The sequence below is a fragment of the Hibiscus syriacus genome, unplaced genomic scaffold (genome assembly GCF_006381635.1).
Source record: "Hibiscus syriacus cultivar Baekdansim isolate YM2019G1 unplaced genomic scaffold, ASM638163v2 tig00109971_pilon, whole genome shotgun sequence".
Classification (NCBI taxonomy): Eukaryota; Viridiplantae; Streptophyta; class Magnoliopsida; order Malvales; family Malvaceae; genus Hibiscus; species Hibiscus syriacus.
The window spans coordinates 816,638-888,726 of NW_024062542.1; the positions used below are offsets into that span (position 1 = coordinate 816,638).

Sequence of the window (72,089 nt, forward strand, 5' to 3'; positions counted from 1 at the left end):
TTATAATATTTTCCTAATGCTATATCAACCGATTGTATTTTATAAGTATAATGGAATTAATCACAGTGGAGAAAACAAGAGTAGCACCCACGACTTTCTCAGGGATTTAATCTTTCGATTAAATTGCCAAAAATAATTCAGTACCATTATGCAATTCAATGGTTTCGACCCGACCCGACTGGATGTAATTAGGGATGGGCAGGGGACTCAAACCGACGGGTTTCAACCCGACCCGACTGGATTGGGTTTTTAAAAAGAAATTCAGATTCTGGTCGGGTTTTTTTAAATGTAATGTTCGGGTCGGATCAATTCAAATTTAGGGTAAAAAATACTCGATCTGGCCCGACTGAAAAATATAATTTTAACTTATATATTTAGGAATAATTACAATAATGCCCCCTATATATTATTTTTTTAATTAAATCATTGTTTTTATTTAATAAAAATAATATTTTTATTATTTCAGTAGGGTATGATCGAATTCAATTTTTCTCAAAAAGTCAAGTCGGGTTTAGGTCAGTAAAGGATATATATTTTCGGATCGAGTAAAATATGTAAAAATTTAAATCAGATCGGCCGAAACCCAATCCATGGCCATCCCGAGATGTAATGTGAGGCCTTCCAAAGGAAAAAAAAATGGTTAAACCAATGTTGGATAGTTGGTGCCCACTTATGAAGGATGATGTGAAAATTGAGTCCACGTAAGGTTGACTTGAGCATAGCTATTTCTGTCTTTTTAGGAGGGAGTGGGAAAACAATAATCTTTCCACTTTTATTGGCTTTGAGGATAATGGGAATGATAGTGAAATGTTCAGATTTATAATCCATCTATTTATTATCCAAGCTTTAGATTATACAATGAAAATCATACATCATGCTTCACGAAAGTCCTTCCCTAGAGGATTTTCTTCTTCTATTTAAATATGAGAGCAAGGTTGTATTGAAAATAAAAAGACAAGTTGTTCTAAATATATATCACGTCCTTCGTACAAAACTCTTATAACAGATACTCTTATGGTGGCATCGATACTTTTGGACAACATCAATATCGAATTGACAACGAAAATTGTATTTTCTATTTTAGTATTGAGACTCTACTTATAGTGTTGATACATTAATCAAACAAGCATGCAATGTGATTATATAACAATCCAAAGATAAATAAAAGGTAAAACTATGAATTTATAACTCCAAGTATAAAATAAACTCATTAATAGAGTCTCAAAAAGTATAAACATTCTCTAAATCCAACTATCTTCCAATCACCTGATTAACAAAACAAAACAAAACTATTTTTAAAGCTTTAAAGACGGAGATGATGATCAACGGGGTCGGTCCAAGTAATAAACAGTTTGATATAATTTAAGTAAGGTTTTAGATTCGAATCTTTGTGTATGCAAAAAAATCCTCACTAGGAGACTCACTCATACGTGGGTTAGTCCAGATTAATTAGGGCAAAACCTTAGAATTGGAAGGGCAACAAAAATGAAAAATCAACCAATTTTTTAATGAGTTATAAACTATTATTAATAATAGGGTAAACTGCAAGTATAATCACTTACCTTTTGTATTTGTATAATTTTGCTTACCAAATTCAAAAAATGTAAGTTTTGGTCACTTATGTTATCATTTTATTAAGTTTTAGTCATTGTGATGTTAAATCTCGTTAGTTTACTCACGTAGCACGTTAGTAAAAGGGTTTAATTTTTATTTTAGCCCCTAAACTTTAGATAAATACTAACTGTTGAGTTAATCGATCGATGAAATCGGCCAAGAGGGGTGAATTGGCAATAAAAATTTTGGTGGAAGCTTTTGCAGAAAATTGAAAGTAATTGCACAACGATTTACAGTGGTTCGACTTTATCAACCAAAGTCTACGTCCACTACCTTAGCTATCCACACTAAGGATTTTCCAACAAATTTACTAATTTGTTCTTTCTTTTGAGGCCAAAGAGATAACCTTACAACTCCCTCAAGAATATACCCCAATTCTTGAGAACACTCTTTTCTCAAAGAGAAGATTACAAATTTGCAAACTTACAAGAAAAACCTCACAAGGTAAATATGTTTGCACAATTCTAGAACAAAGAAAGAACACTCAAGAATAAATACAATTGAGCACAATAAGTGTTATTGAAAGCAAAATGAATATTGAATGAAAAATAGGCTTGAAATGCTCAAACTTGATGTTTGATGCTTTCTCTTTGATTCTCTCTTGATTCTAGTTGCTTGATGTTTCTTGTTCTTGATCAATTGCTTCTAAGCTTGTTTAAATACACCTTGAATCACTTCTGAACGTTGGGGATGATTAGTGAAGTCAATAAAGTCGTTTAAGTGTGAAAACAATTAATTAAAGCAGTTGGGAGCGTCAGTGCATCGATGCATACCCATGGTGCATCAGTGTAAAATTCAAATATTTTGACCGTTGGACCCTTAGTGCATCGGTGCACTAAGAGTGCATCGATGCATCAAGTGCATTCGATGTTTCAAAATAGACAGAGTGCATCGATGCATGACTGGTGCATCATGCATGACTGGTGCATCGATGCATCAAATACATTCGATGTTTTCATAACATCCTTAGTGCATCGGTGCATGGTATGTGCATCGATGCATGAAATGCATTCGATGTTCAATTTAATTCGTGGTGCATCGATGCATGGATTGGTGCATCGGTGCATCACTCTGAAAAATTGATTTTAGGCTTGATTTTGGTTCAAAATACTTTGTGAAAATTGTTTCAAAAATATATTAAGTATAAAACACAATTTTACACATTTAGTAAGGTTTGACATTGATCTTAAAAGACTTGGAGTAATAATTTGATATTCGATTAATTAAATCGAATATACTTTTAGAAAATCATTTGTAAAATCTTAAAATTCATTTAACTTAATTTGTTATATCGAAACATCAAAAATGTTTTCAACAATCTCCCCCTTTTTGATATAACAAAACTCTTGAGTAATTTTAAGATTTTCTTTGAAAATAAGTTTTGAAATCAATTTTGAAAATAAGTTTTGAAATCAATTTTGAAAATTACTCCAAATTACCCCCCCTTACTATAACACTTCTCCCTTTTAAAACTTTTAACACTTAACACTTCTCCCCCTTTTTGTTAAATCAAAAATACTTAAAATCGACTTTAAACAAGGTTTTGAAAAACATAGCCAATTGATTAAATATCTATATATATATAGCTTAAGCTGCTAAGATCACAATCAAAAGTGAGATTAGCCATTAGTTTCATAATCAATATTCATAATAAAATGTGAAATGGTAAATTGGTTATATTTCAACTAAAAAGTAAATGATGCATATATTGTAACAAACCAATATATATGAAATAAAATTTCAAATATCCATCAAACAGTCATCCAACAATCAAAGAAAGACAATCCAAAATGTTTTACAATTTAAATTCAAGTTCAACCCAAAAACAATCAAAGCAAGATAAGTCTATTCATCCATTGAAGGATCGGGAGGAGGAGGAGGGAACGGATTAGGAGGTTGGTTTGAACGAGAACGACTCGATGAAGTTCTAGGGCGTTTAGGATTTGATATTGTTTAAAGGAAATTGGAATAATGAATATCACCTACAATTTGAAACACATGTATGCACAATCAATCCCAAAACTCAAATGAGTCTTCAATAATTCAAGGTTCTCTAAACCATATCCTAATGGTCATGTTTTGAAAACTATTTAATAATATTTGATAATCATAATATAATTTTCATGAAAACAACACAATTAAATCAAAAATATTACTAATTTTTTAAATCAATTTTTTTTTTTCGAAATTCAAAGAAAAATCTTGAAAAATTGTTTATTTTTGACGAAATTGGTAGTAATATCTAGTTTAGAACCACCAAACAATCAATGCCCGATATAATGTTCATCCTAGAACTAATCAAAACTAGTTCTAAAATAAAAAATCAATAAAATAGAGGTTTTTGAAATATTACCTTGAAAATTCGGATTGAGAGGGATGAGGAGTTGTTTTGCACGATTTAATGATATAAGCAGGTTTTGAAGATGAAAAGCACGAATAAACCGATGATTTTCCGATGATTTTAAGTAAGAGGAGGATTTAGAGAGAGAGAGGGGCGAACGGTGGGAGAGTTTTTAGTTTTAGGGTATGAAAAATAAAGAAAATGAGGCATTTTAACCCAAAACCCGACGGATGCATCGATGCATGGCTCTTGTGCATCGATGCATATTCAAGGGCGTGCATCGATGCATCAGATGATGTATCGATGCACATTCAAAGGGATGCATCGGTGCACTGTTAAGTGTATCGATGCATTAAGCACAAAATTGTCATAAATCCGTTTTAAACACTCAAAATGCTAAATTAATTAGATATAGTGGTATTGGCAACTCATATATTGAAAATTAATCATGTTCAATCAATCAAATTAATCTTTAAACAATATTTGAACATAAAATTAATTTTCACCAAATAACATAAACTCCCCCTAACTAATAGCATAGAATGCAATCAAAAATTATTATTATAAGCATTTTTCATTTATTCTTAAAAGTGCTAAAAATTATTTTTAAACATTAAGTGAAGATAGGTCAGTTAAACCTAATTCTCTCCTAAGTGTCCAAAATCTTTCCTTATCTAAAGGTTTTGTAAAGATATCTGCTAATTGATGCAAAGTATTAACAAATTCTAGAACTACATCTTCCTTAGTGGCATGGTCTCTAATAAAGTGATGTCTTATTTCAATGTGCTTAGTTCTAGAGTGTTGGATGGGATTTTTAGTGAGACAAATAGCACTAGTATTGTCACACTTGATAGGAATGGTACCTACTTCAATTCCATAATCAAAAAGTTGTTGTTTCATCCATAAAACTTGTGCACAACAACTACCAGCTGAATGTATTCAGCTTCAGTGGTAGATAATGCAACACAATTTTGTTTCTTTGAAAACCAAGAAATCATCATATTTCCAAGGAATTGGCAAGTACCGGAGGTGTTTTTCCTATCTAATTTGCATCTTCCATAATCCGCATCAGAAAAAGCATGCAAGCTAAAGCTAGAGTCTCTAGGATACCAAAGTCTAAACTAGGAGTGTCCTTAAGGTATCTAAACATTCTCTTGATAGCTAGTAAATATGATTCCTTAGGGCATAATTGAAATCTAGCACATAAGCAAACACTAAACATAATGTCCGGTCTACTTGCAGTTAGATAAAGCAAAGAACCAATCATTGACCTATATAATTTAACATCCACACATTTACCTCCTTCATCCAAGTCAAGCTTTGTAGAAGAGCTCATTGGAGTGTCATGATGTTTCTCATTTTCCAGTCCAAACTTCTTGAGCATATCTTTGACGTACTTAGCTTGATTGATGAAGATGCCATCTTTTCTTTTCTTGATTTGGAGTCCTAAGAAAAATGAGAGCTCCCCCATCATGTTCATTTCGAATTCGCTTTGCATTAGCTTAGAAAATTCTTGGCAAAGAACATCATTAGTAGAACCAAATATTATATCATCAACATAAATTTGAACTACTAATAAATCTTTACTTTTATGCTTTAAAAACAATGTAGTGTCAACCTTCCCTTTTGAAAAACCTTTTTCAATTAAAAGTTTGACAATCTTTCATACCAAGCTCTAGGAGCTTGTTTTAAACCATAAAGTGCTTTTGTCAATTTAAGAACATGATCCGGAAATTTTGAATCTTCAAAACCTGGAGGTTGTTCCACATACACTTCTTCTTTTATAAAACCATTTAAAAATGCACTTTTAACATCGATTTGATATAATTTAAATTCATGAAAACATGCAAATGCTAATAACATTCTAATTGCTTCCATCCTAGCTACGGGAGCGTATGTTTCATCATAGTCTATGCCCTCTTCTTGAGTATACCCTTGAGCAACAAGTCTAGCCTTGTTTCTCACTATATTACCACTCTCATCAAGCTTATTCCTAAATACCCATCTAGTACCTACATAGATTTATTACTAGGCCTTTCAACTAATGTCCATACTTTACTTCTCTCAAATTGATTTAATTCTTCTTGCATAGCCATAATCCAATGTTCATCATTTAATGCTTCTTTAATATTCTTAGGCTCTATGCATGAAATAAATGTAATATAATTACAAATATTTCTAAGAGAAGATCGAGTTGTTACCCCTTTGGATGGATCACCTATAATCTCACCATCCTTGACATAGTTGTACTCTCTTGGATAAGAACTTCCCTTTCTTCAATGGTTGGATTCTCAAGAGGATCATGAGTTTCCTCATCTTTCGTTTCTTCCTTTGATGATGATTCTCCAACGTCATGTCTAACGTCATTTGTATTAATAATACCTACATCATCATTCAAACAAGAATCATTCCTCGGAAGGAGATTATTATCGAAAAAAACATGTATAGACTCTTCTACAACCAAAGTTCTTTTATTAAATACTCGATAAGCCTTAGAATTTAAGGAATAACCCAGAAAAATTCCTTCATCACTTTTAGCATCAAATTTGCCAAGGTTTTCTTTACCGTTGTTTAAAACAAAACATTTACATCCAAAAGGATGAAAATAGCTAATGTTAGGCTTTTTATTTTTGAAAATTTCATATGGAGTTTTCTTTAAAATTGTCCTAATCATTACTCAATTTACAACATAACAAGCGGTATTTATAGCTTCCGCCCAAAAATATTTTGGCAAATTATTTTCACAAAGCATAGTTCTAGCCATTTCTTCTAAAGTTCAATTTTTCCTCTCAACAACTCCATTTTTTGAGGGGTTCTAGGTGCTGAAAAATTATGGCTAATACTATTAGAATTACAAAACTCATTAAATCCAAGATTTTCAAATTCAGTGCCATGATCACTTCTAACACTAGTAATAGAGTAACCCTTTTCGTTTTGGATTACTTTTGAAAACGTGATGAAATTTTCTAATGCTTCATATTTAGTACTTAAGAATAGAATCCAAGTATATCTAGAGTAGTCATCTACCAAGACAAATGCATATTGTTTTCCACCCAAGCTAGTAGTCCTAGTTGGCCCAAAAAGATATATATGGATCAATTGTAATACTTTACTAGTTGACACATCATTAATGGATTTAAAAGAAATTCGCTTTTGTTTTCCTTTAGCACAAGCATCACATATTTTATCATTATCAAATTTAAGCTTAGGCAACCCTCGAACTAAATCACCTTGAATTAGCCATTGCAAAACACTCATACTTGCATGTCCTAGTCTCCTATGCCATAACCAACTATTATGTTCATCCTTAGCAACTAGGCACAAATTAGTCATATCAATAGAATCTAAATGCACCATGTATATGTTTCCTATTCTATGACCAACAAGCATAACCCGATTAGATGCAATGTCAATGACTTTACAACCATTTATTTCAAATATGACATTGAATCCCTTATCGCATAATTGACTAATACTCAATAGATTATACTTTAATCCATTCACATATAACACATTTTTAATTTGTATGGAAGAGGTATTACCTATAGTACCAATACCTTCAATGTGACCTTTTGAATTATCACCAAAAGTCACTTCTCCTCCATTTTTTACGTTAAGCTCTATGAACCGGCTTTTGTCTCCGGTCATGTGTCTCGAGCATCTACTATCAAGGTACCATGAATTTGGATTTGTTTCCCGTGCCTTGTAGCAATGCTCCTTTTCCTACAAACATAGATTAATTTCTAATTTTTGGTACCCAAATTCTTTTAGGTCCATATTCATTAGTTTCTAAAATCCTTGTCTCTTTAGGTATCCATTTATGAAGGTCATTTTTATCTTTAGTAGTAATGAGTTCTTTAGGAACCCATATACTTTTAAGGATTTTACCATTTGAAGTTCTTTAAGGACTTCTATGATTGTAGTTTCTAAAACTTTTCTTAACAAAGTTGGATTTTGAATTCTAAGATCATCAATCTTCTTTTGATGATCATCATGAACTTTTGAAAGTAAATTATGCAAATCAGTATTTTTCTTTTCAAAATCAATAATTTTGATTTGCAATTCTTTTATCTTACTTTTAAGCTCATTGTTGGTCTTGGATAAAAGACTATTTTCGTTTTTCAATTTTGAAATATCATTTTTGTATTTTAAAAATAGAGTCTTATAATCCGAAGCCAAATCATTATAATCCTCTAATAACTCATCATAAGATAATTCATCTGAATCAAATGAGTTAGAGGTTACCATAGAATCTTCCCCAATAGCCATTAAGCACAAGTTTGTAACTTCTTGTTCCTCTTCATCGGAACATTCTTCATCGCTCCATGTAGCTACATGAGCCTTGTGCTTCTTTTTGGATTGACCCTTTTTCTTCAATTGTGGGCAATCATATTTGACATGCCCCGGCTTTTTGCATTAATAGCAAATGATCAGGTCTTTCTCTTCGATTCAGTTTTGAAGCCTTCATTGCGTTTGAATTTTCTACCTCGGTTGGGCATCATCAACTTTCTGAATCGTTTGGCAAATAATGCCATTTCCTCGTCATCATCATCGTCATTCGAATCACTCTCATCTTTTGTGGATTTGATAGTAACTCCAATGTTTTTCTTATTCTCCTTCTCCTTTGATGTCTCGTCAATTTTATCGAGGTCCACTTCATCTTCAAGCATCATTTCGTGAGTGAGAAGGGAACCAATTAGCTCTTCAAGAGTTAAGGACGTTAGGTCCTTAGACTCGATGATTTCCGTCTTCTTTGATTGCCACGATTTTGGAAGAGAGTAGACTAACTTCCTCACAAGCTTTTCACTTGAAATTATCTCTCCATATGATTTGAGACCATTGACAATCGTTGAAAATCTATCCGTCATAGCTTTAATATATTCATTTGGTTTCATCCTGAAATTTTCATAGCTATGCGTTAGAATACTAATTTTGGATTTCTTTACCTCATCGGTACCTTCATGAGTGACTTGAAGTTTGTCCCATATTTCTTTGGCGGTTGTACAAGATGAAACTCTTCTGTATTCATCTGGTCCAAGAGCATAAAATATGATATGGATGGCTTTGGAGTTGAGCTGGAACATTCTTGTCTCTCCTTCACTCCACAATCTCAGATGAGTGAGAGGCTTGATGTATCATTCTTCTACGGCATTCCATGCTCCCATGTCACTTGCTTGAATGAATTACATCATCCTATTTTTCCAATAGGCATAGTTTGCTCCATTGAAGAAAAGGCTTGTTGACGGGCATCGAATCGAGACCAGAGTCGAAATTTGACGCGGAGGCCATGATGACTTGATAATCGATGTAACTATTCCCGAATCGACTAAAGAGGCGATTAAACCTTCAAATGAGTGAGGCTATGATACAAATTCACTATTTATTCTTTCTTTTGAGGCCAAAGAGATAACCTTACAACTCCCTCAATAATATACCCCAATTCTTGAGAACACTCTTTTCTCAAAGAGAAGATTACAAATTTGCAAACTTACAAGAAAAACCTCACAAGGTAAATATATTTGCACAATTATAGAACAAAGAAAGAACACTCAAGAATAAATACAATTGAGCACAATAAGTGTTCTTGAAAGCAAAATGAATATTGAATGAAAAATAGGCTTGAAATGCTCAAACTTGAGGTTTGATGCTTTCTCTTTGATTCTCTCTTGATTCTAGTTGCTTGATGTTTCTTGTTCTTGATCAATGGCTTCTAAGCTTGTTTAAATACACCTTGAATCACTTATGAATGTTGGGGATGATTAGTGGAGTCAATAGAGTCGTTTAAGTGTGAAAACAATTAATTAAAGCAGTTGGGAGCGTCAGTGCATCGATGCATACTCATGGTGCATCGGTGCATCAGTGTAAAATTCAAATATTTTGACCGTTGAACCCTTAGTGCATCAGTGCACTAAGAGTGCATCGATGCATCAAGTGCATTCGATGTTTCAAAATAGCCAGAGTGCATCGATGCATGACTAGTACATCGATGCATCAAATGCATTCGATGTTTTCATAACATCCTTAGTGCATCGGTGCATGGTATGTGCATCGATGCATGAAATACATTCGATGTTCAATTTAATTCGTCTGAAAAATTGATTTTAGGCTTGATTTTGGTTCAAAATACTTTGTGAAAATTGTTTCAAAAATATATTAAGTATAAAACACAATTTTACACATTTAGTAAGGTTTGAAATTGATCTTAAAAGACTTGGAGTAATAATTTGATATTCGAGTAATTAAATCGAATATACTTTTAGAAAATCATTTGTAAAATCTTAAAATTCATTTAACTTAATTCGTTATATCGAAACATCAAAATGTTTTCAACAATAACTATGGGTCCTTTTGTAAAATTTAAAATAGCTTGAGGATAAAATTTTAATTTATCATTTTTAATATAATTTTTTATTTCACTTGTGCCGCACTTTTCATCTTCCTCGCCGTCGATTGAATGCATTGGATTGTTTGAATCTGGGATGCAAGAGAATGTCTAAGGGACATTAGCCTAATTTAAGCCTAAAGAACAACAGGAAGAGATGCAACCGAAAATGTTAATTTTTTCTTAACATTTTTGGGTTGTACACCTTCTTCATAACATTTATGGTTGGCAATAAAAAATGTTACATTTTTCATACATTTGTAACATTTTAATTTTGGTTGCGCACAATCGAAAATATTATGTTTTTCTTATAACATTTTCGATTGTGTCCATTTCATATCATTTTTTAGCCTTAAATTAAGTTATCGTACATAAAAACTTCCCTAAAATGTTAAGAGCTTGGCATTTCAAATTTTAATGGACGGTGGGCGATGGCTATCTTGGAGAATGGGTGTTCGAGAAGATCAAAATTTGGGAAAGGATATTTTAAACCAATTTTATAATAATTTTAAATATTGAAGTTTTAATGAGTTATTTCGAATTAAGATTAATTTGATAAAATATATAAGTTTTTAGAGATTAAAAATATTATTATATTATATTACATTATATTTTCCGTTGAGTCAATGATTAAACTTATCTGCATTACGATCGAAATAAAAATAAAATGTTACATTACACATGACGTGTTCAAAAAAAAATGCGATAATAGATAGATGATCAAACATATAATTTTACTTTTTTTATTAATCTAGAGTGATTACAAGTGATAATATATGTTCTAAAAACTCTTAATCATTTGAGAATGAACACTCAAATACCTTACAATCATTGATACTCGAATCCGAGATCTCTAAAAATTAACAACCATCATTTAACTATTAAAGTCGTTTAATTTGTGCAACAGATAATTTAACTTCATTATTATTATTAGCCCAAAATGCAAGGAACCAAAGACCCAGATAACTATGCGTAGACTCAGGTCCAAATAAAATTCAGATGAAAATGACAATTAAATCTCAAGCTTAAAACCCAGATCTATAATTAATAATTATATTTAAAATTCAGGTTAAAATGGATTTTAATTTGTTAAACTAAAAATTAATAATCGTTTCTCTTCTGAACTTTCAAAACAATACATGATTAAAATAATATACAATTAACACCCAGCAGCCATTTCACAATTACTGTAAATGACACTTGTCAATTTGATCTGATTTTAACAACATTATAAAATATTTGAAACCAAACAATTGATTATACAAGAATTTGAATGTATATAAGTGCATAATATCCTTTAATTTCTACATAAAAATAGATATAAATAATTTAATATTATAGAAAACAGACAAAAAGAATAACTTTCGCCCCTATAGTAAACTAAATTTATCACTTTCGCATCTATCGACTTTATGTCATTTTTATTCCGTGATTGATCAGTAACAAACAACTTATCAAATATCGATTAGGTCATCCAAAAAAATTCGGGTTTTCATCGGTGATTGAACTCAAATATTATTGGCTTTACTATAGACAAAAGTCAAATAGTCTCAACATTGATGATATGAGACAAAGTAGAAAGTAAAATATGAAGAACAATAATTAAGTGGTAGTTGGATGGATATTGATTGTGTCTTTGTTTTCACCAAATACTTTTGATGATCAGATTCAGGCCTTATTATATATAATCTTAGAAATCATACTCTATGGTGAGACTGACCAGCATGCATATTCTTTTGTGGGGTTAGACTTAAATGTGCTTAGCTATTGCTAGCTGTTTAAATTAATCTTATATTCACCAATCATCATCTTCCTCTTCAAACTTTGAATTTGAATTTTAGAATCAAGTAGAGAGAGAAAAACCTTTTAAAAAAAAGGGGAAATTTATGAAGAGTTTTCATCATTTCCACATGCTCCATAATCATATTGTCCTGTCTACAAGATTCTCTCCATTATTTTGCTTGTGAGGGTGACTGTTTTGTCATGCTCCCAATTGAATTATGAACATATTACAATTGATGGGTTTCTTTTGTTTGTGCTATATGACATATTGACATGGGTTAGGTGAAAGGGTAAAAATCTGGTTATTTTAAACAATTTGACTTTGATTCAGATTTAAGAATCGCATTATTATTCGAACCAAACAATTCAGTGGTTGAATGGGTAAGGGATGATTATTATTTATAAAATTTATGGGGATTGTATGAATCAAATAACTTCGGTCGTTAAATGATGACCCTAAAAATTATGGGTTCGGACATGACTTCTAAAGGAATTTTTGAATGTTCATTGTTAAATGAGGTATTATCTTATAAACACCTTAGACTAATAAAAAAAATCCAAAACTGTATTTGTTGCTCCAAACTATAACGGTTAATCACTAAGTTTTCAAATTAAATCAACTGAAAAATTATAGGTAGAAGAAGACTATTTCCACATGAAAATTGTTGGAGATTTGAGGCATTTCTGAAACCAAGTGTAATGGCTCCAGTAATAGGGGAAAATTATAGCATTAAGATATGGGAATAATGCAATAAAACAAAAGCTCAATTCAAGATCCAAGGAAAGCTAAATCCTGCAAAATTTGACAATTGACACCCTCTTATCTTCTCTTATTTCTCAAGATCTTCTCTTTTTTTTTATGTACGATACAGTAATAGTATAATATATTGAATTCCTCCCATGTATACTTCATCTGCAAAATTCATGGTGGATAAACACTATACATCAGTTTTTCCGGGTTTCTGAACATGGCTTTTCCAGCTATAGCACTCTGTTTTTGCATCTTCATCGTCTTCCACGCTGTCACCTCCAGTAGTCGAGGTCCCTCTGGTGTTCGTGGCTAACTGGAGAGGACCTTGTGGAGAAGCGGACTGCAAGCTGCTCGTTTTCGAGGATTCTCCGTACTGATCTTGGGATGTCCATGCATGACCACTCCCCAAAACAAATGCTGATTGTGTCGTTGTGGCTGGAAGTCTTCGTGTGTGTAGTCGGTATTTCTGGATAGTAAAAAAGTTCTTTCATCAATATTCGACATCAAAATTCAAATACAAATCAAAATATTAAGAAACACATGATCTATATCTTTTCACTACTTTGGGGAGATCGAATTACTACAAAAGACGGAAAGAGAGATTAAGAAGTAAGCTCCCTACCTGCAAATGACTCTTAACTTCATCATTTGTCAAGCCATCTACTTGCATAAGTTTCCTAATCTGCTTCGGAGTGGCCACTGCAAAAATATTCAAAGAACTTCGACTCAGAAACTTGAAACTAAAACGATCAAAGAACGATTTGCCTTTAAAAAGAACACTTCGATCCTATGATCCCGATTCCCAACGGATCGGTTAATAGCACAGGATCTTTGATTTCACTTATGTATATCTAATCATCCATGATCTCAAACCAAACTAATCATACATGCACAATTCATACACATTCCCAAAGACCCTTGTTGGACTCTAAATCATGTTTTCCATCTTTGAAGTGAAACCAGATTGAGTGATAAACGAACACATCTGATCTTCCCGTTAACCGAACTTTCTAATTCTTATCTAGCAGGTCTAGAATAATAAACAATCCAAGAACAGAAAAAAATTGCGACCAGCTAAGATAATTTTCAATTGGTCTTTTATTTCTCACCTTGAGAGCCTCCTAACTGCTGCAGAGCATTGACGAACCTGCGATGCAACTCGGGCGACCAGCACCGCCTTTGCTTCCTACCAGTCTGCTGCTGCTGATTGGACAGCACTGCCAGCGGTACCGACCGAAAAGTCGATTGCTCATTGGTCGCAGAACACGAAACTGCTCTGCTATAATTCGTCCTTGATCCCGTAGAATCTGATTCATGTTCCGGATTCTTGATTTCAGGTGTCAAAAGCGTTAATCCAGGAACCGGTATCTCCTTTTTCTCTTCTTTCCTCACTGCAAACCCCAAACTTGCCTTAAATGGCGTAAACGTTCTAGCTGCTCCCCTGTTTTTACATGGATCTCCATGGTTTCTCTGTTGTAAATGAAGCAAAAAGTAGTTAAATTTCAGTTGTAAATGACTCATTCAGCTCAAATATGCTGTCTTCAGTGTTCTTCAAGGTACCTTATCATCTAGAGTGTCATCATCATCGGCATTCCAAAGCTGAACGGAACGCATCCAAGTTTTCTTGTCCTTATAATTATTGCAGTTGTTGTTGTTATAGTCTTCTTCCTTTTTGATGGTGATTAAGGAACCATCCTCTTCACTCTGATTATTTTCCTCCTTGTTCTTCAATGGAATGAATTCTTCTAAAATTGGTTCAGCGTTTCTCGCCGTACATTGCATATACTCCTCTTTCAAAGCTACAATCGCTGCAATCAAACACAAAACCCAGATTTTGCATTAGATAAGTTCAATTAAACATAGAAAAGACCAAACCCGAGTTCAACCAAGCTGGAGGCTAAACATTTCTTTTAAAAAAAAGAACGAAATCAAGAGCTCAAAAGGGAGCCAAATAATTGGGTGATTAAAATTGATTGAAGAAACGAACCATCATTCAAAAGAAGCATGCAAAGAGGAAGTTCACGTTTAAAAGCATCGATCTTTTCCATTTCTTCTTCCAACCCTTTCAAAATTGCATCGGGTTTCGAAGCCTTATCAGAAACGTTTCCGATCAGTGAAACCTCCTTGAAGAAATTAGTGATCGTTTTTGGTACAAAAGTTGGTCGAAAATCCAAGCTTAGTTCTGGATGAACCAAACCCATTTTCGATCCTTCCTTTTCTCTCAAAAGTCTTTTTCCTCCTTCCTTTCTTAGAATTTCTTCTTCTTTCTTTGTCTGCCAAATATAAGTGAAAGGCTAAATGAGGAGGGAGGCAAGCGATATGATCACAAAATGGAAAATGGAATATATAGAGAGAGGGTAGAGAGAATTATTTGTTTATTAATTTATAAAATAATGCGAGTGTTGAGTGAGAGAGAAGCTTTTCTTTCTTTTGTTTTGTTTGGGAACATAGAATCTTAAAGAAAAAGTATAAATCTCCGTTTCTGGGTCATAAGTTGGAAATTTTATTTAATATAATAATCTTAATATACGATTAAGAAAATACATTATTGATTTTATTATTATTTTTTAATGAAATCGATAAAAAAATATTTAAAATATTATTATTTTTACTTAAAACATTAATATTTTTTAATATTTGATAAAGTACATAATAATAATAAAATCGATAAAAATAATAATATTTCTAATAATTTTTTATCAATTTTATTAAAAACATAATAACAAAACTAATAAAATTTTTATTTTATCGTATATTAAAACAGTCGCTCGTAACTTTCCGGGAAAATAGGAAATGGAAATTTTGGAAGTATGTTATTTTGTACATGGTTTCCGGCAAAACTCTCATAAAAAATCACTTCGAGTCCTCACATATTCAATCTATGACTCGCCCATCTCTTTGAGTTCACCCACCATTTTATATTACTCAAGTCTCTCATATAGACGGTTTTGATTTTAATTTTTTAATAAATAAATGAATAACAAAAATACAAAAATTATATATATTAAAAGATAGTATCTATTTAGAATTGTTTAAAATTTATATATAATTTTTAATAGTTTAAAATTAATTATAAGATAGTATTTATTTAGAATTATTTTAGTTGTTAATAACGCACGTATACTCCTAATACAAACACAATTGTTCGAATCCAAAGACTTCTAATAACACCGTTTCAATCACTTAAACCGTTTGATAGGTTCACATATCTATCAAATTATATATTAAATTAAGCACTCGTATATAAAACTTGATATTTATTATTTTAAGTTTTTTTTACATAATCTATATCCATTTATTATTTATATTTGAGATTAGTGACTTATTCTTAAAACTTTTAATACAGTATTTATAAAAAATCTTACAAAATTAACACATGAAGTTGGTAAAAATGACCGAAACCCCAAGGGAATATGAGAAAGTGAATAAGAAATGATTACGTGACAGTTTTAATATATGAATAAAAAATGTGTTATCGGTTTTGTTATTATTTAAATAATAAGATCAATATAAAATTACAAAATATTATTATTTATACTATTTTTGTTATTATTGGACGTTTTACCGGTTTTGTTAACAAAACCGGTAAAGTGTAACTGATTTTATTTTTTTTATCGATTTTATTATTATTGGACACATTACCGAAATATTAAAAAATATTAATAATAATACTTTAAGTAATTTTTTACTAATTTTATTATTTAAATAAAAATAAAACTAATAATATTTTTTAATTATATATTAAGTTGCCTCACTATAAAACTTATTAAAATTATCTTAAAATTAAATCACAACTTTTGATGAAGATTAGTCAAAGACTCATCCACAGAATGGAGTGATCATTTGGTTTATGTGCCAGCAAATGTGGGAATATGAGGCTATAATATCCATGGAGATTCAAACACGTGTATAACATTTAATTTGCCACAATGTTTTTAATCAATAAAATATTTTAATATAATTACAAGGGTTATGGCTTAATTAATAAATTACCCTGTAAATTATACCATTTTCCTTATTTTGGCACCTAAATTTTCTTTTTATTAGAGGTGCTACTAAATTATGTTCTCCTTCTCCAAATCACAAAAAATATTACATCGATCGTTTAAAGCTATGAACCACTTAGAATATAACACGTGCAAATTTTGGTTAATCCGATCCAACGGTGCAAAAACAAAAATCAGGTTTAGATTACGTTTAAACTTTAATTTCATATTTATGAAAATTGAGATTGTTTTTTTAAATTGAGGCTGAATTAGGTTTAAACTTTAATTTTGGAATAATGAGAAAATAATTTAGGGGTATTTTCGGGAAAATAGATACCAAGTTGAAAATAATGATAAAATTTAGAGGAGCTTTTATCAATTAAACCAAAGGTTATTTACCATTGTTGAACACTAGAACTTGATATTCTCCTCTCTCTCTCTCTTTTTCTCATTTTCAAAGGGGAATCGCCGCTTTTAGATCCCATCTAGTCTTTAGCTTAATTTGTGGGGAAGTTTTACATGGAAATGTGTTATTGGTTTTATTATTATTTTTAAATAAAATTAATAAAAATATTTAAAATATTATTATTTTTATTTAAAATATTAATATTTTTTTAATATTTTTGGTAATATGTCTAATAATAATAAACAGGTAGAAAAAATAACAAAATTGATAAAAAAATAATAAAATCGATAAATTTTTATTGATTTTGTTAAAAAATTAATAACAAAACCGATAATATTTTTTTTAACTATATATTAAGACTGATGATTTATCTAATTTGTAGATTAGATTTTTTTATCTTTTTTGTTTCATTTATTTATTATTATTAGTATTATTCATGGTCAGCTTTTTACCTAAAAGGTCCATTCAAAGGCATCTCTTGGTTCGCATAACCGAGCTGCTGCCGTTGTTCACAGTTTTCTAACCTAAAGAGTTGACAAAAAGCCTTTTCACTTTACAAAATTGTTACTTTCTGGTCCACCCTTGTCTTTACGAAATTAATTGAATTTACGCTATTTTAATATTATAATTTCATTATATTTTCATTTGTAATTTTATAAACAATTTTGAAATCTAAAATTTGGATGCATATATTTTTAAATAGTTTAATGTGATTATAAGATAATATTTGTTTAAATTCTTGCCCAAAAAGGATAAATTATTTATTCAGTACCCATTTATTATTTAGTCAATTATTATTTATTTTGAATCATATTTAATGTTATATTTTGGTCACTCCTCTTTAAAAGATTAGTGGTGATGATGACGTATCATCATAAGATAATGTCGTGTTATGATTGGAAAATAATTAAAAATCATCAACGGGGTTGGTTCAAGTGGCGAGCATCTTGATATTGCTTAAGCAATGTCTCGAGTTTGAATTATTGTGTATGCAGAAAATCTCTGCTCGAAGACTCACCCACCAAAGTCAGATGTCCGGCGCGGGTCGATAGGTAATTAAAATCAAATCTAAGGTTGACTATGATTTTGAAAAAAATAATAGTTAAGTGGCCAAAACATAAATTAAGTAATATGTGGGTGATCAAATAATTAGTGTTGAAACGGTTTTTAAAAGGGGTCTCATTTTCGAACAATTTGATGATCGGTTAGTAATAAAACATAATTTGAGGAGTCGCCGCCAATATTTGAATAGGGTGTGATTGGGCACCCAAAACGTATTTGTCATTTTAATAAAAATATTAATTTTTAATTAAAACAACAAATTTACGGAACATGTTACCAAAATTCGAGTTCGGGAGTCAGTTACAAGTGGGGAAGGATTAGCACCCCGACAGTGCCCTAAATCGGTACCTAAATGATTATTAACTAATTATTTTTGCAATGAAATTTAAGAATTCGAGTCTAATTTAATTTAAGATCTCATACAAGTAATATTCTTTGAATTTTAGGATGAAACACAATAATATTCAATTATTTCCTATCGAGAAGAATCGACCTCTCATGCCTTAAAGCAGTCGGTTCTTACACTAATCAAAAAAAGAAAATATTATATTTACATCCTAAAGTTCAATATTAATTCAAAATAACAACACAAAATAATTCTAAGAGAGAAAACGATAATATCTAATTATTTCCAACCGGGAATAAATGACCTCTTATACCTTAAAGCAGTCGTTTATTACTTCGATCAAAATGAAGAGATATCACTATTTCGTCTTAAAATTCAATATTGATTCGAGAGAAAAATGATAATATCTAATTATTTCTAATCGAGAATAAATGACCTCTTATGCCTTAAAAAAATCATTTATTACTCCAACCGAAATGAAGAAATATCACTATTTCACCTTAAAAATCAATATTGATTCAAGAGGAAAACGATAATATCTAATTATTTCCAACCGAGAATAAATTACCTCTCATGCCTTAAAGAATTCATTTATTACTCCAAACGAAAAAAAGAGATATTATTGGTTTCAGTATCGGTTCGAGTGTTACTATTTTGAGAACCCATTGAAAAACACATGCAAAAATAAAGCAAATTAGAAGCATACCCCAAGCAAGTACAATTAATTATTTATTTTACCAACCTTTAATATGAATAAGGATGTTCAATTATTTGAATACATCGAGACGAGACCTTAGATTCGATCTAACAGTCTTTTCTCGGTGAACTTAATTAAAAGAACATGATCTTTTTCCCAATCCCCAAATTTTAAAATGGATTCAATCTAATTTGTGTCACTTAACGGGATAGACTTTCATTTTAAAATTATCAAAAGTAACTTTCTTATACGTTAAGACAATTATTTTACGACAATATTAAAATGAACGAATATTACCCTTAGTCAAATTATTTCGATTCGACTCAAGAGATGCTTAAGAGGATATCATGCAAAACTAATTAGTGAGAAAAATGAAATAATAGACAAGCAACATGCAAAAATTAAAATAAAACAAAATGTAAATAGGACTATAATATAAACAATCAAATCATCATGTCAAAAATTAAAATAAAATAAAGTACAAAAGTGACTAAAATGAACATTCTTAATATTAAGTGCTAAAATTACAAAGAATAAAAATAAATAAAACATGAGGACCAAATTAAAATAAAATAAAATTGCATGGCTAATTTAAATTAAATAAAAAAACATATTACAGTTCGAAAAATAAACATGCTAAAATTACAGGGACCATTTCATAATTATTTCTTTTTTCCAGCATAAAACATCCTTTCGAATAAAATATGGGCAAATTACCTAATCAGTCCAGAAATATTTAAAAAAATTAAATAGTCACTACATTTGACCAAAATGTAAAAACACACAAACATAGAAAACATAGAGGGACTAAAAAGCAAATAACCCTAAAAATATATAACATACATAAAAGTAGGTAAATAGTATATTTGGTCCCTACAGGTGACTAACATGAAAAATCACGGTTAAAATGGGGGACTAAATAATAAATAACCCTAAAATTATAAAGCAAACAAAAAAATGGGTAAATTGCATAAACGATCCTTACATGTTACCACTTTGTAAAAACATGCTCAAACGGGAAGGACTTAAGCATGATTTTACCCTAAATTTTTCTATATATACAACCTTTTTTTTATTTTAAATCGAATTTCTAAAAAAAAATCAAAACCTCTCTCTTTTCTTTTTTCTTCCCTCGGCCGACCCACTGCTGGCCGCCTTATCCCGTCGTTCCGGCCGCCACACAAGGCGGTCGAAACCCTTAAATCAACCCAAAAACCCCTAAAGCTCAAATCTACCTTCCTAGGCTTAGATCTAAGGCCAAAACCTCCTAAAAACTCCCTAAAGACTCCCAAAGAGCCTTGAAAAGATTCGACTTTTCGCCTTCTTACACGCTCCGGCTGCCGTGAAGACGAACCGGGCCCCCTCCGGTTTGACTCCCCACTCTAAGGTATAGATCTACTTTCCTCTCTTTTCTTTTGTTACATGCAAAGCTTCAATTTTTTTTCATTACTCTATTTGAAAACTGAGAGAAAATAAAAAGGAAAATATACCTCATAGTTTTATGATATTATTGCCTTTCGCTTTTTGGAAAACCGAAAAGGGTAACCATTTTTTTATAACAACATAGTTTGGGTTTTATAACCCTTATTTTACAACTTTTTCATCATTAAAAAGAAATCATTACAATGTTACCTTGTGTGTTTGTAGTGGCTTGATGATTTTGGTAAACTGTCATGGCAGGAGACTGGTGTGTGGTTGGTGGCAGCAACGGTGGCAGATGATTCGTGGAGCAAGGCAATGATAGATTTAATTGGCTTGATATGGACCATTGGATGGGTCCAAATCAGACGATCCATGATGAGTGGCGGTTGGAGCTAAGGGTAAAAACCCTAACTGGTGATTAATCTGGGCCGTTGGATCTCTCATAGATCCAACGAATGTGATCGTGCGGCGCCAAGGACATGAGAAGAGAGCCTAGGGTTTTTTGCTCGGGCCCGAGTTTTGGGTTTGGTAGCTGGGCTCAGGTCTGGACCGGGCCAATTGGGTGACTTGGGTTGTAGGCCAGTTTTTATTTTTGATTTTGGCGCAATAGGGCTTGTTGTAATGGCCTACAAAATTTAATAATAATAATAATAATAATAATAATAATAATAATAATAATAATAATAATAATAATAATAATAATAATAATAATAATAATAATAATAATAATAATGTCGAGAACTAGTTTACCCAAAATAAAAAAAATATAAACTATGTTATAAACTAAAAAAAATATTTTTTTACAGAGAAAAGACTAATACTAAACGAAAACCATTCACATTAGTCGTATATAACTTCAAAGTTATTAAAATAAACAAATTATTCACCTAAAGATAAAAGAGGGATATATAAAATTTTTTTTGTTAAAATTACTCAACAAATGATAACATCATCAACACTAAGGTAAAAGTACATATAATAATAATAATAATAATAATAATAATAATAATAATAATAATAATAATAATAATAATAATAATAATAAATTCACCTTACGATAATCCAATCATGATATATCTTTAATGATCGAAAAATTCTATCTATATTCATTTGGAGAATTTAAAACTATTATAGATAAATAAGATAACCTAATAAATTTGGCCTGGAGAGGTAATTATCTAATCCAGCTTCAAAAAAAAAAAATATAATACATATTACAAGAACATGAAAGAACGTGAGTAATCAAAGTCATCCACATCATTTTTAATGACAAAAAGGAAAGAACGTAAAAGCATGTAATTGTGTATATCCGAAGATCCTTCACCGCCGATCATCCACCATTCAGGAATAACATTCTCACTGCAAGAAGCATGATCTTAGTCATCATATAATTTTGACATTAAATAATTTCGTCATAAAAAATAGATTATTTATGATGAAAATTATTTTTTATCACTTTTAAAATGAATATTATGAAATCAAACAATCAGTTGGTCTAATAGGACGAGATATTAGACCGTTTAAGCAAATTGAGTTGGGAGGGTCACCCTTACCTATGTAGTACCCTATCTGGATTAGTCGATTAATAAAAATTTGATACTGATGGTTATATAAAAAAATAAACATGTGGAAACATGTCACATCATCTATCGTTAACAAATAATTAACTGGTGATAATGATTACAATGCAATTCTAAAGAAGATGAATACAACTAAAAATGTAATATCTACTATAATTGATTTCATATTAAAATTTTTAGTTAATCAATTTAATTATTAGTTGTGATAAATATATGTCACTGATTCGGATAATATTTTTATCTAAAATTTTGTCACTGTCATTATTCTTTCTGTGTCAAAAAACGTATTCATAAACATATCAATAATTGTGATAAAATTTATTAAAATAATCACTAATACAATAGTGATAGAGTTATTAGTAACGACTCAAAAAAAATTGTAATCATCATATTTCGTAACTAAATTTAATATATTTATTGACCATTTTTAGTATCACTGAAAATGATTTCTTGTAATGTTTCGATGGCCCAGTGCCAACGCATGATTAACGGTGATGAACTTATTTCGACGACAAATTATTTTCGTACCCGACTCGTTAGAAATGCCATTAAAGCAGAATTCAGTGGTTTATTGGCCTCCACATGAGAGTTTTTTATTTGATCTTAAATAAAAGCGTATTTGATTTAATTTTAGATCAACTTTTTTTAATTTGATTTATGTTTAGATAATTATATTTATATTAAGTGACGTTGATGATTAAATGGAGTATTATTCTTCTTAAACATTTCGAGTTCAAACAACTCATTAATAATTAAAAAATTCCAAACATTTATTATTTCGTAATTTATTCTAAAATATTCAAATCACACACACATATATTTCTAATCATATCAATTTTTAGTTTTGTTTAATTCATAATAATATAATACTAGTGTTTTAAATTTACTGGAGAAATAGCATGATATATATTCTCCTTGTTCTTTTCCTGTGAATATATTCCTATTTTTTATTGTTAATATTAGTAGTTTATTTTACTCATTAAATTATTTTAAAAATATGTAAAATTAAAAAAAAAATTACAATGTGTGAATATATCATCTCTCATATTTGGTTTAGATTCACTTACACTTAGTTTAAAAACTTTTATTTTAAAATTTTGTTAGAATCGTTAGATGAGTGGAAATAGACGACTGAAGTTATCTCCTTGTTCTTTTCACGTGAATATCTTCCAATTTTCTATTATTAATCTCAGTCATCTAATTTACTCATCCAAATATTAAAAAAATGAACTATATTTTTTATAAAGTGTAAACAAATCCGTATCTTTGATATGTTTTATATTTTTTATTATATCAATAAAACAAAATTAATACAAAAAGCAATAAAAAAACTAAACATAGAAATAAAAAATGAGAAAAATCTAAGCAAATAAATACCAACAAAGAAGTTGAGTTTCATAGGATACTCTTTAGAACGAAGAATCCAAAAACCTTCTCCATCACTTTCATTTCAGAAAAAAATATTTTTTCTTATTATTTTTTAAAATTACTCATAGACATAATTTTTTAATAAAAAATATTTTTTTTCTTATCTACGTAACTGAATAAAAGAAAAAGAGAAATGCATTTTAGATATTCCATAACTTTTTTTCTAGATAATATGAAGTGAATTACAAGGTAGAATCTGTTTAGATTTTTTTAATCTATTGTAATACATACATTTTTTTTCTAGATATTATTGTTTGAATCCGAAATTTATAATTAAAATAATATATTATTTTATCATTGAGATCACTCAATGAATTTATATAAACTACATAACTAAACTGACTATACAATTAATGAAAATAATTGATTTATACTATTTTAATATTGTGATGACTAGATTAACTTTTTCCATCAATAGAGGATCTATTAAGATGTTCATCCTAAAATTTAAATTTTTCGAGTAATGTCCTATTTTATTAATTTTATCCACACATAAATTTTATTTATGCTTAACATGCATAAATTTTTTGATTAATATATATGTATATGCAAAAAAAATTTTTTAGAATCGTCATTATTGGATTTGATCCTATGTACACTATATATAGTAGGTTAGGAGTTTTGACAATGGGAAGATGAGTAGGTGAATTGATGCAAACATTTTCATCACAAAGATCTAGCAAAATATGCAATAGTGATTCACCCACCACCACGAGCAACAGTAAAAGGTATTGCTTTGATGGTATTTGAGTGTCCCCTACAGATTTTCTTTCGGGATTCAGTGATCGAGAGCCACATTATTTCTCCATCCAACAATGGAATCCAAAGAACAACTTACAGAGATACCTTGTTTTTATAAGACCTTTTTTCGAACAAGACACACTTAAATTCCTTGTCAAAAAAGCATCTTTCACGTGATGACAGGTCCCGTTGCCTCATGCTCAACATGCTGTTTTCTCTTCGTTAGGGAATCTTTTGTCCCCATCCCTATATCATTGATCGTTTGTTGCTTTCGTATTTTTGTGTTATTCAATGTCACATTTTAAGAATTTGTCGATTTCAATCGAGTGGATAACGAAAAGATGTTGCATAGATTTCAATCTTACGTTTTCTTGCAATCTTTTCCAGGGCTGTATTTTGTCAATTAAAGTGTTTTGGTTTCTTTCTTCGTTTCGTATTTTTCAGAAGCAAATCCATCGTTCTTGATTCTTCATGGGAACAAGATTCTCGTCCGTCCGTCACCATGGTGACAAGGGCGGCGGCGGAGGAGGAGACTACTAAAAGGAGCAACAAAAGATTTCGTTCGGTGGTAAATTATGGGATCATAGAAGGGAGGTCCTCTGAGAAATCGTGGCATGATAGGGTGATTGAGTTCTCCCCATTCGCAGGAATGTTTCAAGCTTTGACAAAAGCAGAGGAGGCGGAAGTGGATTTTGAGATAGAAGAAGAAATTATCGCAAGCGAGATACCTACTGTCAAGATCAAAATAGAGTAAAAACTGAAAATTCGTGAACCTTAGAGAAAAGCCCTAATAATCAAGGTCCCAGGGAAGATTGTTGCTTATAAGGCACCACCTTTCCATGGAATCTTGATAGGGAATACGAAGCATCCACTTGGGAAATGGATTTTATGCCGTCAAGTTCTAAAATCTTGAGGATAGGATGAAGGTCCTAACTGGGGGTCCTTGGAAGATTACGAACCACTATATCACGGATCAAAAGTGGCGTCCTAACTTTGTCGCGATGAGTGTAGGTATCCAGTCAACAGCTGTTTGGATTCAGATTCTAGGCTTTCTGGTTGAACATTTTGACAAAAGTCTCTCGTGGAGATAGGTAAACTGGTTGGAAAGCCCCTGAAAGTGGACTTTCACACAGCCTAGACCACACATGGAGCGTTTGCCAAAATCTGTGTGGAAGTTGACCTTAACAAGCCACTGTTGTCAAAATTCTGGGTGGAGAACATGATTTTCAACGTGGAATATGAGGGTTTGCACTCAATCTGTTTCCATTGTGGTATAGTGGGACACATGGCTTAGTCTTGTCCCCTTAAACACATAGAGAAGAAAGATTCTAAGGAGGAGAAGATAAACTAGGACAAGACTATTGAGAAAGACATGCAAGAAGAAAGCCCTCACGTAAGTGAGCAAGAAAAGAAAGGAGAGGAAGAGGGCAGTAAGTATGGACCCTGGATGTTGGTTCAGAGAAAACAAAAAGGCTCAAGAAATAAGAATAAACAACAAGAGGGAGGAAATCAAGATCGCCGAAATAATAACATGTTTGACATCCTGAACAAGAAGGGGGATGAGACAAACCAAAAAGAGACCTACGAATTTGGGAACAACCAGATGATGGAAAATGATACTCACCTAATCATGGAAAATGGGAGAGATACAACTGCTTCGATAGAAATGAGAAAGACCCTTGAGGGACGTAGTGAGAAAGAGTCCCCTAGATATAAAAGTAAAACGGGAGGCAACTGAGTCAGATTGTCTACTTTTCAACCGTCAAAACCCTATGCCAGAAATAAAGAACCAATAGAAAGCTTATACGAGAGAGAAGCTACCCACTCACTCGGGAATCAGAACTTGGAGAGGAGAACTATTAGCAATAGGGATGGGATGGAGATCTCTGAGGATATGATCGTGTATTTAGAAAATGACACAGGTAAAAACAACTACGAGAGAGTTCTAAAGGGAGAAAATCAGTTGGAACAAGTTTCATCAGATCCAAACGTTGAAATGGATTTATCCCCGCCTCAAGGGAATGGTGAGCCTGGTGCTCAAACATGTACTGAAAACATCCACATAAACCAATGAAGATTTTATCTTGGAATGATGATTTTAGAAGAAACTACAAGGAGCTCAATCGTGTGGAAAAACTTTCGATCATGTGTTCACTAGAAACAAAAGCTAGAGAGGGAACATGAAAGTCTATCCAAAAAGCTCTTAAGTTCGATTAACTCTTTGAGGTTACAACTTAAGGGTTTCGAGGAGGTCTTACTCTGCTCTGGCACATGAACCAAGCTAAGGTTATGGTTAGGTATGCTACTAACCAACCAATTTATTGTAATATTCAAGAAGACGAGAAGAAATGGCTTTTGTCCTTGGTTTATGTACAATCACATCACTCGAAGAAGCCCGAGTTTTGGGAGGATCTTAGCTCATTTGCTAGAGGGGTAGATAAACCCTTCAAGGCAGCCAGCGTGATTGTATGGATTGTATAAACACTTCAAGAAATTACGGAAACACGTGTAACCTCATGGATGCAAGATGTATGGGAAACAAGTTCACGTGGGTGCAAAGAGTCTGGTGAAGTGGTCCTCCAAGAACGCTTAGACAGAGCTTTGCACAACGTGGAGATGATTACCCAGTTTCCTAATCTTTGTGTTATCAATTGCAACAGGGTGCATTCTGATCACAACCTAATCTTGCTTAACACCGACAAGGATTATCAGAGTAACAAAGAAAAAAGACCTTTTCGCTTTGAAATCACGTGGCTTACCCACGAGGACTTAAATAATGTTTTCAAAAATGCATGGGAGAAAAAGGAAGATTCCCTCGTTGATGCCGTTGTTGGGACTAAGAAATATATTATTGAGTGAAAAATTCTTTGGGAACATCTTCAAACAAAAACGCACGTTGATCAAAAGACAGAGAGGTATTCAGAAAGATCCTAACTACTTTGCTCAAGAGGACTCCAAAACCTAGAAAAAAACCTTAAATGAAGAGTATCAGTTGTTAGCCCAAGAAGAAATTCTCTAGTTACAAAAATCCAAGCTCAACTAGATTATTCAGGGAGAACGTAATACAAGATTCTTTCATCTTTCATCTTTCAACGATGCTAAAAAAAACTTAATATGATCAAAGGGTTGTTCGTTGGGAATTCTTGGGTGACTGATAGTCAACAACTCCAAACTCATGTGGTGGAATACTATAAAAAACTCTTTGAGAAGAAGGTCCACGAGAGACTGTACGAAGCTTATGACAAATTCATACCCAGATGTAGCGATGATGAAGAAGTATATTTGACGAGATGTAATACCATGGATGAAGTTTGGCCTACGCTCTTTTCTATGAAAGGTTTAAAAGAATCGGGGCCTGATGGCATCTAATCGATATTCTTGAGAACTGGAAGTATGGACCCAGACTTTTGGAAGTCTTCTTGGTCTTTATCCCCAAGTCTACCATAGTTAATGATATATCTCAATTCCAGCCCATAAGCTTGCTGAACACGTCCTACAAGATTTTCTCGAAGATTCTTGTCCAACGATTTCGACCAATCCTTCAACGTATTGCGGGTCCCTACCAGAAAATTTTCTTTGCAGGAAGAAGCTTCAAAGATAATATCATCCTTGTTCAAGAGCTCGTTCATACCATGATGAACTCCAAGGGCAGAAAAGGTTGGCTTGCCATGAAACTAGACCTAAAAAGGCCTATGTTAATGTTAGTTAGAGGTTCTTGGTACAAACTTTGCGTGAGCTTAACCCGAAAATCTGGCGAACATTATCATGTATTACATCAAGTCTAGTACCGTGAAACTGTTTTGGAATGTGGAGACTACTGAAAAGATTGAACCAAGAAAAGGTCTTCGGCAAACCCTTTGTCTCCCTATCTATTCATCTGGTCATGGAAAGACTATCACAAATGATTTTAGAAAAGGTTGAAGACGGTATTTGGAAGGCGATAAGAGGCTCGAGGGGTGGCTCAAGGATTAGCCATATCTTCTTCGTAGATGACTTACTCTTATTTGTCTAGGTAATTACGAGAATTGTCGTAAATCCTAGAAAGCTTAAACGAGTTTAGTAAGGCTTCGAGTTTGGAGGTAAATCTTAAGAAATGTAAATTGTATGTTTCCCCAACGGATGAACAGGAAATTCATTTAGGAGTACATATCATCACAAGAGGCAAAACGCATGAACCTACACATCCCTAGTTGACAAGGTGATGAGAAAACTAACCGGCTGAAAGGGAAGTGTCTTATCGATGACAGGATGCAAAACGTGTTGCGGAATACGGCTATCGGATAGAGCAAAATTACAACTGATAATTTGAGAAAATAAAAATGAAGATAAAGAAGACACAAATTTTACGTGGAAAACCTGTTAAAAGTCCAAAGGTTGGCAACCAACTTTGAAAATGATTTTCAAAGTTTGGTAAATGTTTCTTTGAAAATAGTTTTCAAAGTTTGGTAAATGTTTCTTTCAAAAATGTTTTTCAGAGTTTGGTAAAATTTGGTAGATGTTTGTTGAAAATAGGAATGGGTAAATTCACTTTAGTCATTGCACTGTAGGGTATTTTCAAAGATTAATCCCTAAGTTTCAACTATAAATACCCTAGCTCATTTAGCTTCAAATCCATCCCAAAAATCATTTCTTTCTCCCAATACTAGAGAGCTTTCTTGTAAGTAGTGAGTGTTTTGTAAATACCTGTAAATTTTCTCTCTTAGTAAAAGATCTGCAGCAGTCCGGAGACGTAAGCACAATTGGCTGAACTCCGTTATCATTTTCGGGTATTATTTTTCTGCTTTTATTTCGCATTCTTACTAATATGGTTATAGGAAAATTACTCGTACTCGGTTTATTTTCATCAACTGGTATCAAGCTTTTGGTTGTAAATTTTGTCAATTTTTTGCGAGGTTACTATTCATTTATATTCACATGAATAGTGAATTTTGTGAATAGTAAAAATTTTGTCGGCGATACGAGTTTGTCGACGGAGGTGTTCTAATACATGGTGGTTCGCAAGAATTGTCAGAAACGATCCAAACGAAACCAGATTCGAGTGGGAACGATGGATGCAGATGAAGGGAAGGTGAAAATTGAAAAGTTCGATGGTGCGGATTTTGACTTTTGGAAGATGCAGATTGAATATTTTTTGTACCAGAAAAATCTATATCAACCTCTCTCAGGAAAACAACCAAGGGTATGAAGAATGAAGACTGAGCTCTTCTCGACAGACAAGCCCTCGGAGTTATCGACTGACGTTATCCGCAATGTTGCTTTCAACATAGCAAAGGAAAAGACCACGGCGGGTCTTATGGCGGCTCTCTCCAGTATGTATGAGAAGCCATCAGCCTCAAACAAAGTGCACTTGATGAGGCGATTATTCAATTTACGGATGACGAAAGGGGCATCGATGGCACAACACCTAAATGAACTCAACACAATCACAACCTAGTTGAGTTCAGTGGAAATTGAATTCGATGATGAAGTTCGAGCTTTAATTCTCTTATCATCTCTACCAGATAGTTGGAATGCTACTGTTACAGCAGTTAGCAGCTCGTCGGGAAATAGTAAATTGAAATTCGATGATGTTCGGGATCTGGTACTGAGCGAAAAAATTCGACGGAGAGAATCGGGTGAAGCATCAACCTCCTCAGCCTTGCACACGGAGTCCAGAGGGAGAACTTCAGAAAGAAATTCAAATCGTGGCAGATCGAAATCTAGAAGGGGCAAATCAAGAACATGAAAGAAATATTTTACCTGTTATAATTGTGGCAAGAAGGATCACTTTAAAAGAGATTGTCGAGCACTGAAGAAAGATACCGATGCACAGGAATCTGCCAACATGACAGAGGAGACAGGTGGTGCCATGATTCTAAGTGTTAACACTCCGATTGAATCATGGATCTTGGATTCAGGGGCATCTTTCCACTCTACCCCATACCGAGAAATCATGGAGAACTATGTCAGTGGTGATTTTGGGAAGGTTTATCTAGCTGATGATGAAACCTTGAAGATCGTCGGAAAAGGAGACATCCGATTAAAGTTGTCAAACCAGACCACCTGGAAGCTGACAGGAGTGAGACATATTCCTGGCCTCAAAAGGAATTTGATTTCTGTAGGACAGCTTGATGGAGAAGGATATAGTACAACCTTTTCAGGCTGTGAATGGAAGATTACCAAAGGAGCACTCGTCATTGCTCGTGGTAAGAAAACTGATACTCTCTATATAACCTCAAATTTAGAGAATATTATTGCAGTATCAGATGCTGATGGAAAATCAAACCTATAGCACCAAAGGCTTGGCCATATGAGCGAGAAAGGGATGAAGACACTTTTGTTAAAGGGGAATTTGCCGAATCTAAAGAATGTAGATGTCGGACTATGCGAGGATTGCATCTTTGGCAAACAAAAGAAAGTTAGCTTTGCAAAGATTGGTAAGACACCCAAAGCTAAAAAGTTAGAGTTGGTTCATACTGATGTATGCGGACCATCTCCAGTTCTATCTCTTGCAGGCTCATTATATTATGTTACCTTCATCGATGACTCTACAAGGAAGGTGTGGGTTTATTTTCTGAAGAAAAAATCAGAAGTCTTTGATACCTTCAGAAAATGAAAGGCCATGGTGGAAAATGAGACTGGTCTGAAAGTTAAGCGGTTGAGGTCTGATAATGGAGGAGAGTACAAAAATCGTATATTCAGAGAATTTTACGCAAACAATGGGATCAAGATGGAGACAACAGTTCCCATGACACAGCAACAAAATGGCGTAGCAGAGCGCATGAACAGAACTCTAAATGAACGTGCCAGAAGCATAAGGATACATGCCGGATTGCCCAAATTTCTATGGGCTGAAGCTATCAACACTGTAGCTTACATGATCAACCGTGGGCCCTCAGTTCCTTTGGATGGCAGAATACCAGAGGAAGTTTGGAGCAAGAAAGAAATAAACATTTCACACTTAAGAGTGTTTGGTTGTATTTCTTATGTACACATAAACTCTGCTGAAAGAAGTAAACTTGATGCCAAGTCCAACAAATGTGTCTTTGTTGGTTATGGTGGTGATGAGTTCGGCTACCGGTTTTGGGACTATGAAAATCGGAAGATCATCAGAAGCAAAGATGTCATTTTCAATGAGAATGTGATGTACAAAGACATGTCAACTGTAGAATCAAGTAGCTCCAATACCAAAGCTGAAACAAAGGAATTTGCTGAGTTCGAGGAGATTTCTGGAAATTATGTTCAGATTAGTCCTAAAGCAGTTCAAGAAGAACCAGGCACACCGGAACTAAGACGCTCCTCCAGAATTCCTAAACCAACCCAACGTTATTCTCCTTCTTTGCAATACTTGTTGCTGACTGACAATGGTGAACCAGAGTGCTATGATGAAGCAATGCAGGTGGAGGATTCAATCAAGTGGGAGTCTTCCATGAAAGATGATATGGACTCGCTTATGTCAAATTAGGCGTGGGAATTAGCTGAATTACCACCAGGCAAGAAAGCGCTCCACAACAAGTGGATTTACAGGATCAATGAAGAGCACGATAGGAGCAAACGCTACAAAGTAAGATTGGTTGTCAAAGGTTTTCAGCAAAAGGAAGTTATTGACTACAATGAAATTTTCTCTCTAGTTGTAAAACTGTCTACAATCAGACTGGTGTTGAAAATTGTAGCTGCAGAAAATTTACATCTTGAGCAGTTAGATGTAAAGACAACTTTCCTTCATGGTGATTTGGAGGAAGAAATCTATAAGAGGCAGCCAGAAGGCTTCATAGAGGTAGACAAGAAAAACCTGGTATGCAGGTTGAAGAAGAGCTTGTATGGTTTAAAACAAGCTCATAGACAGTGGTACAAGAAGTTCGATAGCTTCATGGGTAGTAGTGGTTTTACCAGATGCCAAGCAAATCATTGTTGCTACATCAAGAGGTTCGACAATAGCTTCATTATTTTATTGTTGTACGTTGATGACATGCTCGTTGCAGGCTCAAACATGCAAGAGATTATACACTTGAAGCAAAAATTGTCGAAACAGTTTGCTATGAAAGATCTGGGTGTTGCAAAGTAGATTCTTGGGATGAGGATCAAGAGAGACACAAAGTCGGGGACTTTGATGTTATCACAGGCTGAGTACATCAACAAAGTGCTCTCCAGGTTCAACATGCAAGATGCTAAACTAGTAAGTACACCTTTAGGTGTTCATTTTAGACTCTCCAAAGAACAATCACCAAAGACGGAGGAAGAACGTGCACACATAGTAAAGGTGCCGTATGCCTCAGAAATTGGAAGTCTGATGTATGCCATGGTATGTACCAGACCAGATATTGCTCATGTAGTGGGAGCTGTTAGCAGGTACATGAATAATCTGGGCAAGGTACACTGGGAAGCAATCAAATGGATCCTCAGATATCTGCGAGGTACCACAAACAAAGCACTTTGTTTCAAAGGTGGAGATACGATATTGACAGGCTATGTAGATGCTGACTTAGCCGAAAATATTGACATCAGAAGGAGCACTACAAGGTATGTCTATACTCTAGGAGGAACTGCAGTGAGCTGGGTTTCTCAACTACAGAAGATAGTTGCTCTCTCTACAACTGAAGCATAATATGTCGCTGTTACGGAAGCTAGCAAGGAGATGGTTTGGCTCCAAAGTTTCTTGAAGAGTTAGGCAAGAAACAAGAAACAATGTCTTGTATTGCGACAGTCAAAGTGCTATCCATCTAGCAAAGAATCCGTCTTTTCATTCCAGGAAAAAGCACATACAATTGCGATATCATTTTATCCGGTCTCTTCTGGAAGATGAGAGTTTGAAACTTGAAAATATCAGTGGAGCTCAAAATCTGGAAGACATGTTGACAAAGACGGTGACCACATACAAACTGAAGCTGTGTTCGGCTTCAGTTGTCATGCAAGAATAACAAGACTAGAAATGCTGTTGCATCGATCGAGGTGTGAAGACAGATTAAAATCAGTCTTCAAGTGGGATATTGTTAAAAGTCCAAAGGTTGGTAACCAACTTTGAAAATGGTTTTCAAAGTTTGGTAAATGTTTCTTTGAAAAATATTTTTCAAAGTTTGGTAGATGTTTGTTGAAAATAGGAATGGGTAAATTCACTTTAGTCATTGCACTGTAGGGTATTTTCAAAGATTAGTCCCTAAGTTTCAACTATAAATACCCTAGCTCATTTAGCTTCAAATCCATCCCAAAAATCATTTCTTTCTCCCAATACTAGAGAGCTTTCTTGTGAGTAGTGAGTGTTTTGTAAACACCTGTAAATTTTCTCTCTTAGTAAAAGATCTGCAGCAGTCCGAAGACGTAAGCACAATTGGCTGAACTCCGTTATCAATTTCGGGTATTATGTTTCCGCTTTTATTTCGCATTCTCACTAATCTGGTTATAGGAAAATTACTCATACTCGGTTTATTTCCCATAAAAACCACTAAATAATATAGGGTAAAAACCATGGGCAACGGTAGAAGAATTTCACTATGAGAAAATAGGAATTACAACTTCTCTCGATCTAATAAGGAGAAAACAATTATAATTCTCTCTTGATAAAAAGGAGAAACAACTCTCAAGAAAACTCTCTAAATTCTCTAGTATTGGGAGAAAGCTAGAATTATTTGGGATGATTTTGAAGCTAAATAGGATAGGGTATTTATAGTTGAAGCTTGAGGATTAATCTTGTAAATACCATAAAGTCTATGGACTAAATGTTATGTTGAAAATATTTTGATGTTTAGATATAACAAATTAAGTGGTTAATTAATTTTAAGATTTTTAATTATTCGAATATAAAAATTATTACTCTAAGTTTTCAAAAGTCTATTTCAATCCTTACTCAAGTGTAAAATTAAGTTTCAAATCTTAAAATATTCTTGAAATAATTTTTACAAAGTATTTCAAGCCACATTCGAGCCAAAAATAAAAATTATTTAGTATGGTGTCGATACCCCCTATAGGGTACCGATACCCATGTGAACACTTTGATTCCGAGAAATAACAGAATGCTCGAATGATACCAATACCCCCATAGGTATCGATACCCCCATGCAATGGTATCGATACCCCTCATATGGTATCGATACCCTAAGGCATATAACGGTCGAAATATTTAAATTTTACACTTCAGGTACCGATACCCTATGAAGGGGTACCAATACCCCCCACGCTTCAAGCTGTTTTATTAATTGTTTTCACATTTAAACGGCTCCATTGACTCCACTAATCATCCCAACGTTCAGAATCAATTGAAGGAGTATTTAAGCAAGTTTTGAAGCCATTGATCAACAAGAGAGAAAGCATCAAACACCAAATTTGTGCAAATCAAGCTAATTTTCCTTCAATATTCATTTTGCTTTCAAGAACACAATTTTGCTCATTTGTAATCATCTTTGAGTGTTTTTATCTTGTTCTAGAATTGTGTAAACATATTTCCTTGTGAGGTTTTCCTTGTAAGTTTGCAAATTTGTGTATTTCTCTTTGAAAAAGAGTGTGCTCAAGAATTGGGGAATAATTCTTGAGGGAGTTGTAAGGTTACTCTTTGTCCTCAAAAGAAAGAACAAATTAGTGAATTTGTTGGAAAATCCTTAGTGTGGATAGCTAAGGTAGTGGACGTAGACTTTGGTTGAGAAAGTCGAACCACTCTAAATCGCTGTGCAATTACTTTCAATTTTCTGCAAAAGCTTCCACCAACTTTTAATTGCCAATTCACCCCCCTCTTGGCCAATTCCATCGATCGATTAACTCAACAATTGGTATCAGAGCCTCACTCATTTGAAGGTTTAATCACCTCTTGAGTCGATTCAAAAAGAGTTACATCGATATTCAAGTCATCAATGGCCGACGCTTTAAACTCCGACTTCGGTCTCGATTCATTGCCAGTCAACAAGCCTTTTTTCTTCAATGGAGCTAATTATGCTTATTGGAAGAATAGGATGATGTATTTCATTCAAGAAAGTGACATGGGAGCATGAAATATCATAGAAGATGGATACATCAAACCCTCCACTCACCCGAGGTTATGGAGTAAAAGAGAGACAAGAATGTTCCAGCTCAACTTCAAAGCCATCCATATCATTTTGTGTGCTATTGGACTAGATGAATATGAGAGAGTTTCATCTTGTACAACCGCCAAGGAGATATGGGACAAATTATAAGTCACTCATGAAGGCACAAACGAGGTAAAGAATCTAAAATTAGTCTTCTAACTCATAGCTATGAAAAGTTTAGGATGAAACCGGATGAGGATGTCAAAGCTATGATGGATAGATTCTCCACGATTGCCAATAGCCTCAAATCATATGCATAAATCATTCTAAATGACAAGCTTGTAAGGAAGTTAGTATACTCTCTTCCAAAAGCTTAGCAATCAAATAAGACGACGATCATCGAGGCTAAGAACTTAAAATCCTTGACCCTCGATGAACTTATTGACTCTCTCCTTACACATGAAATGATGCTTAAAGAAGAGAAAGACTTTGAGAAAAGAGATGAGCCAAAGAAGGATACGGAGAAGAAGAAGAACATGGGAGTGGCTATCAAATCAACAAAAGATGAGAGTGATTCGGATGAAGCTGAAGATGATGAGGAAATGACATTGTTTTCCAAACGATTCATAAAAACGATGAGGCCTAACTGAGGAAAAAATCCAAACGAAATGAAGGCTTCAAAAATGAACCAAAAGAGAAGGATCCGATCATTTTCTATGAATGCAAAAAATCGGGGCATGTCAAATATGATTACCCATAATTGAAGAAGAAGGGTCAATCAAAGATTAAGAACAAGGCTCACATGGCTACATGGAGCGATGAATAAGGTTCGATAAGAGGAACAAGATGTAGCAAACTTGTGCTTGATGACTTTCGAGGAAGATTCTAAGGTAACCTCTAACTCATTTGAATTAGATGATTTATCTTATGATGAGTTATTAGAGGAATATAATGGGTTGGCTTCGGATTATGAGAAATTATTTTTAAAATATTAAAATGATGTTTCAAAATTGAAAAATGAAAATAAGCTCATATCCAAGACCAACAATGATCTTGAAAGTAAAATCAGTGATTTGTAAATCAAACTAGAAGAGTTTGAAAAGAAAAATTTGGATTTGCAAAATTTACTTTCAAAGGTCAATGATGATCATCAAAAGAAAATTGATGATCTTAAAGATTCTTTGGATAAAGTTGGAACAAAACGTTTTGAAAAGGAGAAAATTCAAAATCCAACTTTGTTAGAAAAAGTTTTAAAAACTACAATCATAGAGGTCCCCGAAGAATCTCTAATAGAAAAATCGTTAGAAGTATATGGGTTCCTAAAGAACTCATTACTACTAAAGATAAGGATATCCTACACAAATGGATACCTAAGGGGACTAGAATTTTGGAAACTAATGAATATGGACCCAAAAGAATTTGGGTACCAAAAATCAAAAATTAATCTATGTTTGTAGGAAAAGGAGCATTGCTACAAGGCACGGGAAACAAATTCAAACTCATGGTATCTTGATAGTGGATGCTCAAGACACATGACCGGAGACAAGAGCCGGTTCTTAGAGCTTAACGCCAAAAGTGGAGGAGATGTGACTTTTGGTAATAATTCAAAAGGTCACATTGAAGGTATAGGTACAATAGGTAATACCTCTTCCAAACAAATTAAAAATGTTTTATATATGAATGGATTAAAGCATAATCTTTTGAGTATTAGTCAATTATGTGATAAGGGATTCAATGTCATGTTTGAAACTAATGGTTGTAAAGTTATTGACATTGTATCTAATCGGATTATGCTTGTTGGTCATAGAATAAGAAACATTTACATGGTGCATTTAGATTCCATAGATATGACTAATTTATACCTAGTTGCTAAAGATGAGCATGATAGTTGGTTATGGCATAGGAGACTAGGACATGCTAGTATGAGTGTTTTGCAACGGTTAATTCAAGGAGATTTAGTTCGAGGGTTGCCTAAACTAAAATTTGATAATGATAAAATCTGTGATGCTTGTGCTAAAGGAAAACAAAAGTGAATTTCTTTTAAATACATTAATGATGTATCCACTAGTAGAGCATTACAATTGATCCATTTAGATCTTTTTGGGCCATCTAGAACTACTAGCTTGGGTGGAAAATAATATGCATTTGTATTGGTAGATGATTATTCTAGATATACTTGGGTTCTATTTTTAAGTACTAAAGATGAAGCATTAGAAAAATTCATCACATTTTCAAAAATAACCCAAAACGAAAAAGGTTACTCTATAACTAGTGTTAGGAGTGATCATGGAACTAAATTTGAAAATCTTGGATTTACTGAATTTTGTAATTCTAACGGTATTAGCCATAATTTTTCAGCACCTAGAACACCTCAACAAAATGGAGTTGTTGAGAGGAAAAATCAAACTTTAGAAGAAATGGCTAGAACCATGCTTAGTGAAAATAATTTGGCAAAATATTTTTGGGCGGAAGCTACAAATACCGCTTGTTATGTTATTAATCGAGTAATGATTAGGCCTATTTTGAAGAAAAATCTTTATGAACTTTTTAAAAATAAAAAGCCTAACATTAGTTATTTTCATCCTTTTGGATGTAAATGTTTTGTTTTAAACAATGGTAAGGACAATCTTGGCAAATTTGATGCTAAAAGTGATGAAGGAATTTTTCTGGGTTATTCCTTAAATTCTAAAGCTTATCGAGTATTTAATAAAAGAACTTTAGTTGTAGAAGAGTCTATACATGTTGTTTTCGATGATAATCCCCTTCCGAGGAAGGATTCTTATGTGAATGATGATGTAGGTATTATAAATACAAATGATGTTAGACATGATATTGGAGAACCATCATCAAAGGAAGAAACAAAAGATGAGGAAACTCATTATCCTCTCGAGAATCTAACCATTGAAGAAAGAGAAATATCTTACCCAAGAGAGTACAACTATGTCAAGGATGGTGAGATTATAGGTAATCCATCCAAAGGGGTAACAACTCGATCTTCTCTTAGAAATATTTGTAATTATGTTGCATTTATCTCATGCATAGAGCCTAAGAATATTAAAGAAGCATTAAATGATGAACATTGGATTTTGGCTATGCAAGAAGAGTTAAATCAATTCGAGAGGAGTAAAGTTTGGACATTAGTTGAAAGGCCTTGTAATAAATCTACTGTAGGTACTAGATGAGTATTTAGGAATAAGCTTGATGAAAGTGGTAGTATAGTGAGAAACAAGGCTAGACTTGGTGCTCAAAGTATACTCAAGAAGAGGGAATAGATTATGATGAAACATACGCTCCCGTAGCTAGAATGGAAACAATTAGAATGTTATTAGCATTTGCATGTTTTCATGAATTTAAATTATATCAAATGGATGTTAAAAGTACATTTTTAAATGGTTTTATAAAAAAGAAGTGTATGTAGAACAACCTCCTGGTTTTGAAGATTTAAAATTTCCAAATCATGTTCTTAAATTGACAAAAGCGCTTTATGGTTTAAAACAAGCTCCTAGAGCTTGGTATGAAAGATTGCCAAACTTTTTAATTGAAAAAGGTTTTTCCAAAGGGAAGGTTGACACTATATTATTTTTAAAGCATAAACGTAAAGATTTATTAGTAGTTCAAATTTATGTTGTTGATATAATATTTGGTTCTACTAATGATTTTTTTGCCAAGAATTTTCTAAGCTAATGCAAAGTGAATTCGAGATGAGCATGATGGGGGAGCTCTCATTTTTCTTGGGACTCTAAATCAAGCAAAGAAAAGATGGCATCTTCATCAATCAAGCTAAGTACGTCAAAGATATGCTCAAGAAGTTTGGACTGGAAATGAGAAACCTCATAACACTCCAATGAGCTCATCAACAAAGCTTGACATAGATGTAGGAGGTAAATGTGTGGATGTTAAATTATATAGGTCAATGATTTGCTCTTTGCTTTATCTAACTGCAAGTAGACAGGATAATATGTTTAGTGTTTGCTTATATGCTAGAATCAAATCATGCCCTAAGGAATCACATTTACTAGCTGTTAAGAGAATCTTTAGATACCTTAAGGACACTCCTAGTTTAGGACTTTGGTATCCTAGAGACTCTAGCTTTAGCTTACATGCCTTCTCTGATGCAGATTATGGAGGATGCAAATTAGATAGGAAAAGCACCTCCGGTACTTGCCAATTCCTTAGAAATATGCTAATTTCTTGGTTTTAAAGAAACAAAATTGTGTTGCATTATCTACCACTGAAGCATAATACATTTCAGCTGATAGTTGTTGTGCACAAGTTTTATGGATGAAACAACAACTTTTTGATTATGGAATTGAAGTAGGTACCATTCCTATCAAGTGTGACAATACTAGTGCCATTTGTCTCACTAAAAATCCCATCCAACACTCTAGAACAAAGCATATTGAAATAAGACATCACTTCATTAGAGACCATGTCGCTAAGGAAGATGTAGTTCTAGAATTTGTTGATACTTTGCACCAATTAGCGGATATCTTTACAAAACCTTTAGACAAAGAAAGATTTTGGACACTTAGGAGAGAATTAGGTTTAACTGACCTTTCCTCACTTAGTGTTTAAATTAATTTTAGAACTTTTAAGAATAAATGAAAAATGCTTATAATAATAAATTTTTGATTGAATTCTTTGCTATTAGTTAGGGGGAGTTTATGTTCTATGGTGAAAATTAATTTTATGTTCAAATGTAGTTTAAGGATTAAATTTATTGATTGAACATGACTAATTTTCAATATATGGGTTGCCAATACCACTAGAGCTAATTAATTTAGCATTTTGAGTGTTTAAAACGAATTTTTGACATTTTTGTGCATAGCGTATCGATACCCCTGAGACTGGTATCGATACCCCCTTTGAATAGGTATGGATACCTCTGTAATAGGTATCGATACCATCCTTGAATGGGTATCGATACCCCCTGATGATACTGATACCCTCCACGGGGTCTGTTATTAAACACCCCAAAACCTCATTCTCTCAAACTCTCTCCTCTCTAGCTTTGTCGCTGTGCTCTCTCTCTATCTCCCTAAATTCCTACATTGCTTCAAAACATTGATTTTTAGTCGGAATTCATTTGCATATCATCTCCCAATCCTGCTTCAATCATTAATTTGTGCAAACAACATCAAATTCCACTCAATCCGAGAATTTTAAGGTATTTTCCAAAAACCTTTATTTTATCAAATTTTTAACTTAGGACTAGTTTAGATTAGTTCTAGGTTGAAATAATTATCGGGCATTGATCACATGTTATTTCTAAACTAGATTATACAACTAATATCATTAAAAACACAATATTTTTCAAAAAATTTCAAAATTTTGAAATATAATTTTTTTATTTTTGAAAATCATGGGTTTAATTGATGTTTTTGATTCAATTATGTTGTTTTCATGAAAATCATACATTATGATTCTCAAACATTAATTTCAAGATAGTTTTCAAAACTTTACCCATTAGGATTATTTTAGAGAACCTTGAAATATTGAGGACTCATTTGAGTTTTGGAATATATTAATATTTGCATACATGTGTTTTTAAAATTGCATGTTATCCATTTTATTCCGATTTCATAAGTCTGTCTCATAAACGACCTAGGTCTTCCTCTAGTCGTTCTAACCGACCTCAAACCCACCTCCAAATCCAATCCTCCAATTCCTCCTCAAATTCTTGATTCCATTATGATTATAAGTAATTCATGCTTTAATGAACCTGGACGTAGGCAAGATCTCTACTATAGGTATTCTCATTACTTTGAGTCATATAAAATTCGTGAAGAACGCATCCCGTCCCTTCAAGCTATGATAGATATAAACTTTAGATATCTACCTACCCTATTAGATTGGAAATTTGATAACTCTGTCAACTCGAACCAATTGTTTACCAACAACTCGTTCGAATTTTCTATTCCAATGCCGTTTACATTCAAAATCGAGAATAACCGTAACCATAGGGATCCATCTTATCTTCTAGGTCAATTCATTCACATGATTCTTAGTATATGTCACATGCTTTTGGCTTAGATGATAATGGATTATGCGACAAAAACAAATCGTAGGTTCCCGTTACAAGGTTAGATCGAGTGCGAGTATTTTAGATCATCACGATCGATTTCTTCATCTTATGATCTCTTGGTGGTTTAGACCATCAGGAGGAAAATATTCCACTCTTAGAGCCTTAGATTTGTGGTGGATACATTGTATCCAGAATAATATGAAAATTAACCTTCCTTATATCATCTTGCCAGTTCTTGTTGACACCGTGAATCTCGTTCCTAATAAGAAAACTTGTCCAAGTCTAGTTTACAGTTGTCTACTAAGTAACTTGTTTAAGAAAGCCAACTTAGGGTACAACTTGATGTAGCCATCCCTCTAAAAAACCAATTTAATCTTCTTTTCTTAACGAGATCGGGATGGATAAAGGATAAGGATACCGGTGAATGGGTTCGATCCTGAGGAAACTCCAGGAGCTAGTTCTTCACGAGCTCCACCTGGAGTTAGTTCTTCACGAGCTCCACCTGGAGCGGACGACGATCCAGAGCTTCAACAACTAATGCAAGATATTGACGACGCCGACGACGAGCCGGATCAGCCCGAAGAACTAGCAAACAAGAGGATCAAGTGCCTCCATATTTCGTTCGTTTGGAGACATTTGATCTACGGTTTGCTTCCATCGAATCCCATTTAACTGCAAACAACGAAGCGGTGAATCATCGTTTAAACTCTTTGGAAGGTCACAAATGAGTTTCAAAGGGAGATGCTTGCACGTATGGATGCTCTTTCTATTGAGATGCAAGCACGTTCTCCTCGTCCTTCCGATCCTTCTATGGACGCATAGACCTTGATTTGTTTTTGTTTTGGATCAAATTAGAACTTTAATTGTTAAAACATTTTGAAAGCTTTTGGATTGTTTTACTTTGAGTTGCTTGGATTTATATTTGGTTGCTTTGGATATTTGAACTTATTATATATTTGGTTTATTTTGACATTCTTTTTGAGCTTAATGTTTATTAATTTTTGCATCATTTACATATTAGTTGCATTATGACCAATTTCCATTACACATTTGTTTATGAATATTGATTATGGAACTAATGGCTAATCTTTCTCTTGATTTTGATCTTAGCAGTTCAAACTTTATATAATTCACTTCAATGGCAAAACTTGCTTTATAAACCTTTTAGAGTCTTCTTTTTGATTTAAAAAAAGGGGGAGAAGTGTTAGAGTAAGGAGAGTAATTTTTATTTTTCAAAATTTTCAAACTTGAGTTCAAAATAATTTTCAATTAGAAAATCTTAAATTACTAAAATGTTTTGTTATATCAAAAGGGGGAGATTGTTGAAAATATTTTGATGTTTCGATATAACAAATTAAGTGGTTAATTAATTTAAGATTTTTAATTATTCGAATATAAAATTATTACTCTAAGTTTTCAAAAGTCTATTTCAATCCTTACTCAAGTGTAAAATTAAGTTTCAAATCTTAAAATATTTTTAAAACAATTTTTACAAAGTATTTTGAGCCATATTCAAGCCAAAAATAAAAATTATTTAGTATGGTATCGATACCCCCTATAGGGTACCGATACCCCTGTGAAAACTTTGATTCCGAGAAATAACAGAATGCTTGAATGGTACTGATACCCCCCATAGGTATCGATACCCCATGCAATGGCACCGATACCCCTCATATGGTATCTATACCCTAAGGTATATAGCAGTCGAAATATTTTGAATTTTACACTTCAGGTACCGATACCTATGAAGGGGTACCGATACCCCCACGCTCTAAATTGTTTTATTAATTGTTTTCACACTTAAACAGCTCCATTGGCTCCACTAATCATCCCCAATGTTCAGAATCAATTGAAGGAGTATTTAAGCAAGTTCTGAAGCCATTGATCAACAAGAAATCATTGAGAAACAAGAGAGAAAACATCAAACACCAAGTTTGTGCAAATCAAGCCAATTTTCCTTTAATATTCATTTTTCTTTCAAGAACACAATTTGTGCTCATTTGTAATCATCTTTGAGTGGTCTTATCTTGTTCTAGAATTGTGCAACATATTGCCTTGTGAGGTTTTCCTTGTAAGTTTGCAAATTTGTATATTTTTCTTTGAAAAAGAGTGTGCTCAAGAATTTGGGTATAATTCTTGAGGGAATTATAAGGTTACTCTTTGTCCTAAAAAGAAAGAACAAATTAGTGAATTTGTTGGAAAATCCTTAGTGTGGATAGCTAAGGTAGTGAAACGTAGACTTTGGTTGAGAAAGTCGAACCACTCTAAATCGCTGTTCAATTACTTTCAATTTTCTGCAAAAGCTTCCACTAACTTTTTAATTGCTAATTCACCCCCTCTTGGCCGATTCCATCGTTCGATTGCCTCAACATGTTATAATTATCCCTTGATTAATTCAACAAAAATAATTTCCCAATTTTGACCAAAAACAGCCGTCGGCTGCTATGACTTTCAATAATCTCCCACTTGAAGATTTGATTGGAACAATCATATCTTCACACCATTCTTTCTACCTTGTACCTTCATGTTGCTTACGTTTCTGACATGCCACAAGAGGATCGAAACCAAGTAAATTTATCAACATTGATCGCCTTCGTCATGAAATCTGTTATGTTGTCTTTGGTATGGATCTTCTGCATATCTACCGTCACTTCTTCCACCTTCTCACGAATGAAATGGTATTGAACTCGTATGTTCTTTGTCCTTGAATGAAATGTTGGATTCCTTGCTAGATGTAAGGCGCTTTGACTGTCACAAAACAGTGAGACATACTCTTGATTGTGCCCAAGCTCATCCAATAGCATCTTCAACCAAATTACTTCTTTACTGGCTTGTGTAGATGCTACATATTCTGCCTCTGTTGTGGATGTAGCCATAACTTACTATAATTTTGAAACCCAACTTACAGCTCCACCAATAACTTTGAACACATATCATGTAGTAGATTTACTTTTTATCCAAATCTCTTGAATAGTCAGAATCAATATACCCATTGATAAGTAAGTTTAATCATCCGTAACATAATGCAACATTTGAGTCCCTTTAATGTATCTCAGGATCCTTTTTACTATATTCCAATGCTATTTGCCTGGATTCGCCATGTACCGACTAACCACTCCCACTGCTTGTGTAATGTCTGCTCTTGTGCATATCATAGCGAACATTAAACTTCCCATTGTCGATGCATACGACACTCGAGACATCTTCATCCTCTCTTATTCACTGCTAGGACTCATGCTGGAGGATAATTTGAAGATAATTTGAAGTTAATAAGAAGAGGGGTAGAAATTGGCTTACAATCTTGCATGTTGAATCGTGGCAAGATCTTCTTCAAGTAATTCTTTTGTGAAAGCCATATCTTCCTATTACTTTTGTCTCGGTGAATTTGCATCCCTAGAGTCTTGTTTGCTGATCCCAAGTCCTTCATTTCAAATTCCCTAGCCAGTTGTGCCTTCAATTCTTTAATATGATATTTGTTGGGTCCTGCAACCAACATGTCATCCACATACAACAGTAATATAACAAAATCGTTATTACCAAACCTCTTGAAATAAGCACAAGGGTTTACATTAAGTCTGTTGTATCCAAGGCACATAATGAAGGAATCAAATCTCTTATACCAATACCTCGACGCCTGCTTTAGACCGTACAGAGATTTGTTCAACCTGCAAACCAAGTTCTTCTTTTTTTCTTCTTCAAAACCTTCATGCTGGAGCATATAAATCTCTTCTTCAAGATTTCCATGAAGAAAAGATGTTTTAACATCTAGCTGTTATAGATGTAAATTCAATGTAGAACACATTGCCAAAACTACTCGAACTGTTGTTAGTCGAACTACAGGAGAAAAGATTTCATTAAAATCAATACCTTCTTTTTGAGCATATCCTTTGACCACCAGTCTTGCACGATACCTCTCAACTTGATTGTCACCATTTCGCTTGATTTTGAAGACCCATTTGTTACCAATTGACTTACTTTCTTGTGGTAGTGGCACAAGGTCCCATGTATTATTTTTATGAAGGGCTTGGATTTCTTCTTACATCGCCATCATCCATAATGAAGCATCTGAGCTGTTTATTGCTTCCTGGTATGTTAATGGCTCACCGTCCTCTGTTAAAAGGCAGTATGCAATATTTCCTTCAATAACATAATCTGAGTTCCAATTGGGACACCTTCTCACACGATTTGATTGACGAGTTGTTGGAGCTTCAGAACTCTCTGGTTCTTGTTCATCATGTGCTGGTTATGCTTCAGAAGAATCTCCTTGTTCAACATGTATCTGTGTAGTCTCTGACTTTTCAATGCTATCATTGTCTTCTTTTGTTTTTAGTATATCTTCTACAAAGATAATATCCCTGCTGATGGTCACTTTGCGGGCAGTGGGATCCCACAAGCGATACCCCTTTACTCCATCAACATACCCTAAGAATTTACATTTCTTGGATTTTGGATCCAACTTTGAAATTTCTTGGGAGTTGTACATCACGTACACAATACTTCCAAATACATGGAGGTTTGAATAATTAGTTGTTTTACCAGTCCACATCTTCATTGGTGTCTTTAGCTCTATTGCAGTTAATGAAGCTCGATTCACCAAATAACAGGCGGTATTGACTGCTTCTGTCCAAAATGATTTTTCTAGGCCTGCAGCCCTCAACATTGCTCTTGTTCTTTCTAACAAGGTTCTTTTCATCCGCTCTGCCACTCTATTTTATTGAGGAGTGTTCACCACTGTGAACTGTCTTTTGATACCTTTTTTCCTGCAAAAGTCATCAAATTCTTCACTTGTGTATTCTCCTCAATTATCTATTATAAAACACTTGATCTTATTTCCAGAATCAAGTTCTACTCGTGCTTTGAAGTTTTTGAAAGTTGAAAACACGTCTAACTTCTTTTTAATATGGTACACCCAACATCTCCTAGAGTAATCATCAATAAATGAGACAAAATATTTTGCTCCGCCTTGGGATGTAATTGGTACTTGCCATACGTTAGAGTGAACCAATTCTAGAACACTTTTGCCTTTAGAATTTGATGTGTTGAATTTCAACCGGTGCTGCTTACTTGTTATGCAATGCTCACACAAAGTAAGTGATATATTTGTTAAGTCTGGAAGTAGCTTTTGCTCCACAAGGACTTTCATTCCTTGTTCTCATATGTGTCCAAGTTTCTGATGCCATAGCATTGCAGAATCTGAACTACATGAGGCAACAGCGGCTTCTGCTTCTAACAAAGTCCCTCCCTTCAATATGTATAAGTTTGCAGCTATCTTTTTGCCTTTCATCACCACAAGAGCTCCGCGGAACACCTTCATGATTCCTTTCCGTGTTTCAATCTTGCTAGCATTATTATCCAACAATCCGTAGGATAATAAATTTTTCTTCAGACCTTTCACGTGCCGTACATCTCGAACAACTTTAATAGTTCCATCATACATCTTTAATTTGATGGTTTCCACGCCAACGATCTCTAAGGAATGGTCATTGCAACTATACACAGATCCTCCTGAGATAGGTTCATAATGATGGAACAATTCTCTTCTTGAGGTCATGTGATATGTTGCTCATGAATCAATGAGTCATATATCTGCAAATCTCTTTCTACCTTCCACGGTGGTTGACGCTTCACAGCATAGAACATCTCCATCATCTAAAGTGTTTGCGGTATTGCCTTGTGGATTGGAGTTTTTATTTAGACTTCAACAATCATTCTTCAAGTGACCCTTCTTTCCACAGTTGTAGCACTTTAAATTCTTCTTGCTTCTCGACTTCGATCTACCATGTTTGTGACTGCTGCTTTGGCCATGTTCTGTTGATCTCCCTCTCATCGTTGTCAACACTTCTGCTTGTTGCAGATTTACTTGTCTGTCTTACTTGTTTTTGCACCAATTTTCTTCTTGTAGAGCAGCGGCTGCAACATCATCGAAGACTAGACTAGTGACATGACTGTTTGTCAAGTTGATGATGAGTTGATCATACGAATCAGGTAGACTTTGAAGTAGAAGTTTAGCATGTTCTTGTTCTTCTATTGTACATCTTAAGGATGTAAGCTGAGAAAATAAAGTGTTCAGCGTGTTTAAGTGCTCCGTCACTGAAGTAGATTATGGCATACGGAGAGTGTATAATTTCATTTTAAAGAAAATTTTATTGTGGAACGATATGGCCTCGTACAATTTGGTGAGATGATCTCATATCTCCTTAGCTGTCTTTTTCTCCTCGATGCTTGACAATACTTCATCTGCTAATGCTAGATGAAAGTTTTCCATAACATTCCCGTCCATTTCGGTCCATTTCGATCAATTTGTTGTCATCTGTGAAATCTTCCAGCCTTTCACTGATAGATGCTAGACAACCGTCTTTCCTAAGGATGACCTTCATCTTCAATTTCCACAATGAGAAATTTCTTCCATTGAACTTTTCAATATCAAATTTCGTTGCCATAGCTTCTATTACGGATAGCTCTCACTATTTCACTATCGTGAATAGTTCTCTAGAACCTTCAAAGAATAAGTAATAACTTCTTACTTTCTTATGTTGGAGGATCCACCTTTTGGTGGCAACCACAAAGATAATAAGTAGATATTACACACTCTAATCTGTCTCTGATACCAATTGTTCTGGAATACGGCTATCGGATAGAGCAAAATTGTTAACTGATAATTTGAGAAAATAAAAATGAAGATAAAGAATACACAAATTTTACGTGGAAAACTCCTAAATAATATAGGGTAAAAACCACGGGTAATGGTAGAAGAATTTCACTATGAGAAAATAGGAATTACAACTTCTCTCGATCTAACATGGAGAAAATAATTACAATTCTCTCTTGATAAAAAGGAGAAAACAACTCTCAAGAAAACTCTCTAAATTCTCTAGTATTGGGAGAAAGCTAGAATGATTTAGGATGATTTTGAAGCTAAATGAGATAGGGTATTTATAGTTGAAGCTTGAGGACTAATCTTGTAAATACCCTAAAGTCTATGGACTAAATGTTGTAATTATCCCTGGCTTAATTCAACAAAAATAATTGCCCAATTTTGACCAAAAACAGGCGTCGGCTGCTATGACTTTCAACAAAACGTTTATCCAATCCATTACGACAGCGATTACGGTTCATACAATGCAAACAACTATCTTGCCAAGGACTGTTTGTAATAAACTAACTCGATAGTTTAAACCAGAACTTCCTTTGGGGAGGAGGGGATTATGCCCATAATCACTTGGTTAGTTGGGAAAGAGTTTACAAAACCGAAACTCATAGTGGATTAGGTTTACAGAGAATTAGGGTCATGAATCTAGCCCCGATGGCTAAGAATGGATTGAGACTTCACGATGACAAGATGATGTTTTGTGGTGCAGAATTCTCAGGGATAAATATTTAAGTTACACCAACTTCTTAGATACTCAGACTCGCGCCAACAATTTTTCAGTTTGGAGAGGAATTCTTAGTACCCAAAAAGTTGTGAAGAGGGGAAGCAAATGAAAAATTCGATCGAAGATCAAACTAATTTTTTGCATGATTGATGGGTGGGAGATACCCCTTTAGCTGCGACATACACTGCAATAGACAGCAACACCAATAATGAGACACTGAATTTTTATATCACAAGGGAAGGGTCTTGGGATATCCAAAGTTCACAACGGATCATCTTAGAGGAAACTAGGGAAAACATTCAAGGCATCCCATTGTCGACTGGTAACAATACTAGTAGGCAAGACAAAGTTTGTTGGGGTTTGTCAAAAGAGGGTAAATTCACAACGACCTCTACTGCCAAAGCCATTACACTCATGAAAAACACCAAAACAATCGTCCAGAAACCTAAGTTGGGTTTGGAGAGTGGCCACAACAGAGAGGATACAAATTTTATTTGGCTATGCATGCTAGATAGGTTAAATACAAACGAGGTCTATGTAAGAATGAATATGACCCTGGACCAGATTTGCAAAGCTTATCAAGAGGCTACAGAGTCCATTGATCGTGTCCTTAGGAAGATCAAATAGCAAAGCATGTTTGAGAAGACCTGAAGCTAAACACCTAGTTTTGCATGCTTGAAAATTAGACTTAATGTTTGGCTGAAAAAGAACTGTTGCTCGAGAAAAGAAAAAAACGATGGTATTAGCCAGGATACTATCTTCTCCACGGCTATTTGGGGGTTGTGGAAACATGGAAATGAAAGAACCTTCAAAGGGAAGAAAACCATAATCGAGTGGTTTGTTACGCCCATAAAATGGCAAGAGAGATAAGTATAGCCTAGTCGAAAAGGCATAATACAATAACGAGGGAACCAGTTTGGGTTAAATGGAGAAAACCACCGGCAAGTTACAAGATTCTAAATGCGGACAAATCCTACAAAACGACGAGGAGTTTCACAATGGTGGATGGATTAATCAGGGATGGCAATGGAGATTGGATGGGCGGATTCATGCTAAAAGTAGGTAGAACTAACATCGTCATTGTAGAATTTTGGGGGATAAGACAAGACCTTTTGTTAGCTATATCCATGCGTATAACTAACTCGATCGTGGAACTCGATGCTAAACGGGTTGTGGAAGCGCTGAGCGAAGAAAATACAGAGAGGATTCAAAAGATATCGTAATAAACGATTGTCGAGAACTCATGAGAGGAGGTCAGGTTAACCAAGTCGGACACATATGGTGCAAGGGAAAAAAGAGAGCCGATCGCTGACAAATTTGGCCACTACTCAGATGAAGAACGTAACTATTCTAGAGAACCCACCAGAAGAGGTCAACCACCTCTTAGAGGCTGACAAGAGAGGCGTTAGTGTCCTAAGGGTGTAGGTGCTGTTTTGCTCGTCCCTTTCCTTGATGTACCAAAAAAAAAATTATAATGAAGTTGAACCCTATTAAACTATGTTGGAACTAATATCAAATGAAAATTTCTAAATTTTTAGTCAGGTGGTTAAATCAGTCCCACCCGATTACCATGTCTATATTGGGGGTCATTTGGGTTAACGATAAGGATTAATTTGTTTTAGATTACTTGTTTAATCATTTTATATTTAAATCATTTTAAATTTTGATTATATTTAAATTTAGGCCGGATACATTTAAATTATTTATTTTTGAGTTAATTCCATCACATGTCCTTAAAGTATGAACCTCATTTTAAATTGGTCCCCAAACTTTTAAATGTTTCAATCTCATCCATAAACTATTACTATTATTCTAAATTAGTCTTTAAATTTTTTTAACATTTCAATTTCATCCTAAGCTATGACCTTCATTCTAAATTGGTTCCCTAACTTTTTGAATATTCCAATTGCATCCCAAACTATAACTAATACTATCACATCCCTTGTTAATAAAATCGTTAGGTCTGTAACACCCCGAATCGTACCCGAATCGGATACGAATATGAGGTGTCACATTGACTTTTCAACTCTTTGAAAATATGACTAAAATTTACAATGAAACAAATACTGAATATTTTTATAAAACATATCAGAGCATCTACAATTTAAACATTTATAGTACATGCCAACTAAATTTTTTAAATACCAAAATCACATACTCTACAATCCAATCTGATATGATATTCTTTAAAGATATATTGTCCTGCCCTTGCTTTCTCTACTGGCTCCTCTGATACTTTTGAACCTACGTGTGAAAACACTAACATGCTAAGTCATTGACTTAGTGAAGCATAAATGAGTATAATAAAACATTAAAACATTCATGCAAATATTTTCAGATGAAACATTTAATACAAAAATACCATACCTTTCATAACATATAACATATCCAATTTAAATATCGAATCTCGATTAACGATTAACAAATTCGCATTTACATAAACGAAATAAACCACGCAATTTAAAATTTCAGACTGAATATTATCGGTACTCTACACACAGTATCGATACTTCCCTACTATGGTATCGATACCTACTTCAATATCGATATCATTTTGACATTCTGGAATCCATCTTTAATAACAATATCGATACCTCCACATCAGTATTGATACTACTTCAATCAGTATCGATATTGTTCATCGTATTCATACTCTTTCCTTCAATTTAACCTTATAGTATCGGTACTGTTCTTGTAGTACCGATACCTTTGACCATAATTCATCTATTTTAATTCGAATTTTTTCCTTACTTCATTTAAATCTCTTACCATTAACTCTATTCAAGCCCTTAAACTCAATAACACCTATCCCACACAACTTATATCCATTAATCCCCTTTTAACATCCAAAATTCTCCATAACATACTTTAAGCTAAAAATCATACCCCTCATTCAAACATGTTCTTAATCATTTCTAATACTCCAAACACTTTAATTAGACCTTTGGCAAGTAAATATACTTTTTAAAATCCAATAGCTACTCAAATTTCATCAATTCATTTAAAACCCATTTTACTAATTCACCAATAATTCCTAATCTCTTAGTTTCTAATCATCCTTAAACTTTCCTTAAGCTTCTATACCAACCAAAGATTAAAAACCAATTCAAAATCACAAAAATAACCAACTTAAAAATTTTCTCACCTTAGCATGGAGGTTCACGGGGAAAAGGAGAAAGAAAGATGAAGATGAGTATCTAGACTTTTCTTTTTCCTTTTGTTTAAATCCCCAGATGCTTAAATACCCTAAAAATGAATTTTAAATTCCCTTCCTGCTAAAAGACCATTTTTCCATTTTATTCTTCAATATTTGATAATAAGTCTTAGAAAAAAAATTACCAAATCAATCCTTGAACTTTTCAATTTATTCAAAGTAAACCATCAAATTTTAAATCTTTACACTTTAGTTACTGACCCGATGTTTGTGGTATTATAAGGTCAATCTATATTATTATATGTTTTAGAAAAAACAAAATTTAGGTTAAACTATGATTGAAACTAATTACATATTTGGAAGAATTTAGGGATGAAATTATAATATTCAAAAGTTTGGGGACTAATTTAGAAAGAGAGTCATAGTTTACGAATGAAATTAGAATGTTCAGAAGTTTAATGACTAATTTACAATGAAAGTCATAGTTTGGGATAGAATTAGGATATTCAAAAGTTTAAGGACCAATTTAAAAATAATAGTTATAGTTTGGGGATATATGATGCAATTAAATGTTCTATTTTATATTTCCAGATTTTTTTCAATTTTGTTTGACAAAAATCACGAAGATAATGAGGTGATTATTTACTTATTTATTTATCTCATCGCCAAAATTATTCTCTCAAGTAAGATGGTTTGAACAGTAACATGTGAAGACACATAAAGTAGTACGTGTCTTCACGAAGAAGCATGGACTATGGGGCGTTTTTTGTATAACTCAGGCAACACAGATAAAGATGGCCATGCTGGAAACTTTCAAGCATCATGTAGTTAGAGAAAAAATGACTTGTCATTCGGTGTCTTTATGAGGACGTCGTGTCGTCCGAACATCCTGCAACGTACATGGTAATAATCACACTACTTGAGAAAATAAGTTCCCTAAATGATAATTTTTTTCATCACATTATCAACCCAAATTTACCATTTTATTTTAGAGAAAATAACCTCAGTGACCAAAAATCCCATATAATATACGATTTTAACCAACTTTTTCCGGATTTGCCAAAATGACCAACAAAATCGCAATGCGATCGCTAATTCGCAACGCGATCTCCATTATCGCAAATTCGCGTTGCATTTTCACAATGCGATAGTTGAAAATCGCGTTGCGATGGTCTACAGTATCGTTGCGATTTTCCCAATTCGCAATGCGAATAAGTAAATCGCAACGCGAATTGGGAAAATCGCAATGCGATACTTACTATCGCAATGCGATAATAAAAAATCGCAACGAGATACTTACTTTCGCAACGCGATACTGACTTTCGCAACACGATAATACATAATCGCAATGCGATTTTCAAAGCGCCATTAGTATCCTGGCCAAGTATTTTATTTTTAAATTCCAAACATGAATATTAATATATTGGAACACTGAACTGTCCACAGTATATCCCGTAATCGCAACTCATAACCTAAAACCTAAAATCACAACTCAGTCCCATCTCCATCTCTCACTCTCTCACCCATCTCCGACGAAATCCGTCCCCATCTCCGACGAAATCCGTCTATCTAAATCTCTCAGAGCCACCCTCACAATCAGAAATGGAAAATCAACCAAATCAACCAACGAGGGTTAGTTTTTTTAATTATTTTCTTTTTGAAATTTTTGCATTATTATTAGGTTTTTCATATTGAAATTGATGATAAGTTTACTGGTAATTTCAATAATAGATTAACCATTTCACTTAGATTGCTTATTAAATCAACCAAGAATCGCAACGCGAAATGCAAATCGCTACGCGATTTTAGTTTCGCGTTGTGATTCTCTCGTTGCGATAGTCATTTTCGTGTTGCGATTTTCATTTTCAGAAACTATTCTTCTTCTGCAAATTGAAACTTGAATGAATTGCATTACTTCAACCAAAAACAAAGACAAATACGAAATTCACAGTGTTGCATATTTAAGTTTGAAGAATAAACTACTACTATTTATGTTTATTATTGTTTTTGGTATATCTTCACAGTGTAGTTTTTTGTATATCTAATTTAGTATGTTTATTGTTTTTGTAGAACTTTTATTCGGCTCAATTGACCTTGAGAAATAAAGTCAGCCTGGCCAAAACAATTGCGTCGAAGCTTTCACCTGCACAAAGAAAAATGTTTGAGGATACATGCTTCGGGCCATGGCTGAAAGTACAACATCCCGATGGAGATGCGATGTTGACACACCTGTTTCTTCAAACCATGACTAGAGATCTACCAGAGACTATACAACGTCGTGATGAGAGATATGGTTTGATTTTCCACCGGTGTATACGTGTTTTGGGCGGGAGGAGTTTTGCTTAATCACCGGTCTACGCTTCGGACACGATGATGTAGGTCGGTACACTAGACACATTACCCGCCCATCATGGCTATCCCGGGTTTTTCCTGAGCTGGAGAGGCCGAGTCTACACGTAGAAGACCTGACAAGATTTTTGAATAATAAAGATGGTTTTACTCGGATGGATGACGTCGACGTTGTCCGAGTATGCCTTCTAATTCTTTTGCATGCCGGCTTTTTAGGCAGAGAGGCCAGACAACCTATTCCAAATGATCTAATCAAATGGTAGAAGACCTAAATGCGTGGAACCTGTTTCCGTGGGGCTCGTATTTATGGAAAGCTACATGGAATAAGTTATCGTCTGCCTTGGATGATCGAAAAAGTTTGCATGACGATGGTTCCAAATACACTTTGACAGGCTTTATTTGGGCCTTTAAGGTAAGAATTTTTATATAATGTTTCCAAAATTATAAGTAATTATTTAACAATTACTAATGTTTGTTATTATATTGTTTGTAGATTTGGATATTTGAGGCCTTTCCCGCCATGAAGACATATGCAATAAAAACTTCAAATAATATTTCCAGGGCTATTTCCTGGAAGAGGAAACGAACCTTGCAATGGGAAGATTTACTACGGTATACGACAATAAATAATGTAAGTTAACATAAATACTACCATATGTTTATAAACAAGTTATTACTAGTACACATTTAACTTTGTTTGAGCTTTTATATTGTTAGGAGGCCAACACTCCTCTACAGAGGCTGACACCCACGGAAGCTGAGCTTGCCACTGATTGGTGGCAAGCTAGTAAGCGTTTTTTTGATGGAACGGTTGATGAGCAGCCTCCACTTCGGGAGCCATCACCTCGCCCAGAGCTATCACCTCACCCAGAGCCATCATCTGATCGACCCGGCTATACACCTCCACAACGACAGCCATCACCTATTCTGTCACATCATCGAGCCTCTTCTCCACCATTACCGCAAGATAGGCGACCGGCAAAGATGCCACGACATTTATCTCCCTGTTCTTCACCTCCACCTCAACGGGATGAGTTAGGGGAGTTACGTGATGAGGTCAATGCCTTGCGTGAGGAGGTCGGTACTTTACGCAAAGTCGATGGTGCATGGCGTGTTGAGGTGTCTACATTACGCGGTGAGGTAGCCGCTCTACGTGAGATGGTAGCATCGTTGCAGAATGAGGTTCATACTCTACGCAACGAGGTAAGTTTAAGATTTTTCATACTCGTAATTCATTCGGTTGCTGCCAATCTGTTTTTGTTAGTATTTGTTTTTGGTTTTGTTTTTGTCTTTTGGTTGAAGTAATGCAATCCATTCAAGTTTCAATTTGCAGAAGAAGAATAGTTTACTTTCACAACACGAAAATGACTATCGCAACGCGGAAATGGCTATCGCAATGCGAAATGAAAATCGCAACGACAAAATCGCAACGCGAAACACAAATCGCATTGCGATTTTCATTTCGCGTTGCGATTTTGTCGTTGCGATTTCATTTCGCATTGCGATTTTGTCGTTGCGATTTTCATTTCGCATTGCGATAGCCATTTCCGCGTTGCGATAGTCATTTCGCGTTGCGATTTTAAGTTTCATGTTGCGAAAGTAAACTATTCTTCTTCTGGAATGTTTATATATGTTGTCCTTTTAAATGTTTATATAAGTGCTTACTTCTGGAATGTTATCTGAGCATTTTGTGAACTATGATAGAATAATGATTTGGGTGAATACAATGCTAGTTTGAAACATATTTGTCTTTGTTTAATATCATGTCTGTTTATTTACTGATTTATGTATTAATTTTTTTTAGCGGCCCGATAAGGTGGATGCTTTACGTCGGGTTTTCCTTGCACGACGGAGTTCACGCATCAGACGGCGTGGACGTGCTATTACGTCTCCGTTCACCCCAATGGTGCGAAGACTCCGCAAGAAGAAGCCCGACTCACCGGTCATCCCTCAAGAGTCCCCTCCAATCGTTCAAGAGGCCCCTATTCTCATTCAAGATTCCCCCCCACCGTTCAAGAGCCCACTGTCATCGTTGAAGAGGTCCCTCCCACCATTCCAGAGCCCGATTCACATGGGGTAATATATCGAAGTATTGAGAAACCCCCACCGGTTCCGGACATGATGGATGAGAGTTGGCTCTCGTATGAGTTACCGGCTAGTACCCTTCCGGTATCTGAAGTGGAGAGGAGACAACTACCGGAAACAATTGTGGATAAATACCCTTTGGGCTACGACCGTAGTTGATTTTTATCTACATGAGCGGAGCCAAGGGTGTTACACTGACATCAGCAAACTCAACGATGAAATGTTTTTGTTGCTTGATCGGTCTTGGTGGGGTGTGCTATTAGGGGTTGAAGACAGTGGCTATTTGGATGGGGAGGTAAGACTATATTTGTCTTATATATGATTTTGATTAATTTGTTTAAAAATTAATGTAATTCACTAATATATGTATTTTTTTGTAAAACAGCATATCGATGAGTGGGTGTCACGTCTACTAATAATAAGGAAACTTAGGAAAAATAAAAAAAATTCGCTATATACAATAATGCCGACGGCTTTTCACGCAGTTCACTTGAAGAATCAACGAGATGAATCATTTTTGTTGGGCAATGGACAAGCTAAACTTTATCATGCATGGTGGGAGGTCGATAAGGTTAGTGTTTATTTTTTAAATTTTTTTAAAGGTGTTAATAAATAAGTGCACAAATAAATGAATTATTACTTATGATCGCAGGTGTTTATCCCTGTTTTGGAACGTCGTCACTGGCTTCTCGTCCAACTTCAGCTCTCATCCCTGAAGATAATAGTGTATGACAGCATGATCAATTACATATCACTGTCTGATTTGAGAGATATTTTCAAGGGATGGAGCTCTCATTTGGCTAAATTCTTGGATGGGATTAAGTATTGGAGTCATTCTGGACACAAGAAGCCAAAGAAGTTCAATGTAACAGTTGTCAGAGACGAGACCGCGCCACAGCAATCGCCGGGAGCCAGAGGGGATTGTGGTCCTCTCGTATGCCTTTGCTTGGCGCGTTTGACGACGGGAAGCACAGAGTTTTTACCTCCCACCGATAGAGATAGAGCTGCAGTAGGCTTGTGGTTTCGGCATTATATGGCTAGAGCAATATATTCGAGACGCTGCCTACCTGCATCCGCGTTATGAAAGTGTCCATTGTTAATTGGTAAGTCAAATGCAAGTTTTGTTAACATATATACTCCTTTTGGTTTGAAAATGTTTGGTTAAGTACCTAGAATTCAATAATTTGCTGTTTGTAGGTTTTAGATGTGTAGGAAGTCTTGTTTGAGCAAATGTTTGGTTTCTGCAGGTTAATCCTTAAGTGAGCTGTGTGAAATGGATGTACGGGGTCACAAAGTTGTTAATTCATTGATTCAATAATTGATGAAGAAATAAGAATTATTATTATTTTTTGATTGTTTAATTGATTTGTAAAAGATGATTTGTAAATCTTGATTTGTTTAATTGATGTGTACATAATTTGTGTTGAAATGTAATAGTTGATTTGTTGATTTTCAATCTGCTTTATGTTGAAGGCAAAACAGACTATCGCAACGCGAAATGGCTATCGCAACGAGAAAATCGCAATGCGAAATGAAAATAAAGACTCGATGATGTGACGGGATAGGTGATGGCTCTCGTTGTAGAGGTGTATAGTCGGGTCGATCAGGTGATGGCTCTCGAAGTGGATGAAGTGGAGGCTGCTCATCATTCGTGCCATCAAAAAAACGCTGACTAGCTTGCCACCAATCAGTGGCAAGATCAGCCTCCGTGGGTGTCAGTCTCATTAATGGAGTGTTGGCCTCCTAAAAATATAAAAACTAAAACAAAGTTAAACGTCTACTATTAATAACTTGTTTATATATGATAGTATTTGTGTTAACTTACATTATTTATTGTCGCATATGGTATTAAGTCTTCCCAATCCAACATACGTTTCCTCTTCCAGGAAATAGCCCTAGGAATATCATCTGAGGATTTTAATGCATATGTCCGCATGCTGGGGAAAGCCTCGAATATCCAAATCTACAAACAATATAATAACAAACATTAGTAATTGTTAAATAATTAATTATAATTTTGAAAACATTATATAGAAATTCTTACCTTAAAGGCCCAAACAAAGCCTGACAAAGTGTATTTCGACCCATCGCCCCGCAAACTTTTGCGGTCATCAAAGGCAGACGACAACTTAGTCCAGGTAGCTTTCCATATATACGAACCCCACGGAAACAGATTCCATGCATTTAGGTCCTCTACCAATAATATTAGCTCCTGAGGAATAGGTTGTCTGGCCTCTCTGCCTAGAAAGCCGGCATACAAAAGTAGTAGAAGGCATACTCGGACAACATCGACGTCATTCATCCGAGTAAAACCATCTTTCTTATTAAAAATTTCTTTATGTCGTCGACGTGTAAGTTCGGCTTCTCTATTGACTCATCAGGAAAAACCCTGGATAACCATGATGGGCAGGTGATATGACGAGTGTACCGACCTACATCATCGTGTCCGAATCGTAGACCAGTGATTAAGAAGAACTCCTTCCGCCCAAAACAAGTATACGCCGGTGGAAAATGAAACCATATCTCTTCCTCACCACGTTGTATACTGTCGGGTAGATCGCTAGTCATGGTCTGAAGCCACAAATGGTCAAACTAGCATCTCCACCGGATGCTGTACTCTCAGCCATGGCCCGAAGCAGGTTTCTTCAAACAATTTTCTTTGTGCAGGTGAAAGCTTCGAAGCAATTGTAGTGGCTAGGCTAACTTTATTCCTTAATGTCAATGAAGCCGAAAAAAATTTCTACAAAAAAACAATAAACATACCAAGTTAGATATACCAAAAATTACACTGTCAAGATATACCAAAAACAAAACTATAAACATAAATAGTAGTTTATTCTTGAAACTAAAATTTGCAACACTGTTTTTGTCTTTTGGTTGAAATGAAAATCGCAACGAGATAATGAGAATCGCAACGCGGAAATGACTATCGCAACGCGAAATGACTATCGCGACCAGACAATCGCAACGCGAAATGAAAATCGCAACCGCGAAATAAAAATCGCAACGCGAAATGAAAATCGCAACGCGAAATGAAAATCGCAATGCGATTTTGGTTTCGCGTTGCGATTTTTATTTCGCGTTGCGATTATCTCGTTGCGATAGTTATTTCCGCGTTGCGATTTTCATTCTCGAAACTATTCTTCTTCTGCATTACTTCAACCAAAAGACAAAGCAAAGACAAATACTAACTTCACAGGCTAAACAGTTTAGCAGTATTGGCAGCAATCGAATGAATTTAATAAGAAATCTAAGTGAAATGGTTAATATATTATTGAAATTACCAGTAAACTTATCATCAATCTCAATATGAAAAACCTAAAATAATGCAAAAATTTCAAAATAAAAATAAAAAAAACTAACCCTCGGAGGCTGATTTTCCATTTCTGAATGATTGTGAGGGATTTTTGACTGTGAATGGTTGTGAGGGATTTCGCCGGCGATGGCGACGGAAATCTTCGGAGATGGGGACGGATTTCGCCGTAGAGAGTGAGAGATGGAGATGGGACTGAGTGTTGTGTTTTTGGGTTTGAGGTTATGAGTTGTGATTACTGTGGACGGTTCATTTTCCGATTTATTAAGAAAAAATACGTGTTTGGAATTTGAAAAAAAAATACGCGTTAATACGAATGGCGCTATGTAAATCGCGTTGCGAAAGTCAGTATCGCGTTGCGAAAGTAAGTATCTCGTTGCGATTTTTTATTATCGCATTGCGATAGTAAGTATCGCATTGCGATTTTCCCAATTCGCGTTGCGATTTACTTATTCGCATTGCGATTTTCCCAATTCGCGTTGCGATTTACTTATTCGCATTGCGAATTGGGAAAATCGCAACGATACTGTAGACCATCGCAACGCGATTTTCAACTATCGCATTGCGAAAATGCAACGTGAATTTGCGATAATGGAGATCGTGTTGCGAATTAGCGATCGCATTGCGATTTTGTTGGTCATTTTGGCAAATCCGGAAAAAGTTGGTTAAAATCGTATATTAAATGGGATTTTTGGTCACTGAGGTTATTTTCTCTTTATTTTATTATTTTTTCCGTTAAAGAGAATTTAAAAAGAAGAATGATAACCAATTTTCACACTGTTTTCTAACTAATTTGAATTAATTATATAAAAAAATAAAGAGTTAGTTGCATCATATGTCCCCAAATTATAAATTTTATTTTAAATTGGACTTTAAACTTTTGAATATTCTAATTTCATCCCCAAACTATGACCTCATTCTAAATTAATCAATAAACTTTTGAACATTCTAATTTAATCTGTAAACTATGATTCCATTTCTAAATTAGTTCTCAAACTTTTTGAATATTTCAATTTTATCCCCAAATTCATCCAAATATGCAATTAGTTTCAACAATAGTTTAAACTAAATTTTGTTTTTAAACATATAATAATATAACTTTGGCCTAACGATTTATTAACAAGGGATGTGATAGTATATATCTATAGTTTGGGATGAAGTTGGAATGTTCAAAAAGTTTAGGGACTAATTTTGAATAAATATCATAATTTGGGGATGATATTGAAATATTCAAAAATTTGAGTACTAATTTAGAATAATAATTATAGTTTAGGGGTGTGATTGAAATATTTAAAAGTTCAGGACCAATTTAAAAGGAGAGTCATACTTTAAAGACATATAATGCAATTAACTCATAAAAAAGTTAAATACTTTATATTTGTCATTTGATGTTAATAGTTTTCAACCCCAGAGTGGGTATCCCATACTAGGGCTGTAAATGAGACGAGACAGATCGTGAGCTACTCGAGATCGACTCGAGCTCGAACTGACTCGAGTTCTTAATGAGCCGAAATGAGCTACTCGATATTCGACTCGAAAAGCTCGCGAGCAGCTCGAAAAAATATTATATTATAATTTTAGATTTTTTAAAATTACATTATAAAAAATTTATTAAAAATACATTATTGATAATTATAAAATTTTAAAAATATATTAAAAATTCTATAATACAATTACCCTCAAATTTTAATTTTTTTAATTAAACAACCCAAGTCCAATTATTACATTGTATATTACTAAAGGAAAAATAAAAGCCTATTTAATTAAGCACATGCTATATTACACTCTAAACCTTAAACTTAAAACTTAATCTCTAAACTATAAACCATAAACCCTACACCCAAACCCAAACCTAAAACCTAAAACCCTAAACTATAAACCATAAACCATAAATCCCAAATCCTAAACTATAAACTCTAAACCCTAAAACCTAAACCTTAAGAAATAAACCTTAAACCCTTAATCCAATTATGTGATATAGGTTAAGTTATGCATATGAAGGTAACATACAAATTATGCAAAATGAAATTAACAAGGGTTTATATGTAAATAAGCTAATAAATCACCCTTGGTCAAATCAATCAATAGGCCCATTATCAAAACAAACGGTGATCAAAACATAAAATAAAAATAAAATAACAATCTGAATCATAAAAACGTAAACCTTGATTAATGACGAAATTAGAAGATTACAAATATAACAGATCCTAAAATCAATAGGAGCTTTTTTGATTAATTTTGAGTGGATAATAAAAGGGTTTTTTTGGTGAGGGGAAACTAGATGAAAACGAAGCAATCAAGTGAGATTCTTCAGCCCCACTAATGACTGATAATAATTAGATGACAAAATTAAATAATAAATGTATGACCAAACAAGTAATTTACCCAGTATTTTAATCCAATCCTTGTACTTACCATCTTATAGATCATAATTAAAGAGAAATAAGGATTAGGATTCAACCAGATATACATTTTTGTAGTTCCAAAGAAAACATGGTAATGTTAATGCACTCCTCGATTCACCAGTTTAGGCTTAAAACAAAGGAAAATCCATAGCCCTACTCTGTTGTTCATATTTTTCTTCATTTCTCACCTTTTGAATCCCACCTTTTGCATGTTTTTTCAAACCCTACCAATCTGTTAGTCAAATTGTTCATTGCTTTTCAAACATACCATCTTCACTTTTGTTCTTTTGTTTTTTTATGCTCAAGCTCAACAACGAAAACAATCCAACCCAAAACAGATTTCAACAATGGCAGCCATAAGAACAAACTAGCAAGAACTTTCTAAAGGGTCGTCAACCTAAGAACCGAAAATCGCTTCAAGCAATGGAATTGGAAATGGCTCCCACGGCGACTCCGATGTTAACCGAAGAGCTAATGCCTTGGAAGCTCTGGTGGCCATGGTTTTCGCCGGTGTCACTTCTGGAAAAACAAAGCCATCGATGCTTTGTCTTTGAATCTTTTGTGTGTAAAACAATGTTAGAAGGCTTCGTTTCTCATGATTTCGGGCTCACAAAGGAGCAATATTTCAATGAATTCAAGAGCTTGAAAATTGTTCAGCTGAAACATTTTCTAGTTCAAACCCCAGATTCTTCTTTTTCTAAGTTCGCCATAGACAAGTACCTAAAGCTTGTTCACCCTAGAATGGAATGCTCATTTTTTGGGAACTTGAACCAGAGGGAGGTTGTTATCAATGGCGGGTTTCTAGAAACGACTTTTTTCACAACTTATGCAGAGATGGGAAGGCGATTTTGGTTACTGCGTTGCTTGGGGTTTTCGATGAGTGGACAAGTTTCAGTCTTTCAGGTGAAGAGGGATTGTAGATTCTCCGACGTTTATATGGAAAATGCAAGTGAAGATCGTTGATTTTAGAGTTTGTTTCACAACGGTTTCGGGCTTCAAGATCGGTAATACTGTGATACAAAGCCAAGTTTACTTGTCTCCACTGAGTGGAGAATCCCATATCGAGTGAGAAAGAGGAGGGAGAGGAAACTGGACTCTATAAATAAGAGGAACTATGAGCGTTAAAACATATATACCTGGTTGGGGTTAATGGGCCATCATCAAGGCTCATGGCCTAGGCTAGTGGTTTGAATCGAGCTTAAAATTAAGTTTGAATTGAGTTCTTCAATTTTTTTCAAGTTTGAGTTTTTTTGAGTTTGAGTTAAATTTTAATATTATCTTTTGAGTTCGAGTCGAGTTTAAAAATTTTAAGCTCGTGAGTTTTCAAATTAAGTTGAGTTTATATTTAAAGTGTTTGAGTTTGAGTTTGACAATACTCGAATTCGATTTGGTTTGTTTATACCCTTATCCCATACCACGTGGGTAGTGTGGGATGGCTAATAGAAATAGAATCAGTTCGCGGCATACCAACGGCAGTGCTTTCAACATTTCCATGACTCTGGGTCCCATCCCGTGCCTGGTAAAAGATTCCTTCTCTCTTTCTTTTGACTCCTTTCATTTATCGTCACTTTGTTCACTCCATCCACTCTTTCCAATCAAATTAAATTTATAAATTTTGGAAATCTATTATATTAATCATTCAAAATACCTACTAATATTATTTTCCTATGAAATCTCATTTTCTATACACCTCAAAAGAATAAATAACATTGAATTTTGACAAATCATATTTTTAAATTTATATGTATCAACCAAATGAAATCAATAGTTAAATGAATTGTTTTTATCTTTAAATATCTCACATTCGAGTATCAATAATTACATGATATTTGAGTGTTCATTATCAAAAGATTGAGAGTTTTCAAATCATATACAATCACTTATAATTACCCTAAATTAAACAATTTTTTTAAATTTATCCATGATAATGTTCAATAAATAGTGTTGTATAACCTAGTTTTTTTTCTTTCTATTCTTTAATTTTTCTTCGAAAACGTCATCTTAGGCCATGCATGTATTTTTTTAGTTTTTAATTTAGATTTAAATAAACATCCTTCTCGTTTTGATTTATTTCTTGTTGCATATTCCTAAACTGTTTGTTTTTGTCTACTTTTATGACATAGTTGATCATATGCTTTTATGTCACAATTTTCTTTATTGTTATGATAGTTTGGTGTTTCGTGTTGCATTTATCACAATACACGTCTTGATTAGGAAAGGTCGACAATCCAATATAGTTAGATCCCCTTTTGTGATTATTTGTCGATGCATTCATAATTGTGCATGGAATAATCTTTCAAATTTATTCTCTCAATATTCATGCCTTCATAAATATTGCATATAGATTCAAATAGTGACATGAATATTATTAATAGTTGCTATGTTTTTTTTTTAAAGATGAAACATATATTAAAGAAATGTTTTGATTTTATTTTTCTTCACACCCTTTGGATTTCTATTCTATCACTTTGTAGTACCCTATCTTTTTATTTAATGAAAATCCAGCTTTTATTAAAAAAAGTTTTAAAATTTATTTGAATAAGGCCTTCCATAGATCGAACCCATTTTCTCTCTCTATGAAATAACAAAGGAAATACAGCCCATCATATATATATGCAGCAATGAAGTTACTTTTGAAGGGTGAAAAAGATGAGATTTTGTGTCATGGAAACAATTGCCCATCATATAACCAAGTATTATATTAAGATAAGAGTTTATGTTAACCATGGCCATGTCTTTTTACACCATAAGAATTCAGATATTTCAGAGTATAAATTTGATTCATTGGCACCACGTCCTGAAAAAGTATCCTAAACCAGAAAACCAAATAAAGAAATGTGGCAACAAACATAACATGTTTTTTTAAGATGTGCAATGTATATAGAGAAGACAGTGAAGGAAGACAACCTGTTCAACTCACCGGATTTCGAGTTGAATGTTCAATGAGTTTAGCCTGCAAGGCAAAGGCATAATAAACATAGGATGATTACCTAGGAGTCGAATAATCTGTGAGAAAATAACATTGGATCGACTTCATTTTACCAGTTAACAATTAACATACATATTACACCCAGTATTCGAGATGTTATTTTTCACAAATCCATATTTCCATTTTATTTTCTTCAAGGTTCTACTCGAGGATTTGTAATCAGTTTAGTGGTGGTGGGTTTTGTGCGTGATTTTAGTTCTAAATTTGAATGGTGAGTTGATAGGCGATGGTTTAGTCGCGGTGGGCTATGTGAGTTGTGTTTATGGCAGTTGTAAATATAACGGATTATTAATATCATTGTGAGTATTGCGATTGTGGATTTTTTTTGAATGAGTTGATTTGTTTTTTTAAAAGAATTAATTTTTTAAAATTAAATAATAAAACAATAGCGAGAATTACGACATGTTATTGTTGTATTGATTGCTCCGTTACATTATGATAGCGATCTATTATTATTGGTGTAATTTTGTTTCACATTGTTATTTTTTGCGATAACAGTTTTAGTTGCTGTCTCTATTACTATATATTAGTGGTTATTCTGTTATCCAAATTAGGTTTAAATCGATTCAAAGAAGAAAAAGAAGGGAAAGGGAGCTAATTGGTGGAATTGATTGTGAGAAAAAGCCATCAAAACAACGACAATAATGGTAGAGGTGGTTATTTAGGATTTTATTTCAAAAAGATTAATCTATGTTATCGTACTATTTTTATTTTAATTATAACCCATAGAACTAGTATGTACGCTACGATTAGATCTAGTGGATTACAATAAAATTTTTGAAACTTCTTTTAACGCTTTAATATTGTAAATAAAATTATAAAATCAAATCGATTAATATAATACAGAACACATCCTGAGTAAAACAAAATACCTAATAATCAATAACAAAATAATTCATACATTGATAGTAAAATAAAATACGTCATAAAACTAGTATATCCAAATATAGGCACGACCCACCACAACAAAGACAGTTCAGAGGATAAAGACATTACAACAAAATATATTGTACGGAATGTGTCGATACTTCAAGTGCAGGTCCGGGGTGCCTATATAACAGTGTCTGAAAGGGGGAAAGGTTTGGGGAGTGAGCTAGGGAGCTTAGTGTGTTCTAATAAGTGCAAGAATAAAACATGAGGATAAATTTCAAATATGATTTCAGAAATCATATAGTAAAAATGGTAGTATAGTATTTATTTAAAACATAGAGTTACCGTCCAACCGTACACCATATGCAATTCTCAAGAACTGCATCCATAAGGACATACCCTAAACTTATTGGACCTAGGAGCCAACCTAAGGGAGCACCTTGGGTCCATAAGGACTTACCCTAGCCGAAGCCTAGGAGCCACTTGAGGGGTGTGCCTCAGGTCTATAAGGATTTACCCAATGCACAAAGTAGAGAAGCCATCCTAAGGGAGTGCCTTAGAATTCACAAGGTCTTACCCTAGTCCTATTGGGCCTAAGATCCCACCTAAGGGTCGCCTTAGGTTCATAAGGAATTATCAGCTTGATCGGAGCTGAACTTGCAAAACTCCATGTCACATCCTAGAAAGTATCCAGTAAAACAATTTTTATAATAGTTTCAATAAATTTAGGAGAACACAAATCGAACATATTTATTTACTAATAAAAGCAGTAACTAGAGAACAGGAATATGACAATCATGATTTAAAGTTCAGTGAATCGGGAATCAAATTTTAAATCAGATAAATCATTCAGAGGTTAAATAAGATAAAACAATTACATTTCAAATGAGATGAAACAATCATGTGCACAAAATAATTCAAACATATATTTAAAAACACGTATATAACACATAAGGAACAAATCTCACAAAACGGGTCAATCTAGAAGATTTACTAAGCACCGGTCCCACTACGGTCTACAGTTGTGTTTGAACCTATTACATATCATAGCAGAGTTACTATCGGAGTAATATACTAAACTGAGAATTTAACAGGGTTATAGAATCATACGGGTAATCACGGGCTCGTACGGACGAACAGATCAGGAGGAACTAGGTCGAGTAGACGTACAATCAAGAGGATCACGAGTACCTTACATAATCAATAACATAAATCAATCATTGTACATGATTTAGATTTCCTTAACCAATATAATTAAAGAAAAAATTAAGTATGTTTGGGTTTAATGGTCAATTCGGAGGCTTTCATGTTAGAATTTGGTAAAACAGACTTCGGATTCGAACTCGAGATGTTGAAAATCATAAAATAGGACTTTTAAAAATAAATTTTTTGGTAAAATTCAATGGTCAATGCTAGTCAAAGGTCAAAGTCAACTATGGTCAAAGTCGACGGTTAGGTCAATGGTTTGGTCAATGTCAATGGGTCAGACTGGTTCGGGTTAACTCAGGCCAATTTGGGTTGACTCGATTTGGTCTGAATTGACTTAGCCCTATTTGAGTTGACTGAGATCGATTTCTAGAAGACTCAATTGGAAGTGTTGTCCCACGCATAGGGGAAACGCTTGGCGACACGTGCGATGGAGACAAAGGAAGTTTAGGTTGGTCGATTGTATATTGTAACCAACGTGTATCCAAAAGTAAAATATGTTTTGATGATCAAAATTACCATGTATTTACGATTTTCACTCTTTGTTTTAAAAACCCCTTCTTGATTTTTCATTAAATCAAGATCGGGAAAATCTATATTAGAAACAACTTAGTCTATACAGACCGACCTTACTTATCTATACTACCATTTTAATTTATTTTATTTGACAATTTGACACTTGTCATAGACCCACAACGATAACAAGTACTCATATTTTTCTAACACTCTCCCTCATGTCAATTACCGCAATGTTCACAATTAGAAAAATGAGAGAAACCCGAAGAATCACCTAGACTAACTATTAGGGATGGAGGTGATGCATGCCTCAAATTTGTATTACTCCTGTGAGGGGTAGAACGATTCTTTTTCACATGACACATAGAAGACTCGGATAGACCTGAAGGTCTCCTAGACCGATCTCGTTTTATTTTATCTCTCTTAGGAGTCGTAGCCTTAACTTCCTCGGCATCCTTCACTCTCCCTACCAAAAACATTGAATACCTCGCGTTGATGGGTTACTCTCTACCTATGTAGCTCGTATTTAAGCCCTTGAGCAAACTTATGACACATATCCCTCTCGGTAGATACTAGACTAGAACCATATTTTAGTAACTTTAAAAATCAATCTCTTACTTGGAAACAGTCTTATCTCCCTAAACTAGGTGCTGAAACTGACGTCGTAATTGCTTCAGGTATCGCTCTCCTAGGAAATGATTCCTAAAACGCTCTCTAAAGAAATCCCATGTCAAATGATCGGCTAGAACACTACTCATTACTGACTCCCACCAGGTGTAGGCATTCCCATCCAGCATGGAGATAACCCCAAGTATCTCCTCAATGGATCTAAACTTAACTGGTCCATAGGTTTCTCAGTATCACAAAGACAATCCTCAGCCTCAGTCAAAGCTCTACCAGTAGGGCCTCCAAAATTCCTAACTTCATTCGTAATAAGGGTATGAGAAATAGGGACTTCAGGTGCGATGTATGTGGCTCTAATCGCACCCTGAATCAACTGGAGGAATTGTTTACCAAGATTCTCATCCAAAACGAAACTCACAAGCTTGGTCCTAGAAATTGACGTTACTATAATTAAAGTGGTCAAACCTATACCAAAGACATGTGGTAGATTTATTAAAGTAGTAAGGGTTCGAAGGACAGAAAGATCTATTGTAGGCAAAGGATCTACAAACGTATCATCTAACGGTTCACAACATAAGATAAAACCTAGGGTTAGATTTGACACTTGACAGTTAAATTCGTAAAAAAATGGTGGCATGACCTTTGTAACTCGGTTTGTAAAATATTTCAAAATTATGTTTTTATTTTGGATTCATCAACAGTCCGATGTTTTAGAAATCAAAAGCTCTGATACCACTAAATGTAACTCTCTAGACACAATCGGTATGTTACGACTAGATCTAGCAGATTAGAATAAAAAAATTGAGAATTCTTTTAATACTTTAAAATCATAAATAAAATTATAAAATCAAATCAAGTAATATAAAACAAAAAACATAGCGAATAAAACAAAATAACCAATGACTAGTATCAAAATAATTCATACATCGATAGTAAAATAAAATACACCATAAAACCAATATATCAAAATATAAGCACATGTCACTACAATAAAGACAGTTCGGAAGATAAAGTTATCACAACAAATACTGTACAAAATATGTCGATCCTCCAAATGTCAGGTCTAGGATGCCTATCCAACAATATCTGAAAGGGGGAAAATGTTTTGGGAGTGAGCTAGGAAACTTAGTATGTTCTAATAAATATAGAATAAAATATACGAATAAATTTCAAATATGATTTCAGAAATAATAGAGTAAAAATGACAATATAGCTTTTACTCAAAACATAGAGTTACCCTCAAACCGTACTAATTGACTTCTAGTTTAAATTATATGGATGTATTGAATGTAACTATAAATTGGTTTGTGCATTATTGATTAAACTAATTATATTTGCACGTATATATATTAACCGTTTACTGTAATTGTACATCAAAAATATTTTTTAAAATTTAATTCTCAATATATTTTTGTTTGGTTCAAAGCATGAACCAAATGACGTAAAAGAATTGTTGGTATTTCTTGAGGACTCGTGTTCGAATATTAGGAGTATGAGCCTTCAAAGTCAAAAGGTTGAGAGTCATTTTTGAACATATATTACTTCATACTTACTCGAGATTAATAAAAAAAATGATATCCACCTAATCCAATTCATGAACAATTTAAACTTAGGGTCTGAACCTAAACAAACTGATAATAAAACGTACTGAGGAACCGAATAACAAGCATAGTATATTCACAAAAGCCAGCCAAATCCCATATCACTTAAAAACGTAAAGCAAAGCCATAATTTGGACTCACTATCAACTCGGCCTGGTATGCTCGGCAGTCCAAACATAAAGCAGTTATAGAGTCATTTCGTAGAAAAACTGGTCGCGCAGATCCGAGTAGAGATCAATGAGCGATTGTTGTCGGAGTTCGCTGACTTCATACAATGAATTGAGGACTTCAAGGTTCTTGTCTGTCCCTGAAAATGCCGACTGTATGCTCAGACTGCACCCGTTTTGCCCACATTTTGAGGTTGGTCTGGCACAATCTTGTTTGTTCAGACAAGTTGCTGATTTCCCCGAACATGAATCACAGCCCGAACTTTTCCAGAATAGATTCTGTAGACTACCTTGTTTGAATTCCATAACCTATGGAATCAAAACAACAGGATATATCCCAGCAAACACGAAATAAGGTTCAATATCGGTTGTAGTCCTTCTATGTTGAAACTTGGGATTTAATTCTCTACTTTTATGATGTTATTTTGGCTTATTTACACAAATGTTATCAAACTATTCTAAATTGATCTTCAAACTTCAAGATATTCCAATTGAGTCCTTACAAGTATTAGTAGCATATCAATCAAGTCTTCTACTAGGGGTCGTTTGGAATTGTTTATGGAAGTATTAGTAACATACCAATCAAGTCTTCTACAATGTTATCAATTCAGACCTGGTAAGAACATTATAAAAGTAAAAGAGTTAATTTCACTATACAACCTCAAACTAAGACTCTCATTCTAAATTAGTCCTTACACTTTTGAGCATTCTAATTTCAACCCTAAACTATGACTCTCATCCTAAATTAGTCCCTAAAGTTTTAAACATTCTAAATCCATCCTCAAACTATGACCCTAATTCTATTTTGATCCCAAAACTTTTGAATGTTCTAATTTTATCTCTAAACTTTAAATGATTTAGGGGGAAGTTATTGGAATTTAAAAAGCTTGAGGGATATTTTAGAATAGGGTCATAGTTTGGGGATGATTTTGGAATTTTCAAAAGTTTAAGGACCAATTTAGAATGATGGTCAAAGTTTAGGGATTAAGTTAGAATGTTTAAAAGTTTAAGGACCAATTTAGAATGAGGGTCATAGTTTAAGGATGTATAGTCCAATTTACTCAAAGTAAAATGAAACAACTTAAATTAAGGTTGAAAGATTGAATCTTAAATTTCAAGTATAAATAAACAAAAGAAACAATTAATAAGCCTTTTACCAGAGTGAAACTGGTTATGGTGTAATTGGAATCGGCAACCATAATTGACAATGATCTGGCTGCATATTTCCTTCCTGCAAATGCTACCATGTATCCACCAGCTTGAAGCTGTAAACCCCAGACAATAATTGTTCACAATCTCTGTCTCTATGCCAAAATATGTAAAACAAATTGAATTCCAAAGAGATGAAAGCACTTACAGTGGTGTTGCCATTGATGGTAAGAAGAGAAATCTCATCGATCTTCGGCCTGAAAACAGCTAATGTGGCATTCTTTTTGGCTAAACCAAGACGACTGTCACAAGGAGAAAGCTGAACATTTTGAAACGAGAAATATTCCTTCTTTGAAAACGCAAGACCGATCGTAAATCCAACGGATTTCTGCACTTTGGCATCCTCACATGGGCTGTAAACGCCGTTAGAATCACCGGCCACCGCACCAATCATCATCATCATCATCATCACCATCACCGTTGTGATCTTCATGATGGGCACACTTTCCTTTCTCTCCGATCCTTTTCTAATCAGCTCCCTGCAAATTTATGAATTAAAAGGAAAAAAAGAAAGAATTCCATTGCTTTGTTTGGTGATGATAATAACAAAGAAAAATGACAATATTCCAAAATACTGAATTCCAAACAAGAAAAACAACAACTCTTTTCACAAACGAATGATTAATATCGAACCAGAAACAGACCAGAATCTGTGTATAAAGCTATATACCGTTCAAAGGAATGAAGATGGTGTA

At 34.0% G+C, this 72,089-nt stretch overlaps 2 protein-coding genes across 3 annotated transcripts; both read right to left on the reverse strand.

The window, feature by feature from the left end:
- Positions 1 to 12,866: 12,866 nt before the first annotated feature.
- On the reverse strand, positions 12,867 to 15,190 carry LOC120211222 (transcription factor HHO6-like). Of its 2 annotated transcripts, XM_039209819.1 has the most exons (6): positions 14,858 to 15,190; positions 14,431 to 14,678; positions 14,129 to 14,340; positions 13,980 to 14,083; positions 13,493 to 13,569; positions 12,867 to 13,336 (listed from the first exon to the last, which is right to left on the reverse strand). In XM_039209819.1, the coding sequence occupies exons 1-6, from the start codon at positions 15,069 to 15,071 to the stop codon at positions 13,058 to 13,060; spliced, it is 1,134 nt and encodes a 377-aa protein (XP_039065750.1). In that variant the 5' UTR covers positions 15,072 to 15,190; the 3' UTR covers positions 12,867 to 13,057. The 2 variants fall into 2 exon arrangements, with proteins under 2 accessions (XP_039065750.1, XP_039065749.1); XM_039209818.1 differs by having other exon boundaries at positions 13,980 to 14,340.
- A 54,996-nt stretch (positions 15,191 to 70,186) lies between these two features.
- On the reverse strand, positions 70,187 to 71,843 carry LOC120211204. The gene is made up of 3 exons (XM_039209800.1): positions 71,543 to 71,843; positions 71,343 to 71,450; positions 70,187 to 70,494 (listed from the first exon to the last, which is right to left on the reverse strand). The coding sequence occupies exons 1-3, from the start codon at positions 71,825 to 71,827 to the stop codon at positions 70,204 to 70,206; spliced, it is 684 nt and encodes a 227-aa protein (XP_039065731.1). The 5' UTR covers positions 71,828 to 71,843; the 3' UTR covers positions 70,187 to 70,203.
- Between the last annotated feature and the right edge of the window lie 246 nt (positions 71,844 to 72,089).

Bases quoted from the DNA above. Each gene is read 5' to 3' on its own strand.
- LOC120211222 (XM_039209818.1), bottom strand. From the start codon at position 15,071: ATGGGTTTGGTTCATCCAGAACTAAGCTTGGATTTTCGACCAACTTTT. The intron at 14,679-14,857 runs GTTCGTTTCTTC...GTTTGATTGCAG, and splicing joins CATGCTTCTTTTGAATGATG to CGATTGTAGCTTTGAAAGAG. The intron at 13,337-13,492 runs GTAGGGAGCTTA...TTTACTATCCAG, and splicing joins AAGTTAAGAGTCATTTGCAG to AAATACCGACTACACACACG.
- LOC120211204 (XM_039209800.1), bottom strand. From the start codon at position 71,827: ATGAAGATCACAACGGTGATGGTGATGATGATGATGATGATGATTGGT. The intron at 71,451-71,542 runs GTAAGTGCTTTC...TGGGGTTTACAG, and splicing joins CCATCAATGGCAACACCACT to CTTCAAGCTGGTGGATACAT. The intron at 70,495-71,342 runs GTAAAAGGCTTA...TTGATTCCATAG, and splicing joins CCATAACCAGTTTCACTCTG to GTTATGGAATTCAAACAAGG.